The following is a 72,089-nucleotide window of genomic DNA, read 5'->3' as shown; positions in this document are numbered from 1 at the left end:
AAACCAGAGCCTTGACTAGAGCGACCTTTGTTGGCAAAGTAATGTCTCTGCTTTTGAATATGCTATCTAGGTTGGTCATAACTTTCCTTCCAAGGAGTAAGCGTCTTTTAATTTCATGGCTGCAGTCACCATCTGCAGTGATTTTGGAGACCAAAAAAATAAAGTCTGACACTGTTTCCACTGTTTCCCCATCTATTTCCCATGAAGTGATGGGACCAGATGCCATGATCTTAGTTTTCTGAATGTTGAGCTCTAAGCCAACTTTTTCACTCTCCTCTTTCACCGTCATCAAGAGGCTCTTTAGTTCCTCTTCACTTTCTGCCATAAGGGTGGTGTCATCTGCATATCTGAGGTTATTGATATTTCTCCCAGCAATCTTGATTCCAGCTTGTGCTTCTTTCAGCCCAGCGTTTCTCATGATGTACTCTGCATATAAGTTAAATAAGCAGGGTGACAATATACAGCCTTGACTTACTCCTTTTCCTATTTGCAACCAGTCTGTTGTTCCATGTCCAGTTCTAACTGTTGGTTCCTGACCTGCATATAGGTTTCTCAAGAGGCAGGTCAGGTGGTCTGGGATTCCCATCTCTTTCAGAATTTTAAACAGTTTATTGTGATCCACACAGTCAAGGGCTTTGGCATAATCAATAAAGCAGAAATAGATGTTTTTCTGGAACTCTCTTGCTTTTTCCATGCTCCAGCGGATGTTGGCAATTTGATCTCTGGTTCCTCTGCCTTTTCTAAAACCAGCTTGAACATTTGGAAGTTCACGGTTCACGTATTGCTGAAGCCTGGCTTGGAGAATTTTGAGCATTACTTTACTAGCGTGTGAGATGAGTGCAATTGTGTGGTAGTCTGAGCATTCTTTGGCATTGCCTTTCTTTGGGATTGGAATGAAAATTGACCTTTTCCAGTCCTGTGGCCACTGCTGAGTTTTCCAAATTTGCTGGCATATTGAGTGGAGCACTTTCACAGCATTATCTTTCAGGATTTGAAAGAGCTCAACTGGAATTCCATCACCTTCACTAGCTTTGTTTATAGTGACGCTTCCTAAGGTCCACTTGACTTCACATTCCAGAATGTCTGGCTCTAGGTGAGTGATCACACCATTGTGATTGTTTGGGTCATGAAGATCTTTTTTGTATAGTTCTTCTGTGTATTCTTGCCACCTCTTCTTAATATCGTCTGCTTCTGTTAGGTCCATACCATTTCTGTCCTTTATCGAGCCCATCTTTGCATGATATATTTCCTTGGTTTCTCTAATTTTCTTGAAGAGATATTTAGTCTTTCTCATTCTATTGTTTTCCTCTATTTCTTTGCATTGATTGCTGAGGAAGGCTTTCTTATCTCTCCTTCGTATTCTTTGGAACTTTGCATTCAGATGCTGATATCTTTCATTTTCCTTTGCTTTTCACTTCTCTTCTTTTCACAGCTATTTGTAAGGCCTCCACAGTCAGCCATTTTGCTTTTTTTTGCATTTCTTTTCCATGGGGATGGTCTTGATCCCTGTCTCCTGTACAATGTCATGAGCTTCCGTCCATAGTTCATCAGGCACTCTATCTATCAGATTTGGTCCCTTAAATCTATTTCTCACTTCCACAGTATAATCATAAGGGATTTGATTTAGGTCATACCTGAATGGTCTAGTGGTTTTCCCTACTTTCTTCAATTTAAGTCTGAATTTTGCAACAAGGAGTTCATGATCTGAGCCACAGTCAGCACCTGGTCTTGTTTTTGCTGACTGTATAGAGCTTCTCCATCTTTGGCTGCAAAGCATATATTCAATCTGATTTCAGTGTTGACCATCTGGTGATGTCCACGTGTAGAGTCTTCTCTTGTGTTGTTAGAAGAGCGTGTTTGCTATGACCAGTGCATTCTCTTGGCAAAACTCTATTATTCTTTGCCCTGCTTCATTCTATATTCCAAGGCCAAATTTGCCTGTTACTGCAGGTGTTTCTTGACTTTCTACTTTTGCATTCCAGCCCCCTATAACCAAAAGGACATCTTTTTTGGATGTTAATTCTAGACGGTCTTGTAAGTCTTCATAGAACCATTCAACTTCAGCTTCTTCTACTGGCTGGGGCATAGGCTTGGATTACTGTGATATTGAATGGTTTGCCTTGGAAACGAACAGAGATCATTCTGTCGTTTTTGAGATTGCATCCAAGTACTGCATTTCGGACTCTTTTGTTGACCATGATGGCTACTCCATTTCTTCTAAGGGATTCCTGCCCATAGTAGTAGATATAATGGTCATCTGAGTTAAATTCGCCCATTCCAGTCCATTTTAGTTGACTGATTCCTAGAATGTCGACATTCACTCTTGCCATCTCCTGTTTGACTACTTCCAATTTGCCTTGATTCATGGATCTAACATTCCAGGTTCCTATGCAATATAGCTCCTTACAGCATCGGACCTTGCTTCTATCACCAGTCACATCCACAACTGGGTATTGTTTTTGATTTGGCTCCATCCCTTCATTCTTTCTGGAGTTATTTCTCCACTGATCTCCAGTAGCATATTGGGTACCTACCGACCTGAGGAGTTCCTCTTTCAGTATCCTATCATTTTTCCTTTTCATACTGTTCATGGGGTTCTCGAGGCAAGAATACTGAAGTGATTTCCCATTCCCATCTCCAGTGGACCACATTCTGTCAGACCTCTCCACCATGACCCGCCCATCTTGGGTGGCCCCACACAGCATGGCTTAGTTTCATTGAGTTAGACAAGGCTGTGGTCCATGTGATCAGATTGACTAGTTTTCTGTGATTATGGTTTCAGTGTGTCTGCCCTCTGATGCCCTCTCACAGCACCTACCGTCTTACGTGTGTTTCTCTTACCTCGGACGTGGGGTATCTCTTCACAGCTGCTCCAGCAAAGCACAGCTGCTGCTCCTTACCTTGGATGAGGGGCATCTCACGGCCACCCCTTCTGACCTTGAATGTGGAGTAGCTCCTCTTGGCCCTCCTACACCCATGTAGCTGCTGCTCCTTGGATGTGGGGTTGCTCCTCAGCCGCTCGACATCTTTTTTGGGTGTTAGTTCTAGAAGGTCTTGTAGGTCTTCATAGAACCATTCAGTTTCAGCTTCTTCAGTATTACTGGCTGGGGCATAGATTTTGATTGCTTTGATTACTGTGATATTGAATGCTTTGCCTTGGAAATGAACAGAGATCATACTGTCATTTTTGAGATTGCATCCAGGTACTTCATTTCATACTTTTTTTGACTATGAGGGTTACTCATCTTCTTCTAAGGGATTCTTGCCCACAGTGGTAGATATAATGTTCATCTGAATTAAATTCACACATCCCAGTCCATTTTAGTTCACTGATTCCTAAAATGTCATTGTTCACTCTACCATCTCCTTTTTGACCACTTCTAATTTACCTTGATTCATGGACCTGACATTCCAGGTTCCTATGCAATATTTTTCTTTACACCATTAGACTTTACTTCTATCATCAGTCACATCCACAACTGGGCATTGTTTTCACTTTGGCTCCATCTTTTCCTTCTTTCTGGAGTTATTTCTCCACTCTTCTCCAGTAGCATATTTGGCATCTACCAATCTGAGGATGTCATCTTTCATTGTCATATCTTTTTGCCTTTTCACACTGTTCCTGAGGTTCTCAAGGCAAGAATACCGAAGTGGTTTGCCGTTCCTTTCTCCAGTGGATCACGTTTTATCAGAACTCTCCACCATGACCCATCTGTCTTGGGTGGTCCTACATGGCATGGCTCATAGTTTCATTGAGTTAGGGAAGGCTGCCGTCCATGTGATCAGTTTGATTAGTTTTCTGTGATTGTGGTTTTCATTCTGTTTGCCCTCTGAAGGATAAGGTTAAGAGGCTTATGGAAGCTTCCTAATGGGAGCCACATCTCCTGGTGGCTGTTAAAAGGCCTGTCATAGTGCAGGATGACTTTCATTCTGCAAAACTTATTAAATACCCAGCATGAGAAAGGGCCTGTGTTAAGCATGGCATAATGCATTCAACATACCTGTTGATATTAACCATGTATAGTTAGCCAAGAATATGGATAGGATGCTCTGGAAGTCAGGGATGTAGAGTCCCCCACTCCCTATTGGTTAATAATGACAACAGTAATTGGTTGTCTCTATGCCAGGCACTCTGCTGGATATTGGCAATTAAACAGTGAATGAGCCCAAGAACTCACAGATGATGATGAAGTTATTCATACAGAGAAATGATAATAAGACATGATGAGGTTGGTAAAGGAATTACAGGACCTGGAAGAGATAGCCGATACAACAGTATAGAACACTATGGAGAGGAGCTGATGAGCTTAGTCCAAGGTTGCAGGCCAAACACTTAACCTTGAGACAGGTTATATCATGTAATCTTACTAATCTTTATCAGTACTTGCAAAAATAAAGCCCTTAAAACTCCTTACAGTTCATAAAATACTGGTGGGTATTTTGAATCTATTTTCAAACACTACAGTATTGAGAGCTTTATAGGGTACTGGTGCAAAATAGTTTGGGTAATATCAGCTCACTATTACCTGCTACTGGTCAGCTGACTGAATGGGGTCTAAGTTTTAAGGTAGGAAAGCCAGAGACTGCTACTAGGAACTGCTGGTCTTTTTCTTCTTTTCCTGAGCTAAATGTGTGATATTAAGCTGCTCCAACCTTAAAGTCCCCTATCGGTAATCTAGTTCATAACTTGTGACTACTAAATGTTTTGAGGATGAATGTCATGATGTCCCAGAAACAGATGGCTCAAGATATCTAAGTATTCTTACTACACCTGGTGACACTAATATGTACTTTTAGATTTATTTTTAGGACAGACATTACATTTAAAGTACATGGGGTGAGGTTTTACATCTCGGGATATCTAATTACCAACATCATCTGTACCAATCATGAATAAACTTACTGAAGACAAAGTATAACCAAAACCACATTATTGGTGGAGCAAGTCAGAATCCCCATTTGTCTGGGGGACAGTACATAGAAGCAGGACTAAAGTTGAGATTAATGGACTGAGATTATCCAGAATCAGGTGATAAATTGAAACTACTTGAGGGTAAACAGCTGTTTTTAGTCCTAACACTGAATATTATTTAAATTGGATAACAATTCTGGTTGATGCCATCATTTTAACACTAAAGTATGCCCTTCACATGAATTTTCGGTCCAGACTTTCCAAATAAATCAGGACATCTGTTGATTAACCTCAACATTATATTTTATTGATTGTTGCACTAATACCCCACTCAAGTCAATGGTCTTAGTCACAAAGGGAAGGAGATAATGCCAGCTTTGAGCACATAGAAAGGCTTGACAAGGGGCCAGCCAGTCTTCATGATGTCAGGCAGTGAGCTAAGAGAAGAAATGTGAGACTGAAAGTTATGGCATTAGGTGGAAAATCTACAAAGCATTTCAGGATAGAACATGTCCCTAGTAGAGATTGCCCAACAGAGAGAGGAATCTTCTGCAACTTTTTGAGCAGAGAGAGCTCAGATCATCTGTACTGCCCTATGGACTGAAGGTGGAGTTAAGAAGTGTTGATGTATGGCAAAACCAATACAATATTGTAAATTAATTAGCCTCCAATTAAAATAAATAAATTTATTAAAAAAAAAAAAAAGAAGAAGTGTCAGAATAATGTACCTCACTGCCTAGCTCCTTTGGTAAGATATCTTCACTGAGCGGTGGAAATCAGGCAGGAAAAGTTTGTTTCTCTTGAGTCTTGGGCTATATTTCTCCTCTAGCTGCCTGCTTATGAGCCACTGGAATCCAGATAAATAGTGCTTTGCACTGCTTGTTCTTGGACTTCCCTGGTGGCTCAGGGGGAAAGAATCCACATGCCAACACAGGAAAAGCAGGTTCCCTCCCTGGGTTGAGAAGATCCCCTGGAGAAGGAAATGGCAGCTCACTCTAGTATTCTTGCCTGGGAAATCACCCGGACAGAGGAACCTGGTAGGCTACAGTCCATGGGTTTGCAGAGTCAGATATGACTTAGTGATTAAAACAAAATCAACAAACTTCTTGTTCTAACAGGTCAATAATGTAAGCCTCCAACAGCAAAATCAAACATTTTATCTAGTACAAAAATGAAGTATTTTACAACATGTCTGTTTTCCTTTAAGAGAGGGATTCTTATCCAGAAATATACAAGATGACCTACCACATTGTGAATAATAATGAACATCTGTGTTCCAAGTCATTTCAGTCGCTCAGCCATGTCCAATTCTTTGCGACCCCATGGACTGCAGTGTGCCAGGCCTCCCTGTCCATTGCCAACTCCTGGAGTTTACTCAAACTCATGTCCGTGTTCCAAAGCCTAACTTAAAAAAGAAAAATTTAAGAATACAATTGAAACCCTTTCTGGTAGCCCTCCACAATGACAGCTCTCTCACTGCTCTCAGGTCAGCATTACATGAAATTAGAGTTTGAAATGGGTCACCAGTCTCAGTGGGACAAGCTGTGGTATGAAAACTTCAAGGCGGGCCTAGTGCAGGGGCATGGTTTTCCCTGAAACCAGGCCCTCTGAAGGCTGGCAGAATCCCCTCCCACCTCTGTGTAAATCCCTGTTGCCGAGTAATGCCAATGAATTTTAAAAATCTGGAGCAAGCAAGTGTAGTTTAGTACATTTTTAAAAATTCAAATTCATTACCATAAAAATGAGCCTCTTCTCTGTCACAGCTTACAATTCTCTCTGACATTCAATTGACTGATCAGCAGACCTGGGCTTTATGGTAGGAGACTTTTTGCATTCCTCTTTGATCTGATTTCCCCCTATTTAATAGACAATTATAGGCTCTTTAAATCCCAAAGGTTCAGAGAGAGCAAATAATTACCAGTAGCAATTTTAGAATAAAGCCAATCTAAATGAGCTCAGTTAAATTATGTAATACTAAGCAGTGGCTTTTTTTTTTTAAACAAGGACAGTGAATCAAAACCCCAAACAATCGTTATACTGCCTCAAATTCCTCCTGACAGCTGCCTGTTAAACTTCTGACCTGTTTGTAAAAATCTGCACACCATCTACCAAAGGGATACACACATGATTGCAAACTTCTGTTCTAAGGACATTAAATAAATTATTTCTTTAAGATCATATGGCAGATCTATAATTAATTAAACCCACCATGATATTACAGCAAAATAATTTAGCTTTTCTAAAAAGGTAAATGTAATTTGCCGGTCTGGTATTTGGAAGAATGCTTTACCCCAAATCAATTCCTTTAGTTTCTAGAGAATAGAAACTAGAGGCAATCTCATTTTAATTATATCTCTTTATTGCTAACAAAGGAATGATTTATGCAATTAAATTAACCGGCTACAAAATTATTCTCAGCTGGGCTGTCCTAATTCTTTGCTTTCTGAATTGCAGGTTCTTACACTTTCCTATGTAGATTAATTTTTCTGATATGCAAACAATGCCTCTTGTGTTCGTCTTTTCCACTTTTTTTTTTTTTTTTAATTCAAAAGTCTCCTTTTCTTCTTGCTGCGACATGAGTAATATTTGTTGAACTGCTGGGCTGTGGCTAAATTTTTTTTTTTAATGTTAAAAAGATGAAAAAAATCTTTTCCAATCTCATTATTCCAGAACAGAGCAAGGTTTGAGGGATTTCTTATCTGTGATACTAGAACAGCGGCAAAGACAGGGAAAATTTGCAAAAATGTCAAAGGCTGCAAAATTTGAAAATGGTTTCAGCAGCCCTGGGAGTTGTAAATTAGCAAATGCTTTTAGAACCACCTTTTTCCATTGCATCCCTCTGTTCCTTTGCTTGCCCCGCACCCATCCCACACCTGTCTGTATGCCACAATTATTTCTTACAAAATGTAATCAGGTATATCCAGGCATGCTAACATCACCAGCTACAAGCTAGCGTTTATGGAGTGACCTCTTTGAGCAGGACACTGAATGAGGGGCAGGTGGAGGAGGGCAGGGGAAGGGGGTTATAGAGGAATCTGAAGACATTCCCTCTGTCCTTCAGTAGTTGATGGTCTAGGAGGTAATTTTTGGTAAACATTCTTATGAAGTAAGATACATTTCTGTACTGATCAATTAAAGACAGAATGATAACATAGCTCCAGGGCTGATAGCATTATATGGGACCTACATTGATTGAGATTATTTTAAAATATTCTACATAGTTTGCTATTCATTCTTTTAAGATAGGATGAGGTAAGAAGTAGCAAAATACAGTCTGGCAATGTTAAGAAAGTGACAGAAAAGAGATGAGGTGCATGTTTTCTTTTGAAGCATAAATATGTGGCTTCCCAAGTGGCTCAGACTGTAAAGTATCTGCCTGCAATGTGGGAGCTCTGGGTTTGACCCCTGGGTTGGGAAGATCCCCTGGAGAAGGGAATGCCAATCCACTCCAGTACTCTTGCCTGGAGAATCCCATGGACAGAGGAGCCTGGCGGGCTACAGTCCATTGGATCACAGAGCTGAACACGACTGAGCAATTAACACCTTCACTTCATATGATATAGGCATGCTTCTCATGCCTCCACCTTTATTTACCAGATCAGGGGCATAACCCTTCTCTGTGAAGGGCCAAATAGTAAATATTTTTGGAAATGTAGATCATATTGTTTCAGAAATGGGACCCCTTCCAGGGCCCAAAGGGGGCTCTTGTCTAACACTAGGAAATGAATCGTCCCAGGAGACACTTGTGCTGAAAAAGCAAGAGATTTTATTGGGAAGGGGCGCCTGGGAAGAGGGCAGGAAGGTAAAGAAACCCAGGAGGACTGCTCTGTCACTGCTCTGTCATGTGGCTTCCAGTCTTCAGTTTTATGGTAATGGGATTATTTTCTGGGTTGTCTCTAATCAATCATTCTGGTTCAGGGTCCTTCTTAGTGACGCACGCGTTGCTCAGGCAAGATGGACGCCAGTGAGAAGGATTCTAGGAGGTGATGGGACGTCTCTTTTGGTGGTTTGTTAGTCCCATGTTCCTTACTAGGACCTCCTGTTGTGAAATAACTCATCTAGATGGTTACTAGAGTGCCTGGACAGGGTGGGTGGTTTCAGTGTGCTTCCCCTAACAACATGGTGTCTGTCACAATTACTGAACTCTGCCATCTTGGCTTGATTACAGGCATAGACAATATGTAAACAATGAGCCTGGCTATGTTCTAATAAAACTTTATTAACAAAATCAGGGAGCACCTGGGGGAATTCCGGCCCTAATCCCAAGGTTTGCTTCTTTTTTCCTTTTCATATATCTACAGAGGGGAGGGGGTAAGGGTGACTTTGGGGCTGAGTGTGTAGAAAGGAGAAGGGCTTTTACCCTGGAATGCCTTCGCTTCCGCAGATGAATCAGGTGTTGGGGGAGAGAAGTGTACCTCTGGGCAGATGCCCTGTAGTGTGGGTAAGGCATGTGGAGCTGATTTTTGTTCCCCATTTACCCTTCTGAGAAGTTGGAAGAACAATCACTCTGAACATAAAAGTTAAGCAAAAAAAAAAAAAGAGGGAAAAAAGTTACCTTTTCTCTGTATGAGCAAAAGACAAGAGAGTTTTCTTCAGAACTCTCTGGAACCTGGTAACCTAATTTGTTACATAGCAGTGGATAACTAATAAAGGATTTGGGCAAAAAGGAAAGCATAACATTTGCATGGAGAGAAAGCCCTTAAGAGTTGACAGTGTCCATGGATACTTCTTGACAGCAGAAACTGACTTTTTCACTTGACTTCTTCCAGTGTATATACTCATATTGCATGTGGTATAATTACTCTTAGTAAAGGACCATTGTATTATGGATTGAAGTGGACACCTAAATTCTGTGAAAGTAAATGAAGCCCAACCATGGATATGAGTAAGGGAGAAAATAGGGCCACATGTATATGTGGGCTAAGTCACTTCAGTTGTGTCTGACTCTGTGCGCACCATGCTCCTCTGTCCACTGGATTCTCTGGGGAAGAATACTGGAGTGGGTTGCCATGCCCTTCTCCAGGGGACCTTCCCAACCCAGGGATCAAACCTGCGCCTCATGTCTCCTGCACTAGCACGTGGGTTCTTTACCACTAGTGCCACCCGGGAGGCCCAGATGTATGTATGTATGTGTGTACATGAAGATATGTGTGTATCTTTCACATATTTAGGGAGACCAATCATTCTGGCTTGCTCTGAACTGAGGGGTTTCCTCGAATGTGGGACATGCAGGGTTAAAAACTAGGACACTGAGAGAACTAAAGGGAACCCTTCTAAGAAAAATAGAAAATGGGAGAACCTGAGGAACAGATGACTACACCTTTGAATACAGTAGGGTTTCTCCATTTGTTTCTTCAACAGATATTAGTTTGCTTCTATTGTATGCTAAATTCTGTAGATTAAAATTTTGTGGCCTCTGACTTGAATGAGTACTTATATAAAGTTGCCTTGATTTACATTAGGACAAATTTGCCTCTAAGATAAATACATTTGATTACTGAGAACTTTTTAAAAGATATTAATATTTCTATAACATTTTTTTTTCAAGTCTAGTCTAAAAGATGGCTTTAAGCATCTGTTTTCTGAATCCTTTCTCAGGTATGCCAGGTGACATAGTTGAGAGCAATAAACATTAGTAGTGGGTAGGTCACAGTCGCGAGTTAACACATGCCTTTTTTTTCTGGTTAGATTCTATTTCTTTCAAATTGTAAAAGCTCACCTAGCACCTCTGGCAGCTATTTTTGTCATCTCTATTTCTTGGGTTTTACTAGTAATACTAGCCATTTACAAAGAGTGATAAGAAGCTCACATTTATTTTCTGATTTAATTCTTACAACAACTATGTGGAGTAAAGACTACTATAATCCCTAATTTACAAATGAGGAACCTGAGGCTCCGAGACATTCTATAACATGACCCAGTTCACATGGCTGGTAAGTCACAAACATGGAATTTCAAAGTCCCTCCAAACCCCACATTCTTCACCACTAAACTAAATTGCTCATCCTAATAATTGTTACCATAATGTAAGGTGCTTGCCTATGCACAGGGTGCTGTGCCATGCACTTTACACATTACCATCACTTCCTTGGAAAGTAAAGGACTTGGTGATATGAACGTGGAATCAATGACGAGAGGCAGGGAGTGATATCGACTTCGCTATTCAAGGTGTCGTCAGGAGTCCCGCAGTGTGTTTCACCCAGAAGCTGTTTAGAAACGCAGAATCTCAGTTTTTTGCACGTGTGCTCAGTTGTATCTGACTCTCTGCAACTCCATGGACTGTAGTCCACCAGGCTTCCCTGTCCATGGGATTCCCCAGGCAAGAATACTGGAGTGGGTTGCCATGCCCTCTTCCAGGGGATCATCCTGACGCAGGGATCGAATCAGTCTCCTGCATTGGCAGGCAGATTTTTTACCACTGAGCCACCTGGGAAGCTCTGCAGGATCTCAGATCCCACCCAAACCAGCTGAATGAGAATCTGTATTTTAACAAGATCTAGTCTAGGTGACTTGTAAGCACATCAATGCATTTCAATTGCTATAGAAGACCTATGAAAAAAACCTGTCCCCACCTGTGAATGGATTTCTCTGTTGCAGTGATTCTCTAAGTGGGATCCCTGACCAGGAGTGTCATCTTCACCAGGGAATTTCAAATGAACATTCTAGAACCCCACCCCAGACCTTCTGAATGAGAAGTTCCGAGGCAGTAATCTGTCTTAGCCTTTCATGAGATTCTGATGAAACCCGAGGTTTGAGACCCATCCTTCAAAGGTTGTACAATCCGCACACCTGCGCTCTACTTTGGAACGAGGAGTCAGCAGTGACACCCTGTGGAGCCAAGGGAAGCTTGCATGTTTGCCATGAGTGTGCTTGCCTTTTGCTCCTGGTAAGAAAGATAAACCGTCATGATCTATGTTCTTTGTACTAAAAATACAAAGCTGATTTGCTACCTGGTAAACTATATGCTTTAGAATCCTCTGCTCATTTTGGCCAAGCTGACAAGATCCTTTAATTCAGCAAACATTCACTCATCACCAAGTAGGCATAAAGGACTGCAAATAGAGGCAGTGCAGAAAATAGAAAGCCTGCTCCCTGGAGCAATCTACTACCAGTTATGTTTATAACAGCACCAGCTACCGTGTATTTGCTGTGTAGCAGGCACTGTGCTGTTTTTTTAAAAGACTCACTCAATTCTTATGAGCTAAAGATGTATTTATTATTCCCATTTTATAAGAAATATAAATACTGACTCTAAAGTGTATGCTTTTAATCACACAGCAGAGATTCTTAAAGTGATCTCCAAAGATCACTGTTATCAGCACTTAGTGCACTTAAGTGTAGCCTCCCAGAGACCCCTCCAAATCAAGGCATATTTAACAAGCACCCCAGGCAAATGTTATAGACAGTATAATTTGGGAACTACTGTGTTATATCACGGAGAAGGCAATGGCACCACACTCCAGTACTCTTGCCTGGAAAATCCCATGGACGGAGGAGCCTGGTAGGCTGCAGTCCATGGGGTCGCTAAGAGTCGGACACGACTGAGCGACTTCACTTTCACTTTTCACTTTCCTGCACTGGAGAAGGAAATGGCAACCCACTCCAGTGTTCTTGCCTGGAGAATCCCAGGGACGGCGGAGACTGGTGGGCTGCCGTCTATGTGGTCGCACAGAGTCGGACACGACTAAAGCGACTTAGCAGCAGCAGCAGCAATGTTATACCACATGGCCTCTGTCAAAGTATACTATCCTTCAAAGTATTATGGATCATATCCTGAAGTGAGTTAGCATCAAATATTTGTAAAGCAGTGGCAAAGAGATGATTAAATTTGTATTTTAGGGAGATCTATGTATTGACAGTATGAATGGATTAAAGGAGGATGGTAGTAGTAGAGAAGGACTTTATCATCTTATCATGAAGACCAACAAACAATGTCACACTAAAACAAGGCCAGGTGGTGGTCTAGGTTAATTTCCTAAGTGACTTGTTCATTCTAGTACGGGTATCTCAAATTCGTGTACAGGAAAGTTCAGTTTTAAGAGCTGCATGAAATCTAAGCTAGAAATCCTGAACCAAGTACTAGGAGGATAATTTAGGTAATCTAAAGAAAAATAACAAAATAGGGTCAGAATTGGAGCTTTGGCAGAGTCATCCTCTTAGCAAACTTTTAAAATAATTTTAAGTTACTATTTAGAACCTACTTCAATTCCTAAATGGATTGTCTATAAATTCTGATACTTTTTTTTTTTTTGAGTTGCTGCTGCTGCTGCTAAGTCACTTCAGTCCTGTCCACCTCTGTGCAACCCCATAGACGGCAGCCCATCAGGCTCCCCCATCCCTGGGATTCTCCAGGCAAGAACACTGGAGTGGGTTGTCATTTCCTTCTCCAATGCATGAAAGTGAAAAGGGAAAGTGAGGTCACTCAGTCGAGTCTGACTCTTTGCGACCCCATGGACTGCAGGCTACCAGGCTCCTCCGTTTGAGTTGTTACTATCACTTTAAAAATTTTCAGCTCTGCTGTTTCAAATCTTAAAATCGAGTTATTCTATTTAATATCATTGGTTATACAAGTTGTGTTATGCCCCCTGGTGGCAATAAGGAGAGGAAGATGAGAAGCATATTTCAATCAAAATGAGAGAGCCGACTTAATTGAAACAGGGGACAGGTCCTGAACTTGAAATGGAATTTCATATAAAACTTTTCTGGTCTTACTAAAAATAGGAAACATCCCGTTAAAACTAAAATCAGATGTGTTAACTTCAGCCTGCAAGGTGCATATTTCAATTTTCCTTGCTTTGTCATAAAATGGATTAGCTCCTTGAAATATGTCAGTTGAACTTGAAATTAAATATTTGCTCTACATATAGCTAATAAGTAGCTGCACTCATATAACATAACTGAAGCCTATATACAGAATTTCCTTCAAGATCAGACTTTAGCATATGTCACATATACATAATACCATCGCCTTTTTTCAGAGCATTAATTTCCCTCTATTAATAAACTTTTCAAGGTTACATAAGCCCAAGTAGTCATTTTCAAGAAGGTGTTACAAAAAAGTTCTAAATTGTATAATTTGCCCTCCAATCAAAACAGCCAAATAATGGTTTTAATGGGCATTATACTGACAGCTTCTTGATTAAGGCTTTTATCTGTTTGGGGACCAAAAAAAGATGAGTGAAGATACTGAACTACTAGAACCTATGCTGATGTTTGGTGTGAAAAAAAAATGCATGAAAGATAAATGTTTCTTCTTGGACTAAGAAAACTTGGCCTCAGTGGATATATTATTTGGTCAAAGAGGAAAAAAAACCCCTATTTCTTAAGTAAACAAAGTAGCTACCAGGTGCCTGGCACCACACTATCCTATTAGTACTAAAGAGAGACAGTCACTGGCCTAGGCAAGTGGAGGATGTGTAAAAAATTACAATATGATACAAATTACAGTGAAAGTAATAACAAAAAAAGAGAGGAAAACCTGACCTTTAAACAGGTATTACAGCAATAGTTTGGGTTGGGGACTTTAAAAATGAGTACTGTATGTTCAGTTGGACACACGGAAGAAGAAAAAAAAAAACAGTGAGAAGAAACGTGGAAACACATGGAAGTGTGAGGTGCTAAGAAAGCGAAAATAGGTATTACTCATGGATGAAGTTCAAACGAGAACTGGCAAGAGAAAAGGCATGGGAGTCTAGAGTACAAGAGGTCTTGAAATTCATGCAAATTTCTCCTCTAAGTGACAGGTCCCAAAACTTTCTCAGTTCAAGAAGCTCTTAGTGTATCCGAAATTCTTTTACTATGCCCCTTGGTGGAAAAAAAAAAAAAAAAAAAACAACCCCAAAGCTGAAAAGTTCCATTATCAAGTAGTTAGGTTCAAATAACTTAATAGGTATTTATGCCCCAGCAATGTTCATTTAAACAGAACAAAACTGAAAGAGTATTCTCTTCTGCTGGATAGCAATTAACAGTGTGCATGCCAATTCGGCACTGTACAAATCAGATTGCTATTGGCATTCTCATTTCTGATTCCATAATGATTTTCAGGTGATACTTGATTTGTATTACAGCAAACCAGTGAATGCCACACCCCAAAACCCAGCTTCGTAAAGAGGTATCATTAAAAGGAATTTAGTGTGATCTAACGTTGAAACTGTGAACTACCTTGAGCTAGCAGTTTGCATTGGTGTCCAACAGACAGCAACGATCACTCTATTTCCTTTGCAAACTTAAAATATTGAGTTTACTATGACACCCAAGCACAATTTGAAAATCTAAAAGCTTTTGCAAAAATAATTGACATAATCTAATTCGCATGTGTGAAGTGAAGTGAAGTGAAGTGAAGTCGCTCGGTCGTGTCTGACTCTTTGCGACCCCATGGACTGTATCCTACCAGGCTCCTCCCTCCATGGGATTCTCCAGGCACGAGTACTGGAGTGGGTTGCCATTTCCTTCTCCAGGGGATCTTCCCGACCCAGGGATCGAACCTGGGTCTCCTGCTTTAACCTGAGCCACCAGGGAAGCAATTAGCATGTTTAGAATAACCTAATACCTTTGAAGAAGTGGATTCGAGATTGTAAACCTAGTAAAAAAGATTAGTGCCAAGTACACCAGCTAAGAAATGAAGATGATATAAATTGCAACATGGGCAAAGATGTGAGAGGAGGAGACTTGGGTACATCAATCCATAGTTCTTGCTAACTAAATGGATATAAGGAGTGAGAAGTAGTGGCATGAGAGAGAAAGTTGGCTAAGTTCCTTTTCCATAACATACTTTTGAGTATTTTGATAATCATATTTGAATTTAATTGGTTCCACCTGCAGTCCTGTATTCTATTTTATGCACTAAAACATTACATTACTCTGAAAAGGTCTGTTAGGCTTCACCAGAATGCCACAAGGTTAAAAATTTCTACAGCCACCTCTCAGTATCCGCAGGGGACTGGCCCCAGGACCAGTGATCTGAGACTGCTGACGCTCCAAGGGCCGTAGTGATCCTCCATGTCCACAGTTCTGCCCATAGTGATCCTCCGTATCCACAGTTCTGCATCCACGGATTCAACCAACTGTGGATCATTTATTCAAAAGTTCTATTCAAACAAATCCACGTAAAAGTAGACCCTTGCAGTTCACAGCGGTGTTGTCAGGGTATACTGTATTGGCTATTGAATACCCAAGTCTGAAATTCAAGAAAAATATGACAAATGTTAACAATGCACATAACGCAGTAAAAGTTGCATGGATGTTTAATTCATGACTGAAGTGGTGGGTGTAGATGAAAGTTTCCAAGGAGGGGTACAGAGGTTGAGAAGAGAAGGAGGGTCAAGGGCAGACGCCTAGAGAATACATTCTAGGGGAGAACAGAGAATGAGACCCTCATGGGAAAATATCTAAAAGGAACAGACAATTAAGAGAACTAAGAGGGCAGTGTTACTGAGACACAGGGGAAAAAGTATTGGACAGGTAGAATGTAAGGAAGATAAAGATTAAAATGGTCCAGGGAATTTTGATAACTAGTAAAATGATTTTAGAAACTTCAGTGAACCAGTATGAATAGAAATAACAACACCATTATGGGCAGGGAAAGAAATAGAGGTACATATAAATTAGGTTTTCTAGAAATTTGGTTGTGGGGGAAGAAAAAGAATAAGAGCTAAAGGTGGAGACAGGTCTTGGTGAGTTAAACATTTTTTAAACATAAAATGAGAGACATGGTCATGTTTATACCTGTTGCCCAGCCCCATAAATAGACCTTTCCATGGGCTGAATTTTTTTTTTTTTTAAAGCAAGAAAGGGACAGGGCAATAGCTCAATTTTGTGCCCCAACTATTCCTCCATTGGACACCTAGCCCTTTCCACTCTTCCTAGGGCTTTTCCTCTTACTGAAAGCCTACTCTGTACTTACTGTAGTATTTTATATTTCTGTCAAAGAGAAAAATAACTGGAACTCTGCTGCTGCTGCTACTAAGTCGCTTCAGTTGTGTCCGACTCTGTGCGACCCCATAGACAGCAGCCCACCAGGCTCTGCCGTCCCTGGGATCTCCAGGCAAGAACACTGGAGTGGGTTGCCATTTCCTTCTCCAATGCATGAAAGTGAAAAGTGAAAGTGAAGTCGCTTAGTCGTGTCCAACTCTTAGCGGCCCCATGGGCTGCAGCCCACCAGGCTCCCCCGTCCATGGGATTTTCCAGGCAAGAGTACTGGAGTGGACTGCCATTGCCTTCTCCGAACTGGAACTCTAAATACCATTAATTAATACGTATTGTCTACCACGGCACTGTTCTAAGCAGTTTGCACATTTTATTTTCCTCATAAAAATGTCATAGCATAAGACCACCACTCTCATACTTTGTCTTTCAAAGAATTACATTAGGAAGTATGGTATAGTAAAAACATTCCAGACCTCAGTATCACACAAAGCACAATTCAAATTTTGGTTCAATTATTTACTCTTTCAGGACCTTCACCCATCAAGTAGTTATAAAAATGTCTACCTAGAGCTGCCTGAGTGAAGATCAAATGAGATCCCACAATGCTTAGTGCAAAGCCAGGGCTCAGTAATACTATACCTCTGTATGTTGACAAACAAAGCGACAAAAGCCATGAAAATAACAGGGGGAAGAAATTTCAAATGCAATTGTTTATTTCAACCACTACTTACAACAAGGAGCAGAGACATGAATACCTGCACAATTTAAGTTCATGGAAGTCTACAATAAATGTATTATCTTACAAAATAATAATCTATGAGAGTATATAAAAAATGACCGAGCCAACACTATTTAGTACTTTTGATACTTTCATTAACTTCAACTTAACTATTCCCTTTCAGAATATAAAATTAAAAGTTGACAAGCTTTTTATAAAAAGATGTGTAATTCTGTTAATCAGGTTGGGTTCTGAACATTTTCTTCTTCAGTTCAGCTGTTTTCGCATCTATTTTAGCATGGCAGTCCTCTGTTGCCTTTTCAATGCCTTCGTGGTATTTCTCCAAAGCAGCTTTCAAGCTGAGAAATATTTCCTAAGTAGAAAATGAAATACAACAAGGATTATTCCATGCAATGACCAAAACTAAAAGTGAATTAAAGAATTCCAACAGTCTCATTCGTATTTATTCATAATATTTTATTTATTTTTTTTTTTCAAAAATTTTATTTAAAAAAAAATCACATGCTCCCCATCCTGAACCTCCTCCCTCCCAACCTCCCCATACCATCCCCTGGGCCTTCCCAGCGCACCAGCCCCAAGCATCCAGCATCGTGCACTGAACCTGGACTGGCATCTCGTTTCATACATGACATTTCACATGTTTCAATGACATTCTCCCAAATCTTCCCACCCTCTCCCACAGAGTCCATAAGACTGTTCTATACATCAGTGTCTCTTTTGCAGTCTCGTACACAGGGTTATCGTTACCATCTTTCTAAATTCCATATACATGCGTTAGTATACTGTATTTATGTTTTTCCTTCTGGCTTACTTCACTCTGTATAATAGTCTCCAGTTTCATCCACCTCATTAGAACTGATTCAAATGTATTCTTTTAATGGCTGAGTAATACTCCATTGTGTATATGTACCACAGCTTTCTTATCCATTCATCTGCTGATGGACATCTAGGTTGCTTCCATGTCCTGGCTATTATAAACAGTGTGCTCACGATGAACATTGGGGTACACGTGTCTCTTTCCCTTCTGGTTTCCTCAGTGTGTATGCCCAGCAGTGGGATTGCTGGATCATAAGGCAGTTCTATTTCCAGTTTTTTAAGGAATCTCCACACTGTTCTCCATAGTGGCTGTACTAATTTGCATTCCACCAACAGTGTAAGAGGGTTCCCTTTTCTCCACACCCTCTCCAGCATTTATTATTTGTAGACTTTTGGATCGCAGCCATTCTGACTGGTGTGAAATGGTACCTCATAGTGGTTTTGATTTGCATTTCTCTGATAAAGAGTGATGTTGAACATCTTTTCAAGTGTTTGTTAGCCATCTGTATGTCTTCTTTGGAGAAATGTCTATTTAGTTCTTTGGCCCATTTTTTGATTGGGTCATTTATTTTCTGGAGTTGAGCTGTAGGAGTTGCTTGTATATTTTTGAGATTAGTTGTTTGTCAGTTGCTTCATTTGCTATTATTTTCTCCCATTCTGAAGGCTGTCTTTTCACCTTGCTGATAGTTTCCTTTGATGTGCAGAAGCTTTTAAGTTTAATTAGGTCCCATTTGTTTATTTTTTGCTTTTATTTCAATATTCTGGGAGGTGGGTCATAGAGGATCCTGCTGTGATGTATGTCAGAGAGTGTTTTGCCTATGTTCTCCTCTAGGAGTTTTATAGTTTCTGGTCTTATGTTGAGATCTTTAATCCATTTTGAGTTTATTTTTGTATATGGTGTTAGAAAGTGTTCTAGTTTCATTCTTTTTACAAGTGGTTGACCAGATTTCCCAGCACCACTTGTTAAAGAGATTGTCTTTAATCCACTGTATATTCTTGCCTCCTTTGTCAAAGATAAGGTGTCCATATGTGCGTGGATTTATCTCTGGGCTTTCTATTTTGTTCCATTGATCTATATTTCTGTCTTTGTGCCAGTACCATACTGTCTTGATAACTGTGGCTTTGTAGTAGAGCCTGAAGTCAGGTAGGTTGATTCCTCCAGTTCCATTTTTCTTTCTCAAGATCGCTTTGGCTATTCGAGGTTTTTTTGTATTTCCATACAAATTGTGAAATTATTTGTTCTAGCTCTGTGAAGAATACTGTTGGTAGCTTGATAGGGATTGCATTGAATCTATAAATTGCTTTGGGTAGTATACTCATTTTCACTATATTGATTCTTCCAATCCATGAACATGGTATATTTCTCCATCTATTAGTGTCCTCTTTGATTTCTTTCACCAGTGTTTTATAGTTTTCTATATATAGGTCTTTAGTTTCTTTAGGTAGATATATTCCTAAATATTTTATTCTCTTCGTTGCAATGGTGAATGGAATTGTTTCCTTAATTTCTCTTTCTGTTTTCTCATGATTAGTGTATAGGAATGCAAGGGATTTCTGTGTGTTGATTTTATATCCTGCAACTTTACTATAATCATTGATTAGTTCTAGTAATTTTCTGGTGGAGTCTTTAGGGTTTTCTATGTAGAGGATCATGTCATCTGCAAATAGTGAGAGTTTTACTTCTTCTTTTCAATTTGGATTCCTTTTATTTCTTTTTCTGCTCTGATTGCTGTAGCCAAAACTTCCAAAACTATGTTGAATAGTAATGGTGAAAGTGGGCACCCTTGTTTTGTTCCTGACTTTAGAGGAAATGCTTTCAATTTTTCACCATTGAGGATAATGTTTGCTGTGGGTTTGTCATATATAGCTTTTATTATGTTGAGGTATGTTCCTTCTATTCCTGCTTTCTGGAGAGTTTTATCATAAATGGGTGTTGAATTTTGTCAAAGGCTTTCTCTGCATCTATTGAGATAATCATATGGTTTTTGTTTTCAATTTGTTAATGTGGTGTATTACATTGATTGATTTATGGATATTGAAGAATCCTTGCATCCCTGGGATAAAGCCCACTTGGTCATGGTGTATGATCTTTTAATGTGTTGTTGGATTCTGATTGCTAGAATTTTGTTTAGGATTTTTGCATCTATGTTCATCAGTGATATTGGCCTATAGTTTTCTTTTTTTTGTGGCATCTTTGTCAGGTTTTGGTATTAGGGTGATGGTGGCCTCATAGAATGAGTTTGGAAGTTTACCTTCCTCTGCAATTTTCTGGAAGAGTTTGAGCAGGATAGGTGTTAGCTCTTCTCTAAATTTTTGGTAGAATTCAGCTGTGAAGCCGTCTGGACCTGGGCTTTTGTTTGCTGGAAGATTTTTGATTACAGTTTCAATTTCCATGCTTGTGATGGGTCTGTTAAGGTTTTCTATTTCTTCCTGGTCGAGTTTTGGAAAGTTGTACTTTTCTAAGAATTTGTCCATTTCTTCCTCGTTGTCCATTTTATTGGCATATAATTGTTGATAATAGTCTCTTATGATCCTTTGTATTTCTATATTGTCTGTTGTGATCTCTCCACTGTCATTTCTAATTTTATTGATTTGATTTTTCTCCCTTTGTTTCTTGATGAGTCTGGCTAATGGTTTGTCAATTTTATTTATCCTTTCAAAGAACCAGCTTTTTGGCTTTGTTGATTTTTGCTATGGTCTCTTTTGTTTCTTTTGCATTTATTTCTGCTCTAATTTTTAAGATTTCTTTCCTTCTACTAACCCTGGGGTTCTTCATTTCTTCCTTTTCTAGTTGTTTGAGGTGTAGAGTTAGGTTATTTATTTGACTTTTTCTTGTTTCTTGAGGTGTGCCTGTATTGCTATGAACTTTCCCCTTAGGACTGCTTTTACTGTGTCCCACAGGTTTTGGGTTGTTGTGTTTTCATTTTCATTCGTTTCTATGCAAATTTTGATTTCTTTTTGATTTCTTCTGTGATTTGTTGGTTATTCAGCAGCGTGTTGTTCAGCCTCCATATGTTGGAATTTTTAATAGTTTTTCTCCTGTAATTGAGATCTAATCTTACTGCATTGTGGTCAGAAAAGATGCTTGGAATGATTTCTATTTTTTTTGAATTTACCAAGGCTAGCTTTATGGCCCAGGATGTGATCTATCCTGGAGAAGGTTCCATGTGCACTTGAGAAAAAGGTGAAATTCATTGTTTTGGGATGAAATGTCCTATAGATATCAATTAGGTCTAACTGGTCTATTGTATCGTTTAAAGTTTGTGTTTCCTTATTAATTTTCTGTTTAGTTGATCTATCCATAGGTGTGAGTGGGGTATTAAAGTCTCCCACTATTATTGTGTTATTGTTAATTTCTCCTTTCATACTTATTAGCATTTGTCTTACATACTGCGATGCTCCGTGTTAGGTGCATATATATTTATAATTGTTATATCTTCTTCTTGGATTGATCCTTTGATCATTATGTAGTGACCTTCTTTGTCTCTTTTCACAGCCTTTGTTTTAAAGTCTATTTTATCTGATATGAGTATTGCTACTCCTGCTTTCTTTTGGTCCCTATTTGCATGGAAAATCTTTTTCCAGCCCTTCACTTTCAGTCTGTATGTGTCCCCTGTTTTGAGGTGGGTCTCCTGTAGACAACATATGTAGGGTCTTGTTTTTGTATCCATTCAGCCAGTCTTTGTCTTTTTGGTTGGGGCATTCAACCCATTTACGTTTAAGGTAATTACTGATAAGTATGATCCCGTTGCCATTTACTTTATTGTTTGGGGTTGAATTTATACACCATTTTTGTGTTTCCTGTCTAGAGAATATCCTTTAGTATTTGTTGTAGAGCTGGTTTGGTGGTGCAGAATTCTCTCAGCTTTTGCTTATCTGAGAAGCTTTTGATTTCTCCTTCATACTTGAATGAAATCCTTGCTGGGTACAATAATCTGGGCTGTAGGTTATTTTCTTTCATCATTTTAAGTATGTCTTGCCATTCCCTCCTGGCTTGAAGAGTTTCTATTGAAAGATCAGCTGTTATCCTTATGGGAATTCCCTTGTGTGTTATTTGTTTTTTTCCCTTGCTGCTTTTAATATTTGTTCTTTGTGTTTGATCTTTGTTAATTTGAGTAATATGTGTCTTGGGGTGTTTACTTGGGTTTATCCTGTTTGGGATTCTCTGGGTTTCTTGGACTTGGGTGATTATTTCCTTCCCCAGTTTAGGGAAGTTTTCAACTATTATCTCCTCAAGTATTTTCTCATGGTCTTTCTTTTTGTCTTCTTCTTCTGGAACCCCTATGATTCGAATGTTGTAGCGTTTAATATTGTCCTGGAGGTCTCTGAGATTGTCCTCATTTCTTTTAATTCGTTTTCTTTTTATTCTCTCTGATTCATTTATTTCTACCATTCTATCTTCTAATTCACTAATCCTATCATCTGCCTCTGTTATTCTACTATTTGTTGCCTCCAGAGTGTTTTTAATTTCATTTATTGCATTATTCATTGTATATTGACTCTTTTTTTATTTCTTCTAGGTCCTTGTTAAACCTTTCTTGCATCTTCTCAATCCTTGTCTCAAGCTATTTATCTGTGATTCCATTTTAATTTCTAGATTTTGGATCAATTTCACTATCATTATTCGAATTCTTTATCAGGTAGATTCCCTATCTCTTCCTCTTTTGTTTGGTTTGGTGGGCATTTATCCTGTTCCTTTATCTGCTGGCTATTCCTCTGTCTCTTCATCTTGTTTAAATTGCTGAGTATGGGGTGTCCTTTCTGTATTCTGGCAGTTTGTGGAGTTCTCTTTATTGTGGCTATTCCTCACTGTGTGTGGGTTTGTACAGGTGGCTGAATCCTCCCGCTGTCTGGAGAAGTCTGCGACTCAGGGCCAGCGCCTTCCTGGGTCACCCGGGCTGACGCGCTCACAGCAAGTGGCACAATCACCCCAAGATGAGCAAGCTCAACAGAGGACCCAGACAGACCACCGTCCGCACTTCCGGGCGTCACATCGCGTCGAGTGTCGGGCTGTGTCTCTGCGCTACTGCCGACCTCCTCTGAAAAAGCCCTTTGCTGGAAGGTGTTCCCCGCAGCCCAGTCAAAGCACACACCCTGTCTCCTCCGGCCGGGCCGCGGGCGGCGCGCGGCCGGCGGCCGGGCGGGCGCGGGCGGCGGGGCGCGCGCTCGGGCGGCGGCGGCGGCAGGGGGCCAGCGGCGGCTGCTCCTCAGCTGGCGGCGGGCGGTCAGTCAGCGAGAGACGCGGCGCGAACGGAGCGCTTTGCGAGATGCCTATTCATAATATTTTAAAGCCTACATTATCTTATGCACGTGCACATACAGACACACGTGTGCCTACTCTTATTAAGCCACACGGATGCACCAAAAAGTCAGCTACTCAGAAAGAGCAAAGCAGAGACACTAACAATGGCTTGAATTCTAAGACATTAAGGACATATTTTTAATAACCAAAGATAAGTTTTTACTTTGGAGCTTTTCATGTTTACCAGGCAAATACCTAGATTTCTGTAAACAGCTATAACCTCTGTATTTGACTCTGATCATCATTTAAATTACATGTAAACAGGTTTAATAAGTAATCTACAGGACTGAAAAATACACCAGTATTTTTGTTTTAATAAACTGATCGGGCAGTCCTACTATAAGCAATAATGAATTTTCATATAAACCTATATGGATATGTTAAGAATTAAGAAAAAACTACAAAACAATTTTTATAGACTGAATAAAATAATAAAACAATTAGTCTGCATGCATTATCTTTTATCTCATGCTTATCAAATGCAATTTTGATCCATTTATTATTGATTTTTCTTACACAAAACAATTCTCAAATTTTGATACAAGAAAAAGTAGTATTCTGAAAGATTATAAAAGGTGTTCCACAACTGAAATAAAACAGCAGGCCTTTTCCAATGGAAGAAAAAAGCAATAAATGGGTAAAATGGTTATAAATATTCTCAATTTTAACTGCTGTTCCCATTAAACTTTTCTTAAACCCATAGTATAGCTAGTACTTATCTTAGTTTAAATTCTAGTGTAGATACTCTCTGATTTTGAGCAAATTATATAGGTCATAATTAAATATAGTAAGAATTCAAAATGTTTCAAAAAAGAACAACACTATTTCCAGAGACTGCTACCTATGCAAGAACTATTGCTGGGAATCTGGGAACTATTGCTCTAGATTAAGTGAATATAAATAGATGGTGAAGGCTAAACACTTTCCTAAAATCTAAACACGGATCATTATTAAATCATAATACAAAAACAGAAAAGTGTATTTAGATTCCCAACATCTAATCAGACATAAAATTACTACAACTATGATGGAATATAAATCATTAGGGAAATAAATAAAAAAATTTTGACACCTTTATTTCTTAAAGCTTATTGGAAAAATAAGGTGAATTAGTTGCTAGCTTATATAAACACCATTTTTAAAAACTGGCACAATCAGCAGCTACAGATCAATTTAATTTCATGGTTCTATATAGGAATATGCACTTATTCATAGTAAAAGAAAGCTGAATAAATTTGGTAGAAAGACATTACTCAGGAGAAACTATTAAAATGAAGTGTAGCTAAATAAAGATATATAATCTGTAAATATCTGAACCAACCTTTTAGACACACTCAGAGGAACAATTTTCTCCTGAGGGCAACTGTATTCTCAAGGAGGAACCAAATCTGGCAGGTAGAGCCACATGAACGAATGAATGAAATATTAAAGCCCAGTTCTACCGCACGTCCACAGAAGCAAACGAACATCTGAAGTTCCAAGCCAATCCTCACAGGATGTTAAAGCAATAGATCAGAGCCCTCACCAAAGCTACGTATTTCAGTTTCCAATTAACTCTGTACCCAAGTGGAATTTTATATTAATTTGCATAATAAGTAAGTCTTACTGTGATGGCTTGGCTGAAGTTAAATACTTTTAAACTCAAACTCTAGTTCTACAGTGTCTAACATGACAACCACTAGGAACATGTGATTATTTAAATTTACATTTAAACAGTTGCATGCTCCTCAGCTGCACTAGCCACCCTTCAAACACACTGTAGCTCTGCTAAGTCACTTCAGTCATGTCCTACTCTGTGCAACCCCATAGACGGAAGCCCACCAGGCTCCCCCGCCCCTGGGATTCTCCAGGCAAGAACACCGGAGTGGGTTGCCATTTCCTTCTCCAATGCATGAAAGTGAAAAGTGAAAGTGAAGTCGCTCAGTCGTGTCTGACCCTCAGTGACCCCATGGACTGCAGCCTTCCAGGCTCCTCCATCCATGGGACTTTCCAGGCAAGAGTACTGGAGTGGGGTGCCATTGCCTTCTCCGCACTGTAGCTACAAGTACCTAATGGCTACCATACTCAGTAGTACAGAACATTCCCAGCAGTAACTTCTATTGGACAGCATTGGTCTAGGTAATTATCTCACTTTCCAAATCAGAGATATCAGGATTATATAATATCTATGGAGTTTTACGGCCAGTATAGCCATTTATCCACCAAGCATGTATTAACTCAACAACCACCATGTTATTGAGTGCCTCTGACAACAGCACTGTAAGTGGTATAACAGTACAGTGGGACGTGCAGTTATGCTTTTCTACCCTATGAAACATACAATCCAGACTAGTTTGGATACTCAAGCCCTTGAAATATAGCTAGTATAAACCAGGAACTAAATTTTAAATTTTATTTCATTTAAATTAATTTAAATGTAAGTGTAAACAGCCACATGTTGCTAGTAGCTATGGACAGCACAGATCAGAATAGACTAATAATGCTATAGTATGTGAGGAGAGAAATCAACGATATCTGAAAGAAGCCACAGGAAGTTATACGGAGAATACATTTTTCATTACACCTTAAACAATGAAAACGATTAGCTTAGATACAAAACTTTAATAATCCTAGAAGGTAGGGATCATGGCTTCTTTGTTCACACTTATTCTCTGAATCAAATATAAAGGCTACTACCTAGTAGATCCCTTTCATGGATCATAGCTTTGTCACAGCAAAGAAGCTTAAGTAACTCAAAGACGTTATGAGCCATGCTGTGCAGGACCAACCAAGATGGATGGGTCATAGTGAAGAGTTCTGACAAAACGTAGTTCGATGGAGAAGGAAATAGCAGTCCACTCCAGTATTCTTGCCTGGAGAACACCATGCACAATATGAAAAGGTAAAAAGATACTATGCCAGAAGATGAGTGACCCAGGTAACAAGGCACCCAACATGCTACCGAGCAGGAGCGGAGAACAATTACTCATAGCACCAGAAAGAATTAGGCAGCTGGGCCAAAGCAGAAACAATGCTCCCTTATTGATGTGTCTGGTAGTGAAAGTAAAGTCCAAGGCTGTATACTGTCATCCTGCTTATTTAACTTATATACAGATAACATCAGGTTAAATGCTGAGCTGGATGAATCATAAGCTGGAATAAAGACTGCCAGAGGAGAGGGTGAGATGAATGGAAAGAGTAACATGGAAACTTACATTACCATATGTAATGAGTATGTAATTACCACATGTAAAAGAGGTAGCTAAGGGGAATTTGCTGTATGGCTCAGGAAACTCAAACAGGGGCTCTGTACCAACCTAGAGGGGTGGGATGGGGAGGGAGATGGGAGGGAGCTTCAAAAGGGAGGGAATATATGTATGCCTATGGCTGATTCATGTTGAGGTTTGACAGAAAACTGCAAACTTCTGTAAAGCAATTATTCTTCAAAAAAAAAAAAAATATTGTCAGGAGAAATATCAACAACCTCAGACATGCAGATGATACCACTCTATAAAGAACAATACTGCACAGGAACCTGGAATGTCAGGTTCATGAATCAAAGTAAATTGGATGTGGTCAAGTAGGAGATGGCAAGAGTGAACATCAACATCTTAGGAATCAGTGAACTAAAAATGGACAGGAATAGGCAAATTTAATTCAGATGACCATTATATCTACTACTTAGGCAAGAATTCCTTAGCAAAATGGAGTAGTAGCCTTCCTAGTTAACAAAAGAGTCTGAAACGGAGTACTTGGGTACAATCTCAAAAATGACAGAACAATCCTGGTTTGTTCCCAAGGCAAACCATTCAATATCACAGTAACCCAAGTCTATGCCCCAACCACTAATGCAGAAAAAGCTAAAGTTGACTGGTTCTATAAGACCTACAACAATTTCTAGAACTAAAAAAGACATCCCTTTTCAATATAGGGGATTAGATTAGAAGTAGGAAGTCAAGAGATATCCAGAATAGCAGGCAAGTTTGGCCTTGAGTACAAAATGAAGCAGGGCAAAGGCTAACAGGGTTTTACCAAAAGAAGGCACTGCTCATAGCAAATACCCTCTTCCAACAACACAAGAGATGACGCTACACATAGACATCACCAGATGGTCAATACCAAAATCAGACTGATTATGTTATTTGCAGCCAAAGATGGAGAGAAGCTCTATACAGTCAGTAAAAACCCAAACAAAAAAACCCGGAGCTGGCTATGGCTCATTATTGCAAAATTCAGGTTTAAATTGGAGAAAAGTAGGTAAAACCACTAGGCCATTCAGGTATGACCTAAATCAAATCCCTTATGATACAGCAGAGGTGATGAAAAGATTCAAGGGATTAAGTCTGATAGAGTGTCTGAAGAACTATGGACAGAAGTTCATAACAGTGTACAGGAGGCAGTGACCAAAGCCAACCCAAAGAAAAAGAAATGCAAGAAGGAAAAGTGGTTGTCTGATGAAGCTCTAAAAATAGTTGAGGAAAGAAGAGAAGAGAAAGGCAAGGGAGAAAGGGAAAAATATACCCAACTGAATACAGAGTTCCAGAGAATAGCAAGAAGAGATAAAAACGCCTTCTTAAAGAAGCAATGCAAAGAAATATAGGAAAATGATAGAATGGGAAAGACTAGGGAGCTCTTCAGGAACATTTCATGGAAGGATGAGCACAATAAAGGACAGAAATGGTAGGACCCAACAGAAGCAGAAAAAATTAAGAACAGTTGGCAAGAATACACAGAAAACAGAAGGATAATACAAGAAAGATCATAATGACCCAGGTAACCACAATGGTGCGGTCACTCACCTAGAGCTGGACATCCTAGAGTGTGAAGTCAAGTGGGCCTTAGGAAGCATTCCTACGAACAAAGCTAGTGGAGATGACAAAATTCCAGCTGAGCGATTTAAAAATCCTAAAAATGACACTGTTAAAATTCTGTACTCAGTATGTCAGCAAATTTGGAAAAGTTGGCAATGGTCACAAGACTGGAAAAAATCAGTTTTCATTACAATTCCAAAGAAGGGCAATGCCGAAGAATGTTCAAACTATTGTACAATTGCGCTTATTTCACATGCTGGCAAGGTTATGCTCAAAATCCTTCAAGTGAGGAGTCTGCAGTATGTGAACAGAGAACCTCCAGATGTACAAACTGGGTTTAGAAAAGGCAGAGCATCAGAGATCAAATTGTGACATCTGTTGGATCAGGGAGAAAGTAACAGAGTTTTTCAGAAAAAATACCTACTTCGGCTTCATTTGACTTTGTGGATCACAACAAACTGTTGATAATTCTTAGAAATGGGAATACCACATCTCCTTACCTGCCTCCTGAGAAACCTTTCTGCAGGTCAAGAAGCAATAGTTAAAACCAGACACGAAACAACTGACTGGTTCAAAATTACTCAAGTTAAGGTTGTATACTGTCATCTTGCTTACTTAACTTATATGCAGATAACATCATGAAAAATGCTGAACTGAATGAATCACAAGCTGGAATAAAGACTGCTGGGAGAATATCAACAATCTCAGACATGCAGATGATATCACTCTAATGGCAGAAAGTGAAGAGGAACTAAAGAGCCTCTTGACAAGGGAGGAGAATAAAAAGGCTGACTTGAAAATCAACATCAAAAAAACTAAGATCATGGCATCCGGTCCCATCACTTTATGGCAAATAGAAAGGGAAAAGGTGGAAGCAGCAACAAATTTTATTTTCTTGGGCTTCAAAACCACTGCAAATGGTGAATGCAACCATGAAATTAAGACTTGCTCCTTGGAAGAAAGCTATGACAAACTAGAGAGCATATTAAAATGCAGAGATGTCACTTGACTGACAAAGATCTGCCTAGTCAAAGCTATGGTTTTTCCCATAGTCATGTATGGATGTGAGAGGTGGAGTATAAGGAAGGCTAAGTGCTGAAGAACTGATGCATTCAAATTGTGGTGATGGAGAAGACTCTTGAGAGTCCACTGGACTGCAAGGAGATCAAACCAGTCAATTGTAAAGAAAATCAACCCTGAAAATTCATTGGAACGACTGAAGCTGCAGCTCCAACACTTTGGCCACGTGATGCAAAGAGCTGACTCACTGGAAAGGACCCTGATCCTGGGAAAGAGTCAAGGCAAAAGAAGAAGCCAGCAGCAGAAGATAAGATGGTTAGATAGCATCTCCATCTCAGTGGACGTGAATTTGAGGAAACTCTGGGAGATATGGGGCTTCCCTGGTCGCTCAGATGGTAAAGAATCCACCTACAATGCAGGAGACCCAGGTTTGATCCCTGGGTCAGGAAAATCCCCTGGAGAAGGGAATGACTACCTACTCCAGTACTCTTGTCTAGAGAATTTCATGGACAGAGGAGCCTGGTGAGCTATAGTCCATAGGGCCGCAAAGAGTCAGACACGATTCAGTGACTGAACAAGAACAATCTTGTAGGTATATAGACCGTTTGCTGAATGGTTGACTAAATGTAGGAATAACTAAATGTTTTCCTACCAAATGTAGGAAAACAGGGAATTTGGGTTTTAAACAAGAAACTGTAGCAATAAGAGTCATATTTTAACAAGAAAAATTTGGCCATACTTAGGATTCAGGACAGATTTGATGCAGGAGAATCTTAAGGAATAAATTTAGCAAGTTTTTGCTGCAATTCATGAATGTTAGAAAATTATGTGATAGAAATATGATTAGAAAACAGTTGTTATGAATAGTTATCAATGAGTTTTTACAAGTCATGACATTAACTTGGTGACTGTTTGGATATCAGGATTATCTTAAGAAAATCCAAAACTGCAACTCTTTGTGATATTTTGAAAATGATGATGCCACTGAAGAATATGAGGAAGCTAAATGAAAAAGAGAGGGAAAGGGAAGGGGAAGGAGACAGGCAGAGGGGGAAGGAGAACGTGAGGGTGAGGAAGAAGAAAGACACTGAAAAATGTTAAATTTCATAAATGTTATTTTGTAATGATAAGCTTATCCACTGAAAATATCCATCAGGCAACTAAAATAAGGAGTAGAGTTGAGGTGGCCAGAATAGGAAAAATAGATTTTTAAAAGCTTTATAAATAAAGATGACAATTGAAGTTAGAAGTGATGAAATGTCTATGGAAAGGAATATTTAATGAAAAAGAAGGATCATTAGGATCCAACAAAATTACGAAAAGAAAAATTTGGCAATTTTAACACATCCTTCTTTCCTCTTCATGAAAGATGATTCTAAAGTAAGCTAAAGGGAATTTTTTGACAAAATGTGTCTCAATGTCATCACAGGACTTAGAGACTCTCCCAAGCTATTTTGGAACAAATGGATATGACAATGTCATCTGGGTAAAGGTAAAGTTAGAACAACTTACCAAGTTGAACAACTAACTGCATCGAAAGTTTTGCTGCTACTAAAAATCCAACTTGATATTATGCTTCATTTAACAAAAGTATAGTGCTCTGGGGTTGGTGACACCATTACCTGGAAGACGACATTCAGTACTGAACTCTACATATTAAGCAGAATAAAAGAGCAGGAAACAGACAAGAGGACAGCAAACAGAATGGAAATTAAACTATATAAAGAATGGCTGGGAAACGAGCACTAAGTAACCAGATGAGAAGGCTGAAAGAACCCACGATCTTTATCCTCAAATATCTTAAGCAAAATTTCATTAAGTAGAAGAGGGTACAGATTTGTTCCAGAGAGATGATCTTGGTCCACTAGAGTACAGAAATCTCAATCACCTCAGATATGCAGATGACACCACCCTTATGGCAGAAAGTGAAGAGGAACTCAAAAGCCTCTTGATGAAAGTGAAAGTGGAGAGTGAAAAAGTTGGCTTAAAGCTCAACATTCAGAAAACGAAGATCATGGCATCTGGTCCCATCACTTCATGGGAAATAGATGGGGAAACAATGTCAGACTTTATTTTTTTTGGCTCCAAAATCACTGCAGATGGTGACTGCAGCCATGAAATTAAAAGACGCTTACTCCTTGGAAGAAAAGTTATGACTAACCTAGACAGCACATTCAAAAGCAGAGACATTACTTTGCCAACAAAGGTCTGTCTAGTCAAGGTTATGGCTTTTCCAGTGGTCATGTACAGATGTGAGAGTTGGACTGTGAAGAAAGCTGAGCGCCAAAGAATTGATGCTTTTGAACTGTGGTGTTGGAGAAGACTCTTGAGAGTCCCTTGGACTTCAAGGAGATCCAACCAGTCCATTCTGAAGGAGATCAGCCCTAGGATTTCTTTGGAAGGAATGATGCTAAAGCTGAAACTCCAGTACTTTGGCCACCTCATGTGAAGAGTTGACTCATTGGAAAGCACTCTGATGCTAGGAGGGATGGGGGCAGGAGGAGAAGGGGACAACAGAGGATGAGATGGCTGGATGGCATCACTGACTCATGGACGTGAGTCTGAGTGAACTCGGGGAGTTGGTGATGGACAGGGAGGCCATGCTGTGATTCATGGGGTCGCAAAGAGTTGGACACAACTGAGCGACTGAACTGAACTGGACTGAGAGTACAGAAATGAAAAATTTTAAACTCAAAACAAGAAGTAACATTTTAATAACTAAAAGCTGTCCTAGTAGAACAGCTTGCATGGTGATGAGCTTTATAATACTGAAACAATGAAGCAGAATACATCAGTGGTTCTCAAGAGTTATGCTAAAAAAATTTAGGTTCATGGGCCCCACTGCTGATGGTTCTAATTCAATATATTTGGATGAGGGGTTGCTCATCTTTAACTCTTTTGAATTCTTTATTGTATTCTAATACACTGCTAGATTTTTTTTTTTTAATTTTATTTTATTTTTAAACTTTACATAATTGTATTAGTTTTGCCAAATATCAAAATGAATCCGCCACAGGTATACATGTGTTCCCCATCCTAGTTTTAAGAAACAGCATGCTACAAAGATTTATGGAAAGCATACTACAATATAAGGCACCATTCTAGGCATGGTTTGGCATGACATACTAAGGCAAAAAATTTGATCACTATTGTTAAGAAACTTAAAATATTATTGGTGAGACACATATGCACAAAACTAAAAGGAATTTAAAGCAGGCACAGGCACCTTTTATGATCACAGACAAAAGGTACTTACATTAGTAACTGGTTCATTAATTATATCTGACGAGGTGATAATAAATCTGCTCATACGATTTGGTTAAGAAGTAGGATTAAATAAGGTTTTTCTAACCCTCATTCCAGAGATAAACTGAGGGCCAAAGGCTTGGCAAATATGAAGGAAAGTAGTTGGAATGTAAAAGAAAAGTAATTGGAGTGTAATGTAAAAAAGAAAGAAAAAAATCAGGGTAGACCATGGAAGAGGAAACTCAACTATTTTCTTTTTCTTTCTTTCCTTCCTTTTAAAGCAGCCCTGAGATAATCCTCAGCTGTACATATACACTTATATGTGCACATGCTAACAATCTAATGTTTTGGAGGATAAAGACTCCTGAGAACAGGTGAGGGGATTGTTTACTGTGATTCTTTCTTTTAAGAATCCTTGCAAATTAAATGTGAATGGTGAAAGGTAATGACAGCATGTTTAAATATCTTTCAGGTTTCAGAGATTGTAGGATATCAATGTAGGCAAGATGAAGCAAAATGAAAAAAAAGAGGCCAAGGGATTTTACATGACAAAGGGCTATTTTTAGTGACTCCTGGTAGAGCAGTTTGGGACCATCTCGAGGCTACTGGACAAACTTTAAAGGTTAAAGAGAGAATGATAATGTGATGAACAGAGTAGGAATAGACGACTTCTTTGGGTCTTTGGCAGTCAAGGAAAAACAGAAGCAGGGAACATGTATGGCGCTGTACTGATATTCTGGAAAATAAAAATGTAGAAGACGCCTGTCCACATTAAACTTGAGACTGTCTATGAAACAATAAAATAAATATACTTGAAACAGGCAAAGTAACTTGTTAATTGTGATAAAATTATCATTAAAAAATCTCAAAATACATCTATTAGTGTCCTCTTTGATTTCTTTCACCAGTGTTTTATAGTTTTCTATATATAGGTCTTTAGTTTCTTTAGGTAGATATATTCCTAAGTATTTTATTCTTTCCGTTGCAATGGTGAATAGAATTGTTTCCTTAATTTCTCTTTCTGTTTTCTCATTATTAGTGTATAGGAATGCAAGGGATTTCTGTGTGTTGATTTTATATCCTGCAACTTTACTATAGTCATTGATTAGTTCTAGTAATTTTCTGGTGGAGTCTTTAGGGTTTTCTATGTAGAGGATCATGTCATCTGCAAACAGTGAGAGTTTTACTTCTTCTTTTCCAATTTGGATTCCTTTTATTTCTTTTTCTGCTCTGATTGCTGTGGCCAAAACTTCCAAAACTATGTTGAATAGTAATGGTGAAAGTGGGCACCCTTGTCTTGTTCCTGACTTTAGAGGAAATGCTTTCAATTTTTCACCATTGAGGATAATGTTTGCTGTGGGTTTGTCATATATAGCTTTTATTATGTTGAGGTATGTTCCTTCTATTTCTGCTTTCTGGAGAGTTTTTATCATAAATGGGTGTTGAATTTTGTCAAAGGCTTTCTCTGCATCTATTGAGATAATCATATGGTTTTTATTTTCAATTTATTAATGTGGTATATTACATTGATTGATTTGCAGATATTGAAGAATCCTTGCATCCCTGGGATAAAGCCCACTTGGTCATGGTGTATGATCTTTTTAATGTGTTGTTGGATTCTGATTGCTAGAATTTTGTTAAGGATTTTTGCATCTATGTTCATCAGTGATATTGGCCTGTAGTTTTCTTTTTGTGGGATCTTTGTCAGGTTTTGGTATTAGGGTGATGGTGGCCTCATAGAATGAGTTTGGAAGCTTACCTTCCTCTGCAATTTTCTGGAAGAGTTTGAACAGGATAGGTGTTAGCTCTTCTCTAAATTTTTGGTAGAATTCAGCTGTGAAGCCATCTGGACCTGGGCTTTTGCTTGCTGGAAGATTTTTGATTACAGTTTCAATTTCCATGCTTGCGATGGGTCTGTTAAGATTTTCTATTTCTTCCTGGTCGAGTTTTGGCAAGTTGTACTTTTCTAAGAATTTGTCCATTTCTTACACATTGTCCATTTTATTGGCATATAATTGTTGATAGTAGTCTCTTATGATCCTTTGTATTTCTGTGCTGTCTGTTGTGATCTCTCCATTTTCATTTCTAATTTTATTGATTTGATTTTTCTCCCTTTGTTTCTTGATGAGTCTGGCTAATGGTTTGTCAATTTTATTTATCCTTTCAAAGAACTAGCTTTTGGTTTTTGGAGAAATATACCATGTTCATGGATTGGAAGAATCAATATAGTGATTGCTAGAATTTTGTTTAGGATTTTTGCATCTATGTTCATCAGTGATATTGGCCTGTAGTTTTCTTTTTTTGTGGGATCTTTGTCAGGTTTTGGTATTAGGGTGATGGTGGCCTCATAGAATGAGTAGAATCCAACAACACATTAAAAAGATCATACACCATGACCAAATGGGCTTTATCCCAGGGATGCAAGGATTCTTCAATATCCGCAAATCAATCAATGTAATACACCACATTAACAAATTGAAAAACAAAAACCATATGATTATCTCAATAGATGCAGAGAAAGCCTTTGACAAAATTCAACATCCATTTATGATCAAAACTCTCCAGAAAGCAGGAATAGAAGGAACATACCTCAACATAATAAAAGCTATATATGACAAACCTACAGCAAACATTATCCTCAATGGTGAAAAATTGAAAGCATTTCCTCTAAAGTCAGGAACAAGACAAGGGTGCCCACTTTCACCATTACTATTCAACATAGTTTTGGAAGTTTTGGCTACAGCAATCAGAGCAGAAAAAGAAATAAAAGGAATCCAAATTGGAAAAGAAGAAGTAAAACTCTCACTATTTGCAGATGACATGATCCTCTACATAGAAAAAATCCTAAAGACTCCACCAGAAAATTACTAGAACTAATCAATGATTATAGTAAAGTTGCAGGATATAAAATCAACACACAGAAATCCCTTGCATTCCTATACACTAATCATGAGAAAACAGAAAGAGAAATTAAGGAAACAATTCCATTCACCATTGCAACGAAAAGAATAAAATACTTAGGAATATATCTACCTAAAGAAACTAAAGACCTATATATAGAAAACTATAAAACACTGGTGAAAAAGAAATCAAAGAGGACACTAATAGATGGAGAAATATACCATGTTCATGGATTGGAAGAATCAATATAGTGAAAATGAGTATACTACCCAAAGCAATTTATAGATTCAATGCAATCCCTATCAAGCTACCAACAGTATTCTTCACAGAGCTAGAACAAATAATTTCACAATTTGTATGGAAATACAAAAAACCTCGAATAGCCAAAGCGATCTTGAGAAAGAAAAATGGAACTGGAGGAATCAACCTACCTGACTTCAGGCTCTACTACAAAGCCACAGTTATCAAGACAGTATGGTACTGGCACAAAGACAGAAATATAGATCAATGGAACAAAATAGAAAGCCCAGAGATAAATCCACGATATGGACACCTTATCTTTGACAAAGGAGGCAAGAATATACAGTGGATTAAAGACAATCTCTTCAACAAGTGGTGCTGGGAAATCTGGTCAACCACTTGTAAAAGAATGAAACTAGAACACTTTCTAACACCATATACAAAAATAAACTCAAAATGGATTAAAGATCTCAACGTAAGACCAGAAACTATAAAACTCCTAGAGGAGAACATAGGCAAAACACTCTCTGACATACATCACAGCAGGATCCTCTATGACCCACCTCCCAGAATATTGAAATAAAAGCAAAAATAAACAAATGGGACCTAATTAACCTTAAAAGCTTCTGCACATCAAAGGAAACTATCAGCAAGGTGAAAAGACAGCCTTCAGAATGGGAGAAAATAATAGCAAATGAAGCAACTGACAAACAACTAATCTCAAAAATATACAAGCAACTCCTCCAGCTCAACTCCAGAAAATAAATGACCCAATCAAAAAATGGGCCAAAGAACTAAATAGACATTTCTCCAAAGAAGACATACAGATGGCTAACAAACACATGAAAAGATGCTCAACATCACTCATTATCAGAGAAATGCAAATCAAAACCACTATGAGGTACCATTTCACACCAGTCAGAATGGCTGCGATCCAAAAGTCTACAAATAATAAATGCTGGAGAGGGTGTGGAGAAAAGGAACCCTCTTACACTGTTGGTGGGAATGCAAACTAGTACAGCCACTATGGAGAACAGTGTGGAGATTCCTTAAAAAACTGGAAATAGAACTGCCTTATGATCCAGCAATCCCACTGCTGGGCATACACACTGAGAAACCAGAAGGGAAAGAGACACGTGTACCCCAATGTTCATCGCAGCACTGTTTATAATAGCCAGGACATGGAAGCAACCTAGATGTCCATCAGCAGATGAATGGATAAGAAAGCAGTGGTACATATACACAATGGAGTATTACTCAGCCATTAAAAAGAATACATTTGAATCAGTTCTGATGAGGTGGATGAAACTGGAGCCTATTATACAGAGTGAAGTAAGCCAGAAGGAAAAACATAAATACACTATACTGACGATATATATGGAATTTAGAAAGATGGTAACGATAACCCTGTATACAGACAGCAAAGGAGACACTGATGTATAGAACAGTCTTATGGACTCTGTGGGAGAGGGAGAGGGTGGGAAGATTTGGGAGAATGGCATTGAAACATTTGAAATGTCATGTATGAAACGAGATGCCAGTCCAGGTTCAGTGCACGATGCTGGATGCTTGGGGCTGGTGCGCTGGGACGGCCCAGGGGATGGTATGGGGAGGGGGAGGGAGGAGGTTCAGGATGGGGAGCACGTGTATACCTGAAATTAAAGAAATTTAAAATAAAACTTAAACAAGAATAAAAAAAAAAGAAAAAAAAAAAATCAATATAGTGAAAATGAGTATACTACCCAAAGCAATTTATAGATTCAATGTAATCCCTATCAAGCTACCAACAGTATTCTTCACAGAGCTAGAACAAATAATTTCACAATTTGTATGGAAATACAAAAACCTCGAATAGCCAAAACGATCTTGAGAAAGAAGAATGGAACTGGAGGAATCAACCTACCTGACTTCAGGCTCTACTACAAAACCTCAGTTATCAAGACAGTATGGTACTGGCACAAAGACAGAAATATAGATCAATGGAACAAAATAGAAAGCCCAGAGATAAATCCACGGTATGGACACTTATATTTGACAAAGGAGGCAAGAATATACAATGGATTAAAGACAATCTCTTTAACAAGTGGTGCTGGGAAAACTGGTCAACCACTTGTAAAAGAATGAAACTAGAACACTTTCTAACACCATACACAAAAATAAACTCAAAATGGATTAAAGATCTCAACATAAGACCAGAAACTATAAAACTCCTAGAGGAGAACACAGGCAAAACACTCTCTGACATACATCACAGCAGGATCCTCTATGACCCACCTCCTAGAATATCGAAATAAAAGCAAAATAAAACAAATGGGACCTAATTAACCTTAAAAGCTTCTGCACATCAAAGGAAACTATCAGCAAGGTGAAAAGACAGCCTTCAGAATGGGAGAAAATAATAGCAAATGAAGCAACTGACAAACAACTAATCTTAAAAATATACAAGCAACTCCTCCAGCTCAACTCCAGAAAAAATAAATGACCCAATCAAAAAATGGGCCAAAGAACTAAATAGACATTTCTCCAAAGAAGACATACAGATGGCTAACAAACACATGAAAAGATGCTCAACATCACTCATTATCAGAGAAATGCAAATCAAGACCACTATGAGGTACCGTTTCACACCAGTCAGAATGGCTGCATCCAAAAGTCTACAAATAATAAATGTTGGAGAGGGTGTGGAGAAAAGGGAACCCTCTTACACTGTTGGTGGGAATGCAAACTAGTACAGCCACTATGGAGAACAGTGTGGAGATTCCTTAAAAAACTGGAAATAGAACTGCCTTATGATCCAGCAATCCCACTGCTGGGCATACACACTGAGGAAACCAGAAGGAAAGAGACACACGTACCCCAATGTTCATCGTAGCACTGTTTATAATAGCCAGGACATGGAAGCAACCTAGATGTCCATCAGCAGATGAATGGATAAGAAAGCTGTGGTACATATACACAATGGAGTATTACTCAGCCATTAAAAAGAATTCATTTGAATCAGTTCTAATGAGGTGGATGAAACTGGAGCCTATTATACAGAGTGAAGTAAGCCAGAAGGAAAAACACCAATACAGTATACTAACGATATATATGGAATTTAGAAAGATGATAATAATAACCCTGTGTACGAGACAGCAAAAGAGACACTGATGTATGGAACAGTCTTATGGACTCTGTGGGAGAGGGAGAGGGTGGGAAGATTTGGGAGAATGGCATTGAAACATGTAAAATATCATGTATGAAATGAGATGCCAGTCCAGGTTCGATGCACGATACTGGATGCTTGGGGCTAGTGCACTGGGACGACCCAGAGGGATGGTATGGGGAGGGAGGAGGGAGGAGGGTTCAGGATGGGGAGCACATGTATACCTGTGATGGATTCATTTTGATATTTGGCAAAACTAATACAATTATGTAAAGTTTAAAAATAAAATAAAATTAAAAAAAAAAAAATCTCAAAATACAGGAACAGACCTAAGCTACTTTGTTTCAGGTAACAACTCAAATACATCTAAACTGATCCTAAGAAACACTTTTGAGATTCTTTTACCAGAAAAAAGATACAAAAATTTTTTGGAAGACTTTTATTTTAAATCACCAGCTAAGTTAATTTATCAAAAACATTCAGAAACTTTATGGAGCACTTACTCTTGCTGCAAAGCACGATTCTAGGTGCCTACAGGGAAAAAAGGTGAGTAAGGAAAAAGTGTGAGGAGACATACATGCAAACTATCCCAGGGTAATGGAAAAGATACAAATGGAAAGTAAAGCAACACGCCTGAGGGGTCAATTTTTACTCTGAAGAACTGACAAAATCTTCAAAATGAGGGTGACATAATTTACATTTTAAACCCACGTGATTATCTGAAATTATTTCTTATGAACATATACTCACCTGAGACTTCAGTTTCTCTCTTTCAGCAGCATCTTTTAGTTGTTGAATTCCAAATTTAATTTTTTGGATTTCTTGATTAATTGTGGTTACTCGCTCATAGACAGCACCTCTTTTTTCTTGAACTTTATTACAGTCTCTAAAGGAAAAGAGATGGGTGAAATTATAATTCCACTTAAGCATTTAAACAGTCAAACATTAAATCTAATTTTGATTCCAAAGAGAGTATTTGTATCAATATTTGGCTGACACACCTACATCTCAAGATTTAAAAGCAAGCAGATGAGAATCACAAGGTGGTGCTATAATCAGGAAGAGTAAGCTCTTCCACACAAAGCTGTTATTTAAAAATGAGATTTTTAAGTCACCTCTCCCAGCTGCACTCACTCTTGACTCTTGGTGGGAGTGTGAATTAATACAACTTTCCTGCAAGGCAAGTGACAAATTAAAACCAGGTTCTGCCCTTTTTCTTCATCTGCATGAGGAAGAGGAAAGGAAATCTTCAGACCATCCTAATATACCTTTTACAAACTAAAATAGTGTCATCTCATAGACATATCTGGGGCATTTATTCTAAAAACACACTTTTAGAACTGATGGGAAGAAGATTCTACCAATGAAACATCCAAACATACTAGCCAACAACCACGGTGACAAAATTCTCGCAAAGTACTTGGTACTTAAATTAAAAAGTAAGACTTTTTCTCAAAATATGCTATAATGCTCTAGACTAGCTGAACAATAACATGAACTAGTTGATTTATCCTAATACAACTCTGGCTCGCTGGCTCTGAAGTGTACTGAAATAAGCAATAGCACTAGAACCCTTCTAACGAATTATGCAAAGGATTCAGAATTGTGATTATCAGGAAAATAAATGAAAAAAACTAATACCTAAAACATCTCTATACATTTAGATGTAGTAGCATTATGAGTCATAACTAACTGCTTTAGTCACCCAAACATGGAATACCTTTTTGAAATTAGAGAAGGTTTGGAATCTTAAGGAAAATAAAATGAATTAGGCTTTTCTAATTACTTTCTAATACATTAAATTGAAAATAAGTTCATACTCAATCACTGTGCGTTTGTACTGCTTGACATCCTCATGCTTCTTATTTATTCTGAACTGTGCTGTGGCAAGTTTTTCCTTCTTTGCAATCATCAGTCTTTTAAAGGAATTTTCCTCAGTCTTCAATTTCTTCAATTCTGACTCATCACTCTCAATTTGGTCCTCCAAGTTCAGGCTCTATATTTTATGAGATGAATTTAAAGTCAATACAACAAATTAGAATTTACAAACAAACGACTGTCTTCGAGGATGAAACTGAAAATACAATTTCAAAATGTGATAAAACTAGAGAAGTGTGTTTATCACGTCATTTTATCAGCAAGGGCCAGAACAGAGGAACATATCAAGATCAGCCAACAGGCTAGGTTTCAGGAGGCGAGGGTCTGAATTAAAGGAGCAGGAAGAAAGAGGAAAGGGTAGACCCCAGAAACAATTCAAAGCAGTAGATCTCAATCTCTTTCTTTTTTTTTTTTTTTGCTGACTCTTGATGGGAGAAAGGGGAAGTATGCAATTGGGAAAGAATATCCCAGACAATCTCACCTTCCAGCGCCTTCTTCCCTCAAAAGAGAAATCTTTCATCAAAGTCTATGTTAGTGATCCTGGGGACAGTTTGGATTGGGATGATGAAGTGAAAAGGATTTTCAAGTTTCTAGCCTGAGAAACTTTAAACATGTTGGCGTTAGTGGTCCATCGTCGCTCAGGGCAGGGTCTGTATCATGAACCTTAAATCTCTTTATATATCCTAGCTACAGTGTTAGGCACTAAGTTGGGACTTTATTCTTACTGACTAGAAGATCATTTCCAACTGTCAGAACGAGTTTAAAATTCCATGACTTTTCCCCAAAATATACATGGCAATACGCTATGTTAATTAATTTATTATTCATTTCATCTGAAGGTAACGATGGGTCTATTACTGATATGTTTAAAAAGAATAGTGTTTTATTCCTGAGCATACATTGCCACATCTATTATACTGTAGGATGATCCTGCTTTTCGGTAAGAAAATAGCAACTTTCTGTAAAAGCAAACCTGAGGGACTATAGTAAACTATTATATAATAAAAAGACTTAAAAATTCCACACAGTACAAACCTCCTTTAAGATAGTGGTTAATTTTTCTCTATTATCTGCAAGGTCCTGTATTTTCTTTTGATATAACTGTACTTCCAGTTGACATGAAGGCAGGCAGTCAACAGAGTCTCGATAGATTTCATATTTTTCCATTACTTCTTGCTTTGAAAGAAAAAAAAATACAGAAACCAGTTTGACATTCTCCTTTATGAAACTGCAGTAATGTCAATTCGTTTGCTCTTAATTTCTGTACTTAATACTGAAAGCTTAAGAGCAAAGAACAATTAAGTTTCTAGGTCAGTAACAAAGCACTATTACTGACACGTGTCTAAGCACATATAATTAGGCTTCCTAATTGTTAAATACCCTTGAACAAAGAAAACATACCATAATTTTACTAAACCACTCATTGAAGTACCTTCCAAAGGTTATTCGTAATGATCTTAAAAGAGTTCATTTCTGCTAATACTCAAACTACTCCCAACTACTCCTGTGCAATTATATTACCAATTACAATCTTCCTATTCATCTGTATAACTATTACTACAAGTAATTATTTCAAAAAGATTAATTCTTCTAAAATTAGGAAATGAGCACATGTTTACCACAAGCACTGCAATAATACAAAGGCTTCTTTCCGAGTCTAACCCTTCTTCCCACTTCATTAACCAGCTGGATTTTGTCTTCAGTGAAATGCTTAATCATAGCACTGCTCATTTTTTCATTAAGCTGTCTTTTTCCTACTAATTTGTAAATACTCTTTTGTATCTTTGCATATCATGGATATAATAATCCCTTTACCTATCATATGCATTATATATATGTTTCACAGGTCTACTTTTTTCTGCAGCTTTTGGATTTTCAATTTTAATTTAAAAATTCTATCCAAGATAATATTAATGTTCACCTAAAACTGTTAAATTTTCAATCCAATTAGAATTTATCTTTGTAAATGGTACAAGGTACAGACCCAACTTGCTTTTCTTCTAGATGAACAGCCAATTGAACCAAAATTGCTTATTAAATAAATAGACCTCAAATACTCAGATCTATTTCTGGGCTCTCACTACTGTTCTATTAATCTTTGTCTGTTCTCATGTGATAATTCTCAATTATCAGAAATGACTTAAATAACAAATTCAGAAATAAACCAGAAACTTTTTTTCAATTAATAGTTTTAAAACCTTTCCTCATAAAGGATTCTAAATTGTCTACCCACTTCTCTCCCCTCCTACATCTACCTCCCACTGTAGCTCATTGTCTTTTTTAAACATAAATCATACCATGTTCCAACATCCCCAACTCATAAATTAGCCAACGGTACACTCCTGCTCTTGTGAAAATCTAGCATCCTGAAAAACCTGCCCGTGGCCTATTTGTCTATCATCATCTCATACCATTTTCCTTCTTATACATCATACTTTCTTCCTTGAATATAACTTCCTCTCTACTACTACCTCATATAGTTGGCACATGCTGTTCCCTTTGCCTTGAATGCTCTTCAGAGTATAAATTTACTAAGATAACCTCTGTTCATCCTTCAGATGTAAGCATAAATTTCTACTTCCTTCCCATTTTTACCTCTAACTTTCACAATACTAAACTAGAGTACTCTCATTATGCTTTTATTGAAGCACCCTATGCTATTTTTTATTTATTTGTTTCTCTTTTTGGTACTTAAAAAAAACAACAACACTGTTTTTAGAGCAGTTTTAGGTACACTGCAAAATTAAGCAGAAGGTACAGAATTCCCATATACTTCCTGCCTCCATACATGCATATCCTATACTTTTTCATAGTATATAACTTAAAATTATATAACTGATTATAAAATTATCACCATTCTCCCTTAAGATATAGTGACTAAGTCTTATGAGGACAAATCACTTCTGTTTTTGATCACCCAGGGCAAAAAAAAATTTGTTGCATAATTTAAAAAAATGTCTTGAAATTATACTTCTTTTCTTATATCCACTTTAGAGAAGAGCTAAAACTTAGAGACAAGGGCAAAAAGTCTAAGAGGGAGAGATGTATAGATAATTTGGAAATTAGAAAATTAACACATGATTAAACAAGAGTTGTTAAAAAATAAAAGAGGGACAGAAAAGCATTAAAATAAAAAGAAAACTCACTCTGGAATTTTTAAGCTTCTGGACTGTATCTTTCATTTTTTCTTTATAATTCTTAACTTTCTCTGGAGAATCCACAATTTTTGTTTTCAAATTCTCTTGTATTTCTTTCAAAGAAACCACTGACAATTTTAGTTCATTCTGTTGAAAAAAACGTTTAAATATATTAGATATAATAATAAAACTAGTGATTTGCCACTATAATAATGGAAAAGAAAAAAGAAAATGGCTCTATTTTTGTTGTAGTCAGAACAACATATTAAATTCTGACCATATCACATTCCTGCTTGATGGCTCACATCTGTCTACAGGCCAGAGATCAGGCTCCCTTGTACAACATCATGTAGCTCTTACCCTCCAGTCCAGTGTCATCTTCCACCAGCTTCCTACTATACCCTACAATCTGGTAATTCCAGTCTGCCTTATGTCTGGACAATTACAAGCGATCTCTCTCTGATCTCGGAATACTGCCATCCGATTCCTGTACTGCAAATGAATTTCCATTAACCTCTGAAAATCCTGTTCCTACCTACTCTGTATTCTTTCTATAAACAGTATCATCATGTATGTGATAATTATAATTATGCATTTAATATGTGTTTCTGAATTAACTGAGCAACCTGGGGTTGTGAACAGTTATTTTTGCTCTCCCACAGCCCAAATAAAGTAAGAGCACTGAGAAGGTACTCAGTATATGGCTATTGAACTAAAACAAATTTCCTTCTGAATTTCAGACTATCTGGGGAACTGAATGAAGGGTCTCTGAGAACTCTCTTACATAACACAAATTCAGTCCTATGAAAACAGAACAAAATAGCAACAAGTATGTATATGCATCTATACATGTGCACGTAATAGCACAGAAAAAGGACTGGTAAGGCTGGCTGAGAGGAGAGGGTCTTTCATCTCTCTCTCTCTCTCTCTCTCTCTCTATATATATATATATATATACTTACAACAGGAATGTATTACTGTATTACTTGTATAATTTGTCTAAATTATTAACTAAAAATTTTTTTAAAGTTCTCACTTTTTCATCAACTAACTCAGAAGCCAAAACTGAATGTTTGAAACAATATATTTGTTATTTTATTATTAGAATTTAGCATACCATGTTATCTACTCTTTTAATACTCTATGAAATTAAAGATCATTTTCCTCATATTAGCACTGACTCTTTATCACTTTTAGTCCCTTCACAAAAATTCTAAAATTTGATATTATATATAACTACAAAGTGATTTTAATATCGATTTAAATGGGACAGAGAAATGAATAAAATTGAACCATAGTCAATACTACTCGATAAAAACATCTGGCAATAAAAAGAGTGATAGAAAAATAAGGAATATATTATACTAAAGTAAGTTTCAGATAGTTATAAAATATAAATATCAAAATAATAGGGAAATCATAAAAGTACAATGAGAAAATATGGGATTAAAAAACTGAGGAATGAGATAGGCCTTTCTATACATAGAATTAAACCCAAATGTAAAAGGCTATGTCTATCGATTTTACTACATAAAAACATGAACCTTCTAATAAGAAAACATGATGAATTTGAAAGACAAATGGAGTTAAAACCCGTAACTCATGGAGGTTTAAAAAAAAGTGAAATTAAAAAGGAACATAAACAGGTAATTCACAAAGTAAGAAATAACAACAAACCTCTGAATAGGTGGTCTAAATCACTGAAAATCAAAAAAATCAAAATGAAGATGAGACATTTATTCCTCTATAAGAATGACACAGATTAAAAAGGAAAAAAAAAAACATAAAAATATCCAATTTTGACAACAATGCAGAGAAAGGAATACTCTCATATTCTATACTGATATCTTTTTAGAAGTCAGTTTGGCAACATGGGCTAAATTTAAGTGTAATTCTCTTTAGCCCCAAAACCCTACATTTAGGAATCTACTAAGATAAAAAGCAGCCTAGTGGGCAAATATACATGTACATGTATAGGTGTGTAGCACACGTATGCTATTGTTCAATAGCAAAAAAGTTAGAAGCAATGTGAATGTCTATCAATAGGACACAGGATCGACATTAAGGTGCAGTTATTAAAATAATGGAGATCTATATAGATATGATAACTATTTATACTATAAAGTGAAAAAAAGCAGGTTTGAGTCACATAGAGTATAATATCATTTATGTAAAATTACAAATATATATGTATATTTGCTTAGAGAAATGTAATCTGTGACATGTATCTGATTGGTGAACTTGCAGGTGATTTTTACTTTTGTCATGCATTTCTGTGTTTCTGTATTTTTTAAAACAATAGTCATCTATTCTATTGGAAAAAGTTAAATTAGCTTCACTTAAAGGGAAGAAAGAGAGAAACATTTAATAATAATGCACAGTTAAAATACTCCTACACACAAGATTCAAACCTTAAATGCTAGTTAAATGAAAAGATGCTTACCAAACGCTTGGTTTTCTCTGAAATATCTGATTTCTTTTGTGAATTTCCCTCTTGCAGCACTATCTAGGGAAAAAAGCAAACAACTATTTTACAGTGATTGAAACAGATTTAAATTTAGTCAATGCTTTTTCACAAAACAGAAGTCAGAAAGTAGAGGAATTAAACAGATCAGACCAGATAATTCTCAAACTTTCTCTGTTCATTATGACCCTAAGGCCATAATAAACCCCTAACAGATCCTTTATTGGGTCATTAAATTCAAATAACTGAGTATTTATGTCCTAACAACTTAGTAGCCCCTTGAAAAAGTAATACATGCAAATTGAAAGAAAAATACTATTTTTATTTTATTCTTAAACAGCTACAACTACTTCCAAATTGGATGGGTATGGTATACTGTAAAACTGAGTACTGTACACATCTTAGAACCATGGGTCACAGGCAATTCTCATTTCCTATTGCATGATAATATTCACACAGCACTTGCTTTTTATTATGGCAAAAGCCAAAAACCCAGGTTCAAAAGATATGAAAGGAAGGTAACACGAGTTCTTGTTGAAACTGTGAACCGCCTTGAGCTAGATATTCAAGCAGTGTATGACAGATGCTGAATGTTGTTTTCCTTTAAAATTTAAAATATCCTGAAGCACCCTTGAGGGCTTGCTGTAGCACCCAGGGTGCCTCGGTGCACAATTTACAAACATCAGGATTAGATACAGAAAAAAATCTTAATTCTAGTCAACAAGATAGCATATACCCTTGACACCATCAATACTTAAAATTCTGTTGACCTGGACAACAGAAATATATATTCATTGTAAGGTGAACAATATATCCTATTTGTTTAGTAACTGAAAGTAATGTGCTGTTGGCCCCTCCATATCACATATACAAAAAACTTTTGAAAAAGATTTAAGATGTCTAACAATAGACACCGTTTTTATTTTATTATTTTTTATATACGTAAATATATATAAAAGATATATTATTATTATTATTTATTTAATTGGAGGATAATTACTGTACAATATTGTGATGGTTTCTGCCATATACCAGTCTGAATCGGCCATAGGTATACGTGTGCCCCTCCATCCCAAACCCCCTCATTTCCGTCTCCACCCCATCCCTCCAGGCTGGATACCCGGGCACCAGGTTTGGGTACCCTGCTTAGATACCGTTTTTTGACGAAACTCTTGATTCAGCGATTGCTGCAGCTCCTGAATATCATCTGAAAGCTGCTTGAACTCTGCCTGCTCTTCAACTGGAACAGAACTGAACACAGCAAAGTAAGTTAAAATAAGATGTATCAAGTTCTTAACCTAGAAAGTCCAAAAAAGGTCTCTGCTCTTCAACAACTTAAGTGAAAAAAAACTATCTGCTTTCATGTTTCTGAATTCTCATCCTTCCACATGACAATAATTTAAAATCCATGACCTGGACTCTGTGATCCAGCAAAAATAAAAATCAGATGAACTCTAAATTTCTGCCACCAATCTATGTATGGACTCATCTGCATACACATCTACCCTAACTCCACTCCTAATTTTAGTGCTGAGTCCATCTTTCTGTGGCTCTCACTTCCTCACATCTCTCTACTGTATCATCCATTTGTTTTGCTCCACAAATCCTTCCTAAGAGCACTTTCACATGTTCTAGTCTCTTCCATATGAATGCTCTCAACTTTAGTTTTTGATATGTGATATGTGGTATAAAATTGTTACTTTAATTTTCATTTCCTTGACTGCTATTGAGTTTAATGATTTTTACATATTTTTAATTAGTATTTGCACTTAATCCTCTGTAAATTCCTTGCCCATTTTTAAAATTATATTTTCCCATCAGTTTGTAGTTCTTTGTATTTTAGGAATACTACATGGGCATTATTAGAGATTGAAACGCTTTGCTGCAAATGTTGCAAATTTCACTTCCAGTTTGCCATTTCTCTTTTGACTTGGTTTATCATAAATTTTGTTGTTGTTCAGTCATTAAGTCATGTCCAACTCTTTGGGAGCCCCTGGACTGTAGAAAGCCAGGCTCCTCTGTTCTCTACTGTCTCTTGGAGTTTGCTCAAATTCACGTCCATTGAGTCCGTGATGCTAGCCATCTCATTCCCTACCATCCCCTTCTCCTTTTGCTTCAATCTTTCTGAGCATCAGTCTTCCATGAATTGACTCTTTGCATCATGTGACCAAAGTGTTGGAACTTCAGCTTCAGTCATTCCAATGAATATTTGGGGTTGATTTCCTTGACTTGTTTGATCTCTTTGCAGTCCAAGGAACTCTCAAGAGTCTTCTCTAGCACCATAATTTGAAAGCATCAATTCTTCGGTGCTCAGCCTTCTTTATGGCCCAACTCTCACATTCATACATGACTACTGGAAAAAACACAGCTTTGACTTTACAAACATTTCTCGGCAAAGTGATGTCTTTGCTTTTTAATACTCTGTCTAGTTTGTCATAGCTTTCCTTCTAAGGAACAAACATCTTTTAATTTCATGGATGCAGTCACCATCCACAGTGATTTTGGAGCCCAAGAAAATAAAGTCTGTCATTGCTCCCACTTTTCCTCTTCTATTTGAAATCAAGTGATGGGGTCAGATGCCATAACGTTTTAAATGTTGAGTTTTAAGCCAGCTTTTTCACTCTCCTCTTTCACCCTTGTCAACAGGCTCTTTAGTTCTTCTTTACTTTCTGCCATTATAGTCATATTATCTGGATATCTGAGGTTGTTGATATTTGAACACTGTACAAATCTGCCATCTTAAATTTTATTATTGGCCTCCTACTCCCAGTCTTTTCAGTTTACTGCTGTCTCTAACTTCCCTGGTGGCCCGGACGGTAAAGCATCTGCTACAATGCGGGAGAGCCGGGTTCAATCCCTGGGTCGGGAAGATCCCCTGGAGAAGGAAATGGGCTGTCTCTAAAGGCAATTTATGCCAGAGCAGGCTAAAAACAAAGTTTTTAACTGAAACAGAAAAACCCAAAACATCAACATATTAGAAGGGATAAAAAAATTCTTTTGTTCAAAATCAATATATATAAAGCCAAGAATTATAACCCTTGAATGATTTCTTCTCCTATCTGACCTTTAAGTCAAAATAAAACAAACTAAACAATAAACCTCTGTTGAAGGAATAAAAATTTTAAAGAATTAACTGATCTGAAGGAAGAAAGAGAATCCTGTCAGTTACTGCTTACACATAAGATAAATACCACTAGATATAATTTAGGAGAGTTGGTTAATGGCTCTAAACATGTCTGGCTAATGCACTAACAACAAGAAAAGAAATAAAAGAATACACTATGTGTATCTTAAGAGTTAAAGGAAGCACACACTAGTTTTTCTTCTTCAAAAAAGGTCAACTTAATTAAACACTCTATTTAGTAAGGAAGATAAAAGAGATGAAGTAGACTGTAGATTGTAAAATACTCTATCTTCATTTTGCATTTTGAAATTGCATTTTATTTGTAAATTTCCTACTTACTCAAGTCTCTCCAATTTCATTAATGCCTCCTGGTGTGCAGTATTTAACTGCTGCATTTTGTCCACAGAAGATTTCTATTAAAGCAATTTTAACAATTTAATATCAACAGTTTTCAACATAATCAGTGATGTGTTTAAAAAATATCCACCAGTACTTGCACACTCTACAACTTTCACCATGAGAATTAAGAAATTTAAGAAAGAATTAGGCACCTATAACAAATGAGTTAGAAATTTCTTTACTTATTCAACATACAAATGTTGAGTTCTTATTAACACAGTTAATCATGGTGCTAGGTACCAGGAATAACTCCCAAGAAGACTAACTTTTAGTCCCTGGACTTACATAGTTCAGTCTCTTTAACGAGTCAGAAAAATAAATATATACAACTTGTCATAGGACTGAATATAATGACATTCAACCCAACTTGGGTAATGTCTGGGAAGGAGTATCACAGAGGGTTCACAGAAATGATAGAACTCTGAGCCATATCTTAAAAAAAATGAGAAATTAGCCAAGCAAAATTGTGTGTTAGTATGTGTTGGCACACACATCTGTATGCTTTGGAAAGTATTTGATGTTTAGGTGGTATAGGCTGATCATGATTTGTATAAGGAAATATTTATCTATGTAGCTCACTTGTCTAAGTACTAATTCTCTGGTGTTACCCAAGTGCTTTTCTAAAAGTATGGTACCCCAAACTGAGGGCAGATGGGAACAAATCACACAGATGACCCAAAATCTTTCCAAATTCTCTAAATTGTTGGTGAAAGGAGTTTAAAGTGATTTATTTGACTCTTATAATGCAATGCTGAGCAAACAGATGAACAGAACAAAACACCTAATTAGGCCATTATTTAGAAAGCAAATATAAACTTCAAATTTCTCAATTATTTAAAGAACAGTACACGATCTATTAAACTCTAAAGAAAAAGAATTTGATTATCACTATTGTCTTCCCCTCCATTTCCTAATAAAGGAAAAGGAGTCCCTGGTACAAAATTTAAATAAAAAACCCAGCCTCTCCCTAATGATACCAAATATAAAAGAAAATCTCATTCTGAGATAAACTCACTAAATTTGAAATTTCATTCAAATATAATATGTAAATTTGATTCTAATGGCCATAAAAAATTAGTTATCTGTATCAATCACTTCAAGACATACTATTGGTGTATAAATGATGTTACTGAACTGGTATATGATCCCCAAAATACATTTGAATCTTACATATTGCCAAAGAAATTCCATATATGTCTCACGGCATGCTTCTCGGAAGTGAATAAAGTTGATAATGCCACTTAAAAACCGAGTTGTCCGTTTTGCCTCTAAAAATAGAAAGCAAGCCTCCTTAAATAAATCTTTGAAACAAGAAAAGTGAAAATTTATTTTCTCCCACCATATATTCTGCTTATAGTATACAGAACAAAAGTATTTGTATGCTAATTAACCAAAGTACAGAATATCTGCTCTAACTTAATGATCCCAATTATCTAAATTAAAAAAAACCCCAAAAAACAAAAAGCATTTTTGGCCATGAGAGAACAGAGACCAGATATACTATCCCATCCTAAACAACCAGAAAAGCAGATAAAAAGTATAAAATAACAAGCTGTAGACACTGCTGCTGCTGCTAAGTCGCTTCAGTCGTGTCCGACTCTGTGCGACCCCATAGACGGCAGCCCACGAGGCTCCACCATCCCTGGGATTCTCCAGGCAAGAACACTGGAGTGGGTTGGCATTTCCTTCTCCAATGCGTGAAAGTGAAAAGCGAGAGTGAAGTCGCTCAGTCGTGTCCAACTCTTCGAGACCCCATGGACTGCAACCTACCAGACTCCTCCGTCCATGGGATTTTCCAGGCAAGAGTACTGGAATAGGGTGCCATTGCCTTCTCAGTGTAGACACTGAACTATAAGTAATATACAATAGCAATTTCCAAGAAAGGTAAATGAGTTGAATCCTGCTAATGCACTAGCCTACCACTTGAGTGAATTTTTAGGCTATATCCTGGGGGAGATCACAAACAGAACTCTTGGGTATTGCTGAGACATGAAAACAGAATTTAGAGTTTGGAGAGAACAAAAAATTAGGATTTTTAAAGTTTAAAGAGGCCAAGGAAGCTAGAATATATAAAAACTCTATCTTCTTGACTCAGTCTTCATGAATATGGTCTACAAATACATTCTGTTTGTTCAGGAAGGTTCAGAAAAGCAATAGCATTATAAGGACAGAAAGGAGAGAGACCCAAATAAAACTTTTACAGTTGAAAAATAAAATACCTGAGATGAAAAATACAATAGATAGGATTAAGGGCAGATTATATCTACAGATGAAAGGATTAGTGAAACTGAAAACATAGCAATAAAAGCTATCTAAAATGAAAGCCAGAGAGAAAAAGATGAATAGCGTATTTAGGAACTTAAGGACAATATCAAGCAGCATAATAAATGTGTAATTAGAGTCCTACAAAAAGGAACAGTAGAAAAAACTTTTATAGAATAGCTAAATATTTTCCAAATTTGACAGAAACTATAAACATATCCAGGCTTCCCTGGTGGCTCAGATGGTAAAGAATCTGCCTGCAATGCAGGAGATGTGGGTTCAATCCGAGGGTCAGGAGGATCCCCTGGAGGAGGAAATAGCAAGCGACTCCACTGTTCTTGCCAGGAGAATTCCACGGACAGAGGAGCCTGGAGGGCCACAGTCTATGATGTCACAGAGAGTTGGACATGACTGAGTGACTAACACATACACATAAACATATCCAAGGAACTATAAACATATCTAAGGAAGGGGGACAAAAATAAAATCTTCAAAGGCACATGATAATCAAATGGCTGCAAACTTGTGATAAAGAGAAAGTCTTATTAAAAACAGCCAGACATGAGAATCAAGAGAGAATAACTCCAGGCTCAGTAAGCAGTTAGTCTGGATTATTAACTTTCATGAAGAAACAGCTGATCACACCTTGGACTCACATGACACAGGGAAATGGAGCTGAGGTCCCTAAAAGATGTGGGACTCTAGGAAGGCTACATCCTTAGTGAAATGGTAGATTAAGGGGGAAAAATGCAGGGAAATGACAAAGTTTGTAGTGTTTCTGCATTGTCTCTGTGAGGAAATAATCTCCTTTGAGAACTCTAAATCTTGGACCCATTGCCATAAGGATTTTTATTTTAAACTATACATTTGATCTAAGAACTATCAAAATTAGGCATTTAGATAAAAATTGATCTTTGACCAATGATAATCCTGAAATAACTTCAAAAAAGAAAAGATATCTCAGAAGGGATGTGGCCTCAATTCCCGAAGCCAGAGTGTCACAGGACTACTCTGTTGAAGACAAAATTAAATTTATAATCACAAATGCATGTGTGTGTGTGTCAAGTCCAAAGAAATGTAGAGGAATTGAAACTATCACTCAAACATCTATAATAAGCTCATGGGATGCAGCTAAAGCAAAGCTAGAGGGAAATTTATAGCACTAAACATCTATGTTAGGAAAGAAGAAAGGTCTCAATTGATGGCCTCAGCTTCTATCTTTAAAAGGCTGGAGGAAAAAAGAAAGAAAAGAAAACCCAAAGTAAGCATGAAAAAAGAAGGAATAACAATGAGCGCAAGAACCAATAAAACAAAACACAGAAATAAAATACCCAAAAATTAGTGAGACAAAAAGCTGGTTCTTTCAAAAGATCAGCAAAATTGATAAACCTCTAGCCAGATTGATCAGGGAAAAGTGAATGAATGACGAAACAAATTATTAATGTCAAAATGAGAGAGGGACATCACTGCCGACCCCTAAGACTGTTCAATGGTACAGGAAAAATATGAGCAATGTTATGTTAATAAATCTGCCCATTTAAAGTAAATAGATAAACTCTCAGAAAAAGGTAACCTACAGAAGCTCATTTAGTAGCTCTGGAAATAACCAGCATAATCCTTTATTTATTAAAAAAAAAATTAATAATTCACAGAGAAAACTCCAATCCCAGTTGAATTCACTGGTGAATTCTATCGAACATTTAAGAAAGAAAGAATACAAGTTTTATATAACTATTTCTGGAAATGAAAGAGGGAATCTCTATAAACTCATCCTGAAAGGCCAGCAAAATCTTGATACCCAAATTTGTCACTGCAGTGGCATTACAAAAAAAATACAGACCAATAGCTCTCATGAACATGATCACAAAAACACAACAAAATATTAACAAATCAAATTCAGCAATATGTTAAAAAACACTATATCATAAGCAAATGGGGTTCATCCTGAATACAAAGTTGTCTTAACATTAAAAAATCAAACAATGTAATCCACTAGACTGAAGAAGAGAACTCACATGATTTTCTCATTAGATGCAGAGCAGAAATTTAACAAAAGTGAACACCCACTCATGATACAAAATGCAAAGAGAAGTTACTTACCCTGATAAAGGCCATCTAAGAAAATCCTATAACTAACACACTTCCTGATAAAAGCCTAAATGCTTTCCCCTGAAGAACAGGAATAACACAATGATGCATACTCTCAACATTTTATTCAACATTATGCTAGAAGTCCTAGCCACTGCAGAAGGAAAGAATAATAGGTAAAATACATCTAGATTGGCAAGATGTAAAACTGTCTTTGTTCTCAAATAACTGGACTGCCAGTGTAGAAAACCCTAGGAATCTATTCTAAAAATCTATTAGAAATAAGGTCAACATATAAAAATCAATTGTCTCTCTACACTAGTAATGACCAATCAATTCAAAATTTAAACTGAAAGAAATATACATCACTTACAGATAAATTTAACAAAATGTGTATGACCTGTACTCTGAAAATAATAAAACATAGTCATGAAAAATTAAAGACAACCTAAATAAATGGAGGTAAATACACTTGGATTACAAGACCTAATATTATCAAGTTGTCTCAATTATCCACCAAATGAACTATACATTCAAAGTAATCTCAGTCAAAATTCTAGGAGATTATGGAGGGTAGAGGAGCATAAAAGTGACCGGCTAACTCTAAAATTTATATGAAAATACAAAAGTCCAGAATAACTAAAACAATTATGAAATAGAGAACAATGTTGGAGAACTTAAACACTGCCTGATTTCCAGACTTACTATAAAGGCTAAAGTAATCAAGACAGTATGGTTAGTGCAGAAACAGACATAGAGATCAACGGAGCAAAGAATGCAGCCAGAAATATATATATTAACTGACTTTTTAATGCAGAATCTTTTTTTTTTTAAACAGGTTTTAAATTTTATTTTATTTTTAAACTTTACAATATTGTATTAGTTTTGCCAAATATCAAAATGAATCCGCCACAGGTATACCCGCATTCCCCATCCTGAACCCTCCTCCCTCCTCCCTCCCCTACCCTCCCTCTGGGTCGTCCCAGCGCACCAGCCCCAAGCATCCAGTACCGTGCATCGAACCTGGACTGGTGACTCGTTTCATACATGATATTATACATGTTTCAATGCTATTATCCCAAATCTCCCCACCCTCTCCCTCTCCCACAGAGTCCATAAGACTTATCTACACATCGGTGTCTCTTTTGCAGTCTCGTACACAGGGTTATTGTTACCATCTTTCTAAATTCCATATATATGCGTTAGTATACTGTAATGCAGAATCTTTAGCACGCTTTAGGTTCACAGAAAAGTTAAGCAGAAAGTAGAGTTTCCATGTATTCCACGTCCTGATATAGCCTACTCCACTATCAACATCCCCCACCTGAGTGATACATTTGTGACAAAAGATGAACCTACACTGACATGTCATTATTAGTCAAAGTTCATAGTTTACATCAGAATTCACTCTTGGAATGTACGTATAAGTCTGTACATTCTATGGATTTTGACAAAGGTATAGGCCTTTTTATTTATTTATTTATTTTTACTTTACAATATTGTATTGGCTTTGCCATACATTGACATGAATCTACCACAGGTGTACATGTGTTCCCCATCCTGAACCCCCCTCCCACCTTCCTCCCCATCCCATCCCTCAGGGTCATCCCAGTGCACCAGCCCTGAGCACCATGTCTCATGCATCGAACCTGGACTGGCGATCTGTTTCACATATGATATTATACATGTTTTAATGCCATTCTCCCATATCATCCCACCCATGCCCTCTCCCAGAGTCGAAAAGACTATTCTATCCATCTGTGTCTCTTTTGCTGTCTCACATACAGGGTTATCGTTATCTTCTTTCTAAATTCCATATATATGACAAAGGTTTGGACACAAATATAACAGTGTATAACTACAGTATGATACAGGATAGTTTCACTGCTGTAAAAAATCCTCTCTGCCCTGGCTATCTATTCTTTCTCCCCCCACAGTCCCTGGCAAACAATGATCTTTTTACTATCTTCATAGTTTTTGCCTTTTTCAGATTGTCATAATTGTAATAGTACTGCAAATAGCATTTGCAGACTGACTTCTTATACTTAGTGATACGCATCTGAGATTCCTGATGTCTTTTTATTGCTTCATAACTCATTTCTTTATAGCACTAAGTACTATTCCCCTGGCTTGATGTACTATTTCACCATTCACCTACTGAAGGATGTCTTGCTTGCTTCTAGGTTTTGACAATTATGAATAAAGCTGCAAAAAGATGTTAGCAGGTTTTTGTGTGGACATGAGCTTTCTAGATGTTTGGATAAATACCAAGACAAGTGACTATTAGATCATACAGTAAGAATACACTTAGCTTTGTAAGAAACTGACAACCGTGTTCCAAGGCTGCATTCCCACAAGTGATAAATGAAAGTTCCTGTTGTTCCATATCCTTCCTCAGCAGCATTTGGTATTGTCAGTGTTTTAGATTTCTGCCATCCTAATAGATGTGCAGAATCAATTACTTTTGACAAAAGTGCCAGGGTAGTTCAACGGCAAAAGGATAAACTTTTCAGTGAGTGACGCTAGAATACTTTGAGAATCATATGCATAAAGGAAAAAAATGAACCTTGCCCTTTGCCTCACATGATATTCAAAAATTTAGGCATTAAATAATAAAGGCTGAAACTATAATACACTTACAGCAAAATAAAGGAGTAAAATTTAGCCAAATAAATCCTTGAGGCCAAGATTTTCTGATAAAATGCAAAAAATAGTTTTATGAATGACAAAAGAAAAAATATCAGTTAGAATATTCAAAACTGAAATACATCTTGCTTTTGAAAAGACATGGTTATGAAACTGAAAAAGCAAGTAACAGACCAAGGGAAAAATCTGTATAACACGTATCTGATAAACTACTTGTTTCCAAAATACTGAAGAAATCTTCCAACTCAATCATACGACAAACAATTCAATTTTTTAAAAGTAGCTAACTAATTCAAATAGATACTTCACCAAAGATATATGGACAGCAAATAAGCATATGAAAGTTTGCTCATTATTATCTAGCCATGAGGGAGATGTGAATTGAAACCATGAAATATAACTAGACAATCTTTGCGTGCATGTGGGCTCAGTCATGTCCCACATTTTGTGATCCCTGTACTGTAGCCCACCATGCTTCTTTGTCCATGGAATTTTCCAGGCAAGAATACTGGAGTAGGTTGTCATTTCCTACTCCACGTGATCTTCCCTAACCCAGGACTCAAACCCATGTACTTGTGTCTCCTGCATTAGCAGGTGGATTCTTTACTACTGTGCCACCTGGGAAACCCAGAGACAGCCTTTAGCATGTCAAATTAAAAACCTACAGTATCGAGTACAAGAAGGATGTAGAGGAATTGAAACTATCACATACTGCCAACGGCAATGCACTAGAGCATAACGATACAGCCACTTAGAAGAACAGTTTGGAGTTTCCTAAAAGGTTAAGCATGTGCTTACTGTGTAAACCAGCATTTCTACTTTTAGTATTTATCCTGTCTGAATACAGAGTTCCAAAGAATAGCAAGGAGAGATAAGAAAGCCTTCCTCAGTAATCAATGCAAAGAAATAGAGGAAAACAACAGAATGGGAAAGATTAGAGATCTCTTCAAGAAAATTGGAGATACCAAGGGAACATTTCATGCAAAGATGGGCTCGATAAAGGACAGAAATGGTATGGATCTAACAGAAGCAGAAGATATTAAGAAGAGGTGACAAGAATACATGGAAGAACTATACAAAAAAGATCTTCACGACCCAGATAATCACGATGGTGTGATCACTCACCTAGAGCCAGACATCCTGGAATGCGAAGTCAAGTGGACCTTAGGAAGCATCACTACGAACAAAGCTAGTGGAGGTGATGGAATTCCAGTTGAGCCATTCCAAATCCTGAAAGATGATGCTGTGAAAGTGCTGCACTCAATATGCCAGCAAATTTGGAAAACTCAGCAGTGCCCACAGGACTGGAAAAGGTCAGTTTTCATTCCAATCCCAAAGAAAGGCAATGCCAAAGAATGCTCAAACTACCACACAATTGCACTCATCTCACACACTAGTAAAGTAATGCTCAAAATTCTCCAAGCCAGGCTTTAGCAATACGTGAATCGTGAACTTCCAGATGCTCAAGCTGGTTTTAGAAAAGGCAGAGGAACCAGAGATCAAATTCCCAACATCCGCTGAATCATGGGAAAAGCAAGAGAGTTCTAGAAAAACATGTATTTCTGCTTTATTGACTATGCCAAAGCCTTTGACTGTGTGGATCACAATAAACTGTGGAAAATTCTGAAAGAGATGGGAATACCAGACCACCTGACCTGCCTCTTGAGAAATCTGTATGCAGGTCAGGAAGCAACAGTTAGAACTGAACATGGAACAACAGACTGATTCCAAATAGGAAATGGAGTACGTCAAGGCTGTATATTGTCACCCTGCTTATTTAACTTATATGCAGAGTACATCATGTGAAATGCCGAGCTGGATGAAGCACAAGCTGGAATGAAGATTGCCAGGAGAAATATCAATAACCTCAGATATGCAGATGACACCACTCTTATGGCAGAAAGTGAAGAGGAACTAAAGAGTTTCTTGATGAAGGTGAAAGAGGAGAGTGAAAAGCTGGCTTAAAACTCAACATTCAAAAACCCAAGATCATTACATCCAGTCCCATAGCTTCATGGCAAACGATGGGGAAAGAATGGAAACAGTGACAGGCTTTATTTTCTTGGGCTCCAAAATCACTGGAGATGGTGACTGTAGCCACAAAATTAAAAGACACTTGCTCCTTGGAAGAAAAGTTATGACCAACCTAGACAGCATATTAAAAATTAGAGAAAACACTTTGACAACAAAGATATATATAGTCAAAGCTATGGTCTTCCCAGTAGTCATGTATGGATGTGAGAGATGGACCATAAAGAAGGCTGAATGCCGAAGAATTGATGCTTCTGATTTGTGGTGTTGGAGTAGACTCTTGAGAGTCCCTTGGACTGCAAGGAGATCAAAGCAGTGCATCCTAAAGAAAATCAGTCCTAACTATTCATTGGAAGGACTGCTGCTGAAGCTGAAGCTCCAATACTTTGGCCACCTGATGTGATAAGTCGATTCATTAGAAAAGACCCCAATGCTGGGAAAGATTGAAAGCAGGAAGAAAAGGGGACGACAGAGGACGAGATGGTTGGATGGCATCACTGACTCCATGGACATGAGTTTGAGCAAGCTCTGGGAGATGGTGAAGGACGGGGAAGCCTAGTGTGTTGTAGTCCATGAGGTCACAAAGAGTCAGACAAGACTGAGCAACTGAACAACAACAGCAACCTTTATCCATAGAAATGAAAATATGTGCATACACAGATTTGTACACTAATGTTCACAGCAACTTTATACACAACAGCCAAAACTGGAAGCAATTCAAATGTCTTACCAACTGGACAATGGATAAATAAACTGTATACTTATGATAGACTGCTACTCTAAAATAAAAGGACAAAGTACTAATAAATGCAATAACGTGGACAAATCTCAAAAGCACTATGCTAAATTAAAGAAGCCAGACACAAAAGACTATAGTCTATATGATTTCAATTACATGAGGTTCTGAAAAGTCAAAATATTATAGTGATAAAAAGTAGATTAGTGCTTGCAGGTTAAGTGCATGACCAAAGAAACCTAACTGCAAAGGGATATAAGGGAACTTTGAGGGGTCATGACTGTGGTGCTGGTTATATTACTATATACATTTGCTAAGATTTATTCAGTTATGCATTTAAAATTAGTGAATTTTTATTTTCTATAATTTATATGCCAATAAACAACAAAAAAAGAGATCCAAAATGGGATAAAAAATAAATTTTTATATAGTACACCTAATATCTTGAAACATAAAATAACTTGATTTGTAAATGCTAAAGAGTCAAATAAATTAAGAGACACAAAATTAGGAGAACTTTACATTTTAATATAATATAATGATTATCATGATTATCAGTGTTTATCATTATCACCTTTTGGTGTTTTCTTCAAGGTAAAAAGTAATTATGATATTTGATAAAACTGGTATGATTAATTCATTATGCAACACCACAGCTTGCATATTGTTTGCATTCATAATCTCAAATTTACAGAACATTTTCAAATGTAAGGAGTTAAGAAAAATTAACCAAAAAAACAGCTTTTCTGTGACTTTATAAAGGAAAAATGTCCAATAATGGGATATTAAAAAGTTCATCCTTGAGAATCAAGACACACTTTCTAAATCCAAGTTCCTTTAAGTCTTTCTATTTTCACATTATTGATAGAAAGGTAAAATGTTAGATTAAGGCCAAACATTAGAAATTGTTTTAATTTTCACTTACTTGGATATAGAATATCAGCAATCTCAAAGTCATTCACCCGACAGATGGGCAGAAATGAGTCCCTTGAAGATAAAGTGGAGCAAGTATATTGAAAAGCATCTTTTGAATTACATACTAAGTCAAACAGGATAAACTTCTTTTTATCAGAAAGATTTCTGGATATATTTCTCAATGTCAAAGGACAGAGTCAGAAGTCTACTACAATACATAATCATATAGCACTGAAACCTACTTTTTCTGTATATTACACAAGTATTCATGTAATACGAAGGTATAGTTATAGAGTCTAATAAACAACACACACTCTTGGAAGTACTAGGACTCTCTAAGATGCAAAACTAATACTTTTAGACTCACAGTATCTTAATACATCAACTGAAAGAACTGAAGTGGGGGCAGTTAGCTGTATTTGCTGGAAATGTACAATTTTGAATGTTTATGGGAGGGAGTAGAGAGAAAAATGGTAGAAATTCCTTTCCAAAGAAAATCATGTCTTTAAGAAAGCCAAATGTAATATAAATATGAATGTGGACTAAGAAAATAATGACTCTCTACTTACAAATGGATAAACAAATTGCTGACTGGTAAGAAGCCTTCCATTATATGTGGATACATGACTTCAGAGTTCACTGGCATCTAAACGTAATGCATCACAAAATCCAAGTTACAAATTGATCAGACAAAATGAGAAAAATTTTCAACCTCAAGAAAGTTTAATCACAGATTAAAATCAAAATATATTAACTTGCTGCTGCTGCTTACTATCATTAATTTAAACAAGCAATGCAGATCCTGGCACAAAACTAGACATGTCACTAATTTTAATAATGCTCAGTTCATAGTGAGTGCTCAATAAAGACTGTTTAAATGAATGAAAAAATAAAGGGGTAATGGTTAGCATTTGCTAAATATCAGGTACTCTGCTAAATTATAAATATATTCTTAACATATATTCCTTCTTAATTTTTATAACAACAGTAGGACAGAGTACTAACCTTATTTTATAGACAAAGAAACTAAGCCTTAATAAGGTTTCATAGCAAATAAACAACAAACCCTTAGATTTTCAAACAATATATATTGAGATTCTACAGATATTGCTTTTTTGTACATCTTCAGTTGATGCCCTGATGATTTAACAATAATAGTAAAGAAAGATTAAGAAAAATAATATTCCTACTAGAAATACCTAATTTGCTTAAAGCTCAACTGCTTTATTTCAACTGTTTTTTCAATCTCAGTGCATTTTTCTAATTTGGAAGTCCTTCCTGAGAAGAGAACAGTATCTGTGAAGACTTTGTTATTTCTTATTGTAGTCTCTGAAGACAAGCCTGTAAATCTGTGAATAACTGCAGGGAGTCAATAACTTGTGTTATCTAGGTCTTCAGTAATAGTTTTCATTTTAGTAAAGCTACCAATATAAATCGTAACTACACCTAAGATTCCTTTGTAAATGACATTAACTTTAAATAAGCCTTTGATTTTGCTAAAAATAAAGTGAAGAACTTCCTATCCTGAAAACCAATACTCAATGTGAGCAGGAGAAATGCAGCAAAAGAACACATTTTTGCTTCATCTTAAACTCACCATGTAAAAATGCTCCAGTCGGATCCCATATACAATCTGTAAAGCTCTCATGTAGATCATATGCAAGACTTCAGGCTGTAACAGAAAAATGCCTTTTAACACTCTGCTGTACCATCACCATTACTGTAGTTAACGGGTACAAACAGTGACAACATTACTCCATCCCCCTTGAAATATTTTTTTTTTTGCCACTTTATTTTTTAATTGAAGGATAATTGCTTTATAGAATTTTGCTGTTTTCTGTCAAACATCAACAAGAATCAGCCATAGGTACGCCCGTGTGCCCTCCCTCCTGAACCCCCCTCCCCGTCCTACCCCTCTAGATCGTTAGAGCTCCTGTTTGAGTTCCCTGAGTCACACAGCAAATTCCCGCTGGCTATCTATTTTACATATGGTATTGTAAGTTTCCATGTTACTCTCTCCATACATCTCATCCTTAATTTTTACATATTTTAAAACACCTTATATACTCATCAGTTTGCTCATATGTGCTAAGTCATATGTGCTGGTCAATAAGATCAGTTGTTTAGGCTAATACACAGAATGATAACAAGAATATTCAAATCCAATCCAGGCAATCTATCCACATTAGGGAATGGAAGAATAGGTTAGTCTTTCAAAACATGTCATCAAACATACGACAAAAATAATGAGGGTGTTTTTTGTTTTGTTTTGTTTTGTTTCTAATTTTATTTTATTTTTAAATTTTACATAATTGTATTAGTTTTGCCAAATATCAAAATGAATCCATCACAGGTATACATGTGTTCCCCATCCTGAACCCTCCTCCCTCCTCCGTCCTCATACCATCCCTCTGGGTCGTCCCAGTGCACTAGCCCCAAGCATCCAGTATCGTGCATCGAACCTGGACTGGCAACTTGTTTCTTACATGATATTTTACATGTTTCAATGCCATTCTCCCAAATCTTCCCACCCTCTCCCTCTCCCACAGAGTCCAAAAGACTGTTCTATACATCAGTGTCTCTTTTGCTGTCTCGTACACCGGGTTATTGTTTTGTTTTTAAAAAGAACATGGGAAACCTTGGTTGATGCCTCAGATGTTAATTAAGATGTTTAGTTGTTTAAGGGACTACTATGATTCAGGAGGTATACATTTAATAGGATAGTATGGGATTTTTAACTTTCATCTTCTAAATCAGCAATTCCCAAATACTGGCCTATAGAACCTTTTCTCATCCATATACAAACAAGTTTGTTTATTCTGAGATTATTCCTTCCATTTTAAAGGATTACAGAGTCATCAAGATCAAAAAGTTTAAGTTCTACATCATTAAACCAGGTTTTATTATGTTATCACTTCAAGATGAACACAGGAAAATGGAAGGAGACTTTGGGATTTTCTGTGACACATGAATAGTTCATTTTTGCATTTAACAACTAAAGACATAAAAAAAACACTACCTGTCAAAACAAGTCAATTCCCCGTTGGAGCATAATGCAAGAAAATTAATCTGTAAGCTTCCCAAGAAGATTGCTTCTAAGCACTTTTTGTGATTGGAAACCACCTGGAGTAAGTTCCTTCAAGCTTTACCAATAAATGATACCCTCAGACCACTACTCCAATAATAAAAATTTTCAGTTCAGTTCAGTTCAGTCGCTCAGTCGTGTCCGACTCTTTGCGACCCCATGAATCGCAGCACGCCAGGCCTCCCTGTCCATAATAAAAAATTTAATATACTGTAATACATCTATGGTTTATAAGCTTTTTTTGGAAGAAAACAACTGCATTAAAGACTTGAATTCCTAATGGGAATGCAGAAGTTGCCCCACATAAAAACAGTGTTATTTTAAAATAACTCCAGTTGAGAGATTTTCTCTGGATTAAAGTTACTAGCCTATATCAAACAGTGATATACATGCCTTTCCCCACACATTACAGACCTCATGTGGCCTGTATACTAACCACATGCAAAAAGAATCACGTTTTACCTTGGGATTTGGAGAAAGATCATTCTTGGAGAGGTTTTTACCATCGGCTCCTGTTAAGATTTTGTTTCGAATATGAACCACAACTTCAGCTGCATTATATCTGGGAAAAGACAAAGTTTCCATCTTGGGAGTCCCCTGTTGGTTTGAAGGAATTAAAAACAAAGGTCAGAAACATGGCACAACCAGCAGTTCTCACCAACTGGAAGATGACAAATGTAAGGACAAAATTAACAAGTCAGGGTTGAGCTGTATGCATGGTGGTGCTATCATCAAACCGTCACACATCCTAGTAAGGTGACATTAAAAACAAATATAAACACATGCACACACACACCACACACACACACACACACATATATATTCTAAAACAGCTTTTATTCTAAAGCAACACAGTCATTTTCTAATTTAACTAATACTGTTTTCTTTTTCATGGGAAAGAGGACTTAGGTTGAACACACAGATAAGAAACTATGTTTTTGGGGGTTTTTTTTGTTTGTTTGTTTTTTTAAAGTTTGGGAGGCAGAGTTCAATAAGATCCTGAGAATTAATCTTCAAAGTAAAATATATAGGTAGGACTATCAGCAGCATCTATACACAAACAACAGCAACATAGGGTAAATAAATAATAAGCTGTACTGTACTCTGATTTGACATTCTATTTAATGACACACAGTGAGATGATTAATAAGGTTTAAGATGTAAGCAGGACCAGAGAGAAAAAAACAGAGTACGAATAGAATAGCTGTAAGTGAGTAAAAGTCATCAGTCATGTCATCATCACTCTTTGCAACACCATGGATTGTAGTCCACCAGGCTCCTCTGACCATGGAATTCTCCAGGCAAGAATACTGAAGTGGCTTGCCATTCCCTTCTCCAGGGGATCTTCCTGACCCAGGGATTGAACACAGGTCACCTGCACTGCAGGTAGATTCTTTACCGTCTGAGCCACCAGGGAAGCCCATGAATAGCTGTAACTGGCAGGATTTCCAATCACCAGAGTGAGAACTTGAAAAACAAAATAACAAAAAAACCACTCCCTACAATGTCCTTCAATAGTGAAATATTCACACCTGTGTCCTCCTAGAGCAGTTGCTCTCACAGTTTTGGAGACAGTTTTGGTTGTCAGCACTAGACTGAGGATGCTACTGGAATCTAGTGGGTAGCAACCCCAGCATGCTGCTAAACACCCTGAAAGGTGATTGACAAATAACTTCCCAGTTCTGCTTAAAAATTTAAAACATCACAGAATTCACTCTCAAAGCAACTTTTTGTCCACCTTAGTATGGCTCTAATAATCAGATAACTCTTTCTAATACTATACAGAAATCTGTTTGTTATAACTCATCTTCTGGTCCTACTTCCTGTCACTACAACTAAATAGAATTTATTAATCCTTGGTCACATGACTTCACTTTCAAAAATGTGAAGAAAGCTATCATATCTCTCTATTTAGTCCTCTCTGATCTAAAGTAAGTATAGTTTAAGAATAGCCACTCCATTTATGACTGTTTTAGAAACTATCATTCTGCTCACTTTCCTCTAAAACTATTTCATGAGTGTCTTCTTAAAATGTAATGCTCAAACTGAACATAATACTCCAGATATGGTCTGATTACGGTGGAATATCAATATAGTTGGCAACAGTCACTGCTGATCTAATGCTACTATAACACTTACTGACAAACATATGTGTGTATGTGTGCGTCTGACTCTAAGTCCCAGAACTTTTTCAACGTAGCCCACTTCTCCACGACTTCTTACATGACTTTGTAGTCCACAAGCCAGGACTTCTCCATGCTCTTTTTACATAACTGATTATTTGAACCTTAAGGATTTGTATTTCCTATGATTGAATTTCCCATTATTCCTATTTCATACTATTGAATTTCATAATTTGCATTTCCTATTATTGAATTTCATAATTCCAGACTTTCCTTCTATCAGATCAGTTCAGTTCAGTTCAGTTGCTCAGTCATGTCCGACTCTTTGCAATCCCATGAATTGCAGCATGCCAGGCCTCCCTGTCCATCACCAACTCCGGGAGATCACCCAAACTCATGTGCATCAAGTCAGTGATGTCATCCAACCATCTCATCCTCTGTCCTCCCTTTCTCCTCCTGCCCCCAATCCCTCCCAGCATCAGGGTCTTTTCCAATGAGTCAACCCTTTGCATGAAGTGGCCAAAGTATTGGAGTTTCAGCCTCACCATCAGTCCTTCCAATGAACACCCAGGACTGATCTCCTTTAGGATGGACTGGTTGGATCTCCTTGCAGTCCAAGGGACTCTCAAGAGTCTTCTCCAACACCACAGTTCAAAAGCATCAATTCTTCGGCGCTCAGCTTTATTCACAGTCCAACTCTTACTGTCAGAATCTTTTTGTATCCAGATTCTGATACCTCACATGTTATATGTCCCTTTTACCATTAATATGCATTCTGTATTTTCATCTAAGTCATAGATTTAAAAATCATTGCCCAAAGACTGCAGAAAAAGTCATTTTTCCAAAACAAACTATTAATATATCTGGATCAGAGATTATTCCAATAGAGAAAGAGGTGCAAAATACAATATCTTCATAATTATTATCACACATCTCTCCCTTCTAAAGTCTTGAGCACTTTGCTATCAGGTTAATCTGCATAGAACAACAAATGCATCAGGTAACATCTTTACAAAAATAATTACTTGCTCTACCCATCCCATCAAATTCAAATGTTTCTGCTTGGCTTTGAAAAACTTCCACAATTTAATAACCTAATCAATTTTCTGTTACAAGTTAGTCTCCTCCAGGACATTTCCCAAACTTCCAATGTTTCCCTTTGAAACCACCTCTCCTATCTAACTTCTATCTTTCTTTGATAGTACAATTTCAGTTCCAATTTATTCACGAGTGTGTGGAGAGAAGGAGGGAGAATGGAACAAGGAGGAGAGGGAGAGAAAAAGATAGGTGGAGAGGCCTTCCAATCCAGTTTGAGCTCTCTGGTAAGATAAAGTATGCTAAGTCACTTCAGTCGTGTCCGACTCTGTGCGTCCCCGTAGACGGCAGCCCACCAGGCTCCCCCGTCCCTGGGATTCTCCAGGCAAGAACACTGGAGTGGGTTGCCATTTCCCTCTCCAATGCATGAAAGTGAAAAGTGAAGTCGCTCAGTCATGTCCGACCCTCAGCAACCCCATGGACTGCAGCCTTCCAGGCTCCTCCATCCATGGGACTTTCCAGGCAAGAGTACTGGAGTGGGGTGCCACTGCCTCTCCGAGATAAAATATATAAATGACCTATTATGTAAAGTAGCAGGCCATTTACTGCTAATCACCTCTCGGTGTCCCATTATCTGCAACACCACAACCAGCGCACAGTAGGTTCATTTTTCTAAAATAAACTAGATCGTGGAAATCAAAACCCCAGGGAACCGCTGCTAAACAAAGAGAAAAGAGTCCCAACCTCAAAAAATTAAGTTTCCTTAAGTTATTCAGGGAAAAATGATCGTGCCATGCACGAAAAGCGCTATATATACACCGCCCTCTTCCTCTGACTTTTGGATTAAGCATGATATTTCTAATATCACACCACAGCTTGGTCCAGTGGATCGCAAAGAACACGACCTGGCAACTGAACAACAAAAACAACATGATATATTAGCCTTTCGATTTTTGGTTTTGACTTTGGTTAAGCGATGTTTGAGTAACGGAGATTTATGACAGCATCTGGAACCCCATTATCTTCTAAATAAATCGGTTAAAAACATAGAAATACAACCTTCAACTGACCAGCTGCACCTCAAGTTTCTTCTCGAGTAATCTTTGCTGTCCCAGACGGCAGACAGTCGTTTCGTAGGAAATTAGTTCAGATTGTTTTGGGGACTAAAATCTAACCAAAAAGACCTATGCGCTCACCCGCACCACCCAAAGGCGGGCTTCTGCAGCCTCCTCCCCAGCGACGCGTGTAACGAAAACACTGTCAGGCCCGTGGCTCCAGAGCGAGAGAGCACACACTGTCTCCCGGACTCCGTCCACGCGTGACTTTTTGCTCTCACCTACCGCAGCAGCCGCCCACAGGACGGCGGCGAGTCCGTGGAGCAGCTACACGCGAAATCAAAAGTCAGCAAACATCGACCGTTGTCAATTTTCAAACCAGCCGCCTCCTCCTGGAAGTCCCTCCCCGTTCCGCCCCGCCCACTTCCTGCGCTCCGATCGCGCCGGGTACCGGCTGGGCTCAATATGCTTAGAACGGTTTGGCGCTGGAGTTGCGAGAGAGAACGCTGGGCTGTAGGCGGAACTATTTTTTCGCGGAGTTGACGTCCAGTCGGAATTGGATTCTGCAGGAAGTGGCAGAGCCGCGGTTTGGGGAAGTAACCCGGCGTTGCCGCGGAATTCCCGAGGTCAGTGGACTTGTTTGGCTTTAGAGATAAAGAGCGAAAGTGAATAGAGGGTTTCTGGAGACTTAAGCTAAGCTCCGGGTAACAAATAAAGGAGCACGTGGGGCTGTCAATGGGGCAAGGTAAGTCATAGAGACTCAGAGTGGTAATAATGCTGATGTTTTTTGAACAGAGCCCCCGGGTTCTGTGTTGGATGCTTACAGGTATTATCTCTTTTCAGTTCAGTCGCTCAGTCATGTCTCTTTGCGACCCCATGGACTGCAGCACGCCAGGCTTCCCTGTTCATCACTAACTCCCCGAGCTTGCTGAAACTCATGTCCATTGAGTCGGTGATGCCATCCAACCATCCCACCCTCTGTCGTCCTCTTCGGCCTTCAGTCTTTCCCAGCATCAGGGTCTTTTGCAAAGAGTCAGTCTCTTCGCCTCAGGTGGCCAAAGTATTGGAGTTTCAGCTTCAGCATCAGTCCTTCCAATGAACACCCAGGACTGATCTCCTTTAGGATGGACTGGTTGGATCTCCTTGCAGTCCAAGGGACTCTCAAGAGTCTTCTCCAACACCACAGTTAGAAAGCATCAATTCTTCGGCGCTCAGCTTTCTTTATAGTCCAACTCTCATATCCAACTGACTACTGGAAAAACCTTAGCTTTGATTAGACAGACCTTTGTCAGAAAAGTAATGTCTCTGCTTTTTAATATATTGTCTAGGTTGGTCATAGCTTTTCTTCCAAGGAACAAGTTTCTTTTAATTTCATGGCTGCAGTCACCATCTCCAGTGATTTTGGAGCCTCCAAAAGTAAAAAGTCTGTCACTGTTTCCATTGTTTCCCCATCTATTTGCCATGAAGTGATGGGGCCGGATGCCATGATCTTCGTTTTTTTAATGTTGAGTTTTAAGCCAGCTTTTCACTCTCTCCTCTTTCACTTTCATCAAGAGGCTTTTTAGTTCCTCTTCACTTTCTGCCATAAGGGTGGTGTTGTCTGCATATCTAAGATTAATGATATTTCTCCCGGCAATCCTGATTCCAGCTTGTGCTTCATCCAGCTCTGCATTTCACATGATGTACTCTGCATATAAGTTAAATAAACAGGGTGACAGTATACAGCCTTAACGTATTTCTTTCCCAATTTGGAACCAGTCTGTTCCATGTCCCGTTCTAACTGTTGCTTCCTGACTTGCATACAGATTTCTCAGGAGGCAGATAAGGTGGTCTGGTATTCCCATCTCTTAAAGAATTTTCCACAGTTTTTTGTGATCCACAATATCTCTTTTAGGATTCATTAAAAAGGGAAAAGGGTCTAATAGATACCATCATCAACTTAGGGATTAATTCAGGGAAATTATGCCACCGAAAGCTATGTGCAGAAGTTCGTGCGTGCATGCTAAGTCACTTCAGTTGTGTCCAACTCTTTGTGACCCTATAGACTATAGCCCACCAGGATCCTCTGTCCATGGGATTTTCCAGGCAAGAATAATGGAGTGGGTTGCTAGTTCCTACTCCCATGTGGGTAGAATCCTGGTCTTCTGCCTCCCTTCTTTCATGCTGCCACAAGAGCCAGACACTGCCAATGCCTTCCAACTGTTCCCTGAACACACATGTACCTGAGTGAGTTGGATTCTTTAGTTGATGCCTGAACGAGGGGCAGGCACCTCATACCTAGTCACAAATCAAGGCCTTGCAGCAGAAGATGGGACGATAGGACGGCCTAGTTGTCCGGGAGAGTGGGGGACAACCATTTAGTTTCATTATGTATTGGGACACTGGAAGATGTAATAGAACTTGCATCTTATTGCAGGGTACAGTATTAATTAGTGAGGGTGATGTACTGGTTGGGACGTCTGCACTGAATCAAGTGAAAAATAATGCTGGAAAGATTGTACTGACAATAGACACAAATTCTGGTACTTTGTTGTATGGGGGAGTAGAGGCTCTACCTATTAATACAGAAATTTATGCTAATTTGAAGTAAAAGTCCATTTCATATTCAGTAGTTTAGGGCTTTCTTTTCCCCTTTCTATGTCCATTTACTGATGTAATTCTCAAAAGTCTGAATCTAATAAAACTCAAAAGTTAGTTAGGAAATAGATTTTTTAAAAACATTGAGAGTCTGGAAAAAAGAGACCTTTCTCATTGGCACTTACCAAATCAAGCTGATTACTTGTGAATGCATGTAACTCCACTAGGCCATATCTTCTTAGAAACAGAGAAAAGGAATATAGACAGCAGTAATATAGATAGCAGAATATAGACAGCTTAGCTCTTGAGTCAGAAGAAGCTGGCTTTAAATCCCTCATTACACTGCTTACCAGCTATGTGGACTCAGGCAGCTTGTTTAACCTAACTAAACTGGTTTCTGCATCTTTAAAATAGCTATAATATCTGTTTTATAGGGTGTCATGAAGGTTAGATAGATTTATTCATGTATAAAGTATTTGGCAGAATAAGTATTAATGTTACCAGTTATTTTGACTATTATTATTTATACACTGTCTTAGTAAAATATCCTGCAAATGTTAAGTGTTCAACCATTGTTAAGAGTCCAGACAAGGAAAAGTGACCTATTTGTAAACCAAAAATAGAATGAACAATATGGAGAGAGAAAAATGAGGTGAAAGAGGAGCAGAATGACGGTATTTATAGGATAATAATTGTGTATTTGAAGGATAATTTTACTGTAGATATGGCAGATTGATAGTTTATTAGAATTAAAGTTAAGAAAAAACTAATAGGTATTTATTCAGGTTGTCTTGATTATAAGGGTAGATCTAACTCTTCAACATTTAGTTGTCTGTTACTGGTCACTGTGGAGTAGAAGGCAGAACATCAGAAATACAGAAATCCCAACCTAGACTGTCTGGAGTTTTGTCATCATTCACAAAGACATTAACTACAGCAGAAAATTAGATTCCGTTAGTCTTATGGCTGCAACATCTTTTTCCCCTGCACCTGTGTACCCTCACATGGTCCATATCTGCTCTTATATTTCATTTTCCCTCTCAGCCCTCCTGCCATTACCGCCCTTCCCAGCCTAGACCACATGATTTATCAATATCCAGAGACCCTGTGTTTCCTTGCCTCAGACCCCAGTGCCTGTCAAGACCTTAATGCTGAGTCTGCCCCATAAATCTCCAGCTGAGCGCCTTGGAGGAAATAACACAAAGTGACATACAGCAGATTCTTGGTCTGCAGCTTCAGCTTACTCCAGGTCTTGACACTCCTTTATCATTTGTCAGCTCCCAGTCTTTCAGTGATAGCTACTCCTCCTTCCTCAGCTTCAACTTCTTTTTTTATTAGAAGGTGACTAGAGTTGTCTAAAAGGTATTTTTCAAGCACTTAGCACACATTCACATGTGCCTGCCATTTTTATGCCAGTTCCTTTTTTAATTCGTGTTCTTTTTCTATTATAGATTGCGCTTGAGATCCCAGATGACAGACCTGTAAAGACTGAGCAGAC

The 72,089-nt window shown here is 37.8% G+C and overlaps 1 protein-coding gene and 1 pseudogene across 3 annotated transcripts; both read right to left on the bottom strand.

The window, feature by feature from the left end:
* Nucleotides 1–1,642: 1,642 nt before the first annotated feature.
* On the bottom strand, nucleotides 1,643–3,177 carry LOC138987292 (craniofacial development protein 2 pseudogene; annotated as a pseudogene).
* Nucleotides 3,178–17,235: 14,058 nt separating this feature from the next.
* On the bottom strand, nucleotides 17,236–68,433 carry NUF2 (NUF2 component of NDC80 kinetochore complex). 3 transcript variants are annotated; one of them, XM_070363109.1, is made up of 14 exons: nucleotides 68,296–68,428; nucleotides 64,264–64,398; nucleotides 62,314–62,388; nucleotides 61,286–61,362; nucleotides 60,727–60,788; nucleotides 51,209–51,306; nucleotides 49,979–50,052; nucleotides 47,670–47,766; nucleotides 46,495–46,557; nucleotides 44,061–44,198; nucleotides 41,950–42,090; nucleotides 40,857–41,032; nucleotides 39,787–39,922; nucleotides 17,236–17,928 (listed from the first exon to the last, which is right to left on the bottom strand). In XM_070363109.1, exons 2-14 carry the CDS (start codon nucleotides 64,384–64,386, stop codon nucleotides 17,791–17,793), a joined length of 1,398 nt encoding a protein of 465 aa, XP_070219210.1. In that variant the 5' UTR covers nucleotides 64,387–64,398; nucleotides 68,296–68,428; the 3' UTR covers nucleotides 17,236–17,790. The 3 variants fall into 3 exon arrangements, with proteins under 3 accessions (XP_070219210.1, XP_070219219.1, XP_005904183.2); XM_070363118.1 differs by lacking the exon at nucleotides 68,296–68,428 and adding an exon at nucleotides 68,019–68,204; XM_005904121.3 differs by having other exon boundaries at nucleotides 17,237–17,928; nucleotides 68,300–68,433.
* Nucleotides 68,434–72,089: the final 3,656 nt, after the last annotated feature.

This window comes from Bos mutus, chromosome 3 (genome assembly GCF_027580195.1).
Source record: "Bos mutus isolate GX-2022 chromosome 3, NWIPB_WYAK_1.1, whole genome shotgun sequence".
Classification (NCBI taxonomy): domain Eukaryota; kingdom Metazoa; phylum Chordata; class Mammalia; order Artiodactyla; family Bovidae; genus Bos; species Bos mutus.
Note: the sequence above shows the minus strand (reverse complement) of the source record. Positions and strands in the feature narration are given on the sequence as shown.

Bases quoted from the DNA above. Each gene is read 5' to 3' on its own strand.
- NUF2 (XM_005904121.3), bottom strand. From the start codon at position 64,386: ATGGAAACTTTGTCTTTTCCCAGATATAATGCAGCTGAAGTTGTGGTT. The intron at 51,307-60,726 runs GTAAGTGAAAAT...TTCTATTTTTAG, and splicing joins TGCTGATATTCTATATCCAA to AGGCAAAACGGACAACTCGG. The intron at 50,053-51,208 runs GTAAGATTCAAA...TTGCTTTAATAG, and splicing joins TGGAATTTCTTTGGCAATAT to AAATCTTCTGTGGACAAAAT.